Raw genomic sequence first — 72,089 nt, 5'->3', positions numbered from 1 at the left:
CTTGGTCTCCCATTTCCTAAGGGCAACATTATTTCAAAGGCATCCAAAGTACTTTTATAGTCTTCCTCCTTATATACCCTTTCTATTCAGTCAGATAGTTCTTTAAGCCAAACACCATCAGCAACTCCACAGGCAGCTTACAATCGTTTGAGAAGGTTAAAAGTTCCACAGCAATAACCTCAACATTAGCCACATAGCCTTTCAAAAGTACTCAAATAGTACTGGTTTCAGAGTGGTAGCCGTGTTAGTCTGTATCAGAAAGAACAACAATGAGTCCTTGTGGCACCTTAGAAACTAAATAAATTTGTTAGTCTCCAAGGTGCCACAAGGACTCCTTGTTGTTTTTTCAAATAGTACTAGTTCTCCTTGGTGACAGATAAATAAAATGAGGCCCAAATCGGTGTGCACCTTACTCGGTGTGTACACCTTTGCTCAATGTATAGGCACAGATTCTCACTGCACACAGCAAATCCCAAGGTTGCTCGCCTGCATACCTATTTTGTGCACAAAACCCAATTTACAACTGCAAAGTGCATTTTCAGTTGCCTCTGAATAGCTTTATTTCCTTACTGACCTCTTGCCTGGTACTAAGTTAAGTGCAGCATAACCCTCCTTACTCCCTCTGGGCTACAATTACAAAGCCACAACCATTAACAGATACTGGGAAATGGTTGGAAAATAGCCTAGAACTGAGACAGCAAAGTGGATTAAACAGCAATAACAATAGGTGTTTCTTCAAAATGTCTAAAGCTGCTCTGTCAACCCTGAATCAGCAACTATAGATTAGAATTGTACCATTTGTGCTGTTCAGCAGAGTGAGGCAGTTGTTTTGGACAGAATGTGTCAGTCTCCTAAATTAATTAGAGTCAGTTCAATGGCCCATAACCAGGGTATTTTCTACAGTCATTGTCAATTGACTTACTTCTAATTCACACGGGGCACACTCCATCTTGACTTCCTCTTTCACTTCAGTGGGGTTTCCTGATATGTTAACAAAGGTATCATTTGGCCTACTGAATTCCGGTACGAATTTCTATTCAGGAATCCATGTGATCAAATTTGCGCATACTGTGCCTGATTCTTCAGTTACACCAGTTTTACATGTTGATATAAAATTGGTGCAAGGCAATGTGGGATCAGACCCTGTGTGAAATACCTTATGAAAATATCTTTTTAAACATTGTCTTTACAAATAATTTTGCTCATATTTTCTACTCAACCAGTGCTTGCATCCTTACACAGAGGATGGGGAGCAGGTTATTTGTTCATGCTTGTGGTCTTGCTGAGGTGGGAGGGAAAGCTAGATTCCCAACATCCCCAGCCTAAGTGGCTCTTTCCCTCTCATAACTTTGCTGTCCCTTTGCTAACTGAGGTAGCGATATGTCCCAAGGAGCTGATTAGAGAGTTCCCTTTTCACACGTTCTCCTACAGAAGGAGTGATCCCCTATGCTGAAACCAGGAAGATGGCCAGCACATCCTATTGCATTATGGATAAAAAAAATTAAAGTGCCTAACTGACACAGTGAATGGGCTTTTGAAAAATATCACCCTATGTGAAATAACAAGGATATACAAGTATCAGAGGGGTAGCCGTGTTAGTCTGGATCTGTAAAAAGCGACAATTTTACTAGGAGGGTGGTGAAGCACTGGAATGCGTTACCTAGGGAGGTGGTGGAGTCTCCTTCCTTGGAGGTTTTTAAGGCCCGGCTTGACAAAGCCCTGGCTGGGATGATTTAGTTGGGAATTGGTCCTGCTTTGAGCAGGGGGTTGGACTAGATGACCTCTTGAGGTCCCTTCCAACCCTGATATTCTATGATTCTATGACAATACGTCTGTTAGTCTTTAAGGTGCCACAGGACTCTGTCACTTTTTAAGGATATACAATAGTATTATGACGACATGGATTTACATTCCTTACCAGAGCTCAGATTATACATTTTAAAGTTTCTATTCAACTTTTGCTTATAAAATATAAAGAGCTAAAATAAATGCTATCGTAAAGTTTTATTACTGGAACTATGTTTAGAAATAGTTAAAGCGGTTTGCTTTAAAATTAATGAACCAGTTGTTTATGGAAAGTAATGGTGACATCAGGGAAAATAAAATGTAACTTTACAAAGCTCTGACAAATACAATTAAGCTTTTACAGACAAAGGTGTATTCACATTTGTAAGCTAGTACAGACAATGCATATAGAAAAAGTATGCCTGGGTACACAAACAGCCACCACTTCACAGAGACCAAAATAGTTAAAGCTGTCAATTGTCCATAAAACAACAAGGAGGTGGGGGAGAGGAAGGGAAAATCTATTAAACAGAGAAAATAATGCTTTATATTTTTGATGGTTATTCAAACCTTGCAATAGTCCTTTTAATTAGATGAATGAATATCAAAAAATGAGACAAATAAAAACGCGCTGCTTGGTAACATCTACCATTTCAAATAAAAATAAAAATAAAAACCCCAACATATTTATTTGTTCCAGAAAAAAATAAAGTGAATTCTAGGATGAACTGCAACAACTGGTTTGACAATGACACAGCAATCTTGATAAAACAGGAATCTATATTCTGTGTCATTATTGGCTAATTACAATGAATACACTTTAAAGGGAGCTCTCAAAAATAGCATATAACATTCCTGCACCTTTGAAAAATAAAAGAATGAATGAAGCAAGAAAGTACCAAAAAAGATGCTTGTTAGTTATGCAAATGGTTAATTCCCACCTTAATCTACAAGAGAACTAAGTAGCACTGTTTGCCACCCTAGAAATATAAGATTTTGTTTGGGGGTGACAGAAGAAGTTTAGTGATGGGGCCAAAAAAAGCACAGTTCCTGTTCTTTTGCTGCCTGAATATCTCTTCAAAGGCCCTTTTGAAGGAAGACAAAGAGGAGGAGGAAGATAGAAAGGAGACATGTTTCATGGGGTCATCATTAAGAACAGGGTACACAAGACAATCACACTAAGATCCATTCCTTTTCTTCATCTATCAAAAGTTTGTGTGTGGGTTAAGTAAGTATATAGCCCTTCATCTGATGGGTCTACAAGGGAGCTTTAATTACCCATAGCAAATATCACCTGAATAACTCAAGCTATTAATTTGTGTTGTGCAGGTTATTGATGGCCTACCCCAGTCATTCTGAATGATGAAAGAATGGTAAGGATGACAACAGAGAGGATAGCCAGCTATAACTCTAAGAGGAAGCAGAACATTTAAGGAATGAAAATCACCTTAATAGATTGTCAAGTCTTTTGCAAAGTTGAGGAGATCAGTGTGATGTAAACTTAAGGCCTGTGGGCCCAATTTCAATCCAGTACATCTTAGTGTCCTGCTTCGGGTATCTAGCTTAGACACACAGGTTTCAAAATTGCACCCACAATATTTAACATTGGTTGGTGAGAAGACACATTATAAACACAAGCCGGTAAAAACTGAACACTGTGTCAGAATACATCATTCTCAAGTCTATGCAACTTCCCTTTGGATGAATTTTTCACTCCTTTGTTCTGTGTTAGATGGGCAGTAGAGGGAGAAGGGAAGAGAGAATCCTATTCTTTACCTTCCTCCCACATCAATGGTTTGCTTCTCCTGGCTCAATAAAGGAGGAGGGACACAAAGAGAAGATAGAGAGAAATAGGCAAGAGGAAAGGATGAGAAACAAAGGGCAGAAATAGAAGCCTTCAAGAGAACTGTATTCTAGCATAATTGATGAATTTGTGTATTGATTGATTTCTTAGACCAGTCTAAGAATATGGGTTCAGTCTCCCAAATGGCCACAGCATCAGGATGACTATTACTAATGGTATTAGAATGGGAGCACCAAGGAACCCATGAGAAACAATTACAATTTGTCACGTCCCTTTATTAACAAATCCACTAAGCAAATAAACAATCCTACAAACACTGAAATACAAACAACAGATAGAGAATGTTCGACAAGCATGTAGTTCTATGACTGGCATCACTCACCTCTCCTGTTGGGGTTAACCCTGAAGTGTCAGTCATTATCTTCATCATCATCCTCACCCCCACCACTGGTGGGTGTCATCCTGGCATCTGCCAAGGCATGCAGGCCATGATACCGCTTTTATAATGGGATATGCTGACACCCACTGCGGTTTCTACGTTATTAATTATTATTATTAAGGTTTCAACCCCATTTCCCTATTTGAACTTCCACATCCCACTACTTTTGCATGCCCCATTTTTCATAGGCTAACTTGTTGATTCTCCTTATACTCATTAACATTTACATTAATCACCATAACTTGTGGTTAGCATACTGCTGATACTCTATATCTGCAAAACTCCTCAAAATACTCTAACTGGCTTTAACTGGTACATTGCAGGAAGTACCAAATATCAGCAGTTTAACACACTTAATGGAGCATTCTATTTTATGACATCCTGTGATATAAGGTCATTGCTATCTTGTGACAACCTATGATCTAGGGTCACTTACTGGTTAGTTGCTTATGTCAAGTCTTTCTTTAGGCCTGACACCTTGTTTGGCTAAGCTAAATATCTTACAGGCCTGAGAACTGTAGGCCCCGTGTTACAACATTAATACATTTCACCTCTATAGCCTAAATATACTGGATATCTTTTATCCTCGGCTTCAATATTTCCCCCCTATGTGACACTGAATGCAACAAAGAGGTATTGAAGAAATAACTGTCATAATTTAAGGCCAGAAGGGACCACCAGATCATGTAGTCTGACCTCCTGTATAACACAGGCCACAAACCCCACACTTAGTAAGGGCCAGATTCTGATGCCCTTATTCATGCTGAGATGTATCTTATTTCACAGTGGTTTCACTGGGCCTACTTAAGGAGTATGGTACTAAGTGAGAGTAAGGTGTGACTATTGGCATCCTTGTAATCACACCCTACATACTACTGCAATGATATTGGTACAAAATATGTCTTGTGAGGTATTATTTGATGACTGACAACATGCGGATTATTAATATGATCGTAAAATGCATGTGTGACGAGTTGGATCACAGAAACCCCCCTGGGAGCTGCCAACCGATGTGCCATGGCTACCTCTACTCCTGTTTTCCCTGCCAGCTCAGGACTCCAGCATCCTGTATTGCTGAGCCAGACACTCCCGTCTGCTCCAGCACAGACCCAGGGTCTGAATTACTTGCCCCAGAGTTGCAGGTTTACCTGAAAACAGCTTGTGGAAGTGTGCTTGTCTTTAGCACTCAGATGTCCAACTCCCAATGGGATCTAAACCCAAATAAATCTGTTTTACCCTGTAAAAAGCTTATGCAGGGTAAACTCATAAATTGTTCGCCCTCTATAACACTGATAGAGAGATGTGCACAGCTGTTTGCTCCCCCAGGTATTAATACATACTCTGAGTTAATTAATAAGTAAAAAGTGATTTTATTAAATACAGAAAGTAGGATTTAAGAGGTTCCAAGTAGTAACAGACAGAACAAAGTAAGTCACCAAGCAAAATAGAATAAAATGTGCAAATCTATGTCTAATCAAACTAAATACAGATAAGATCCTCACCCTTAGAGATGCTTCAGTAAGTTTTTTCCTCAGACTGGACACCTTCCAGACCTGGGCACAATTCTTTCCCCTGGTGCAGCTCTTGTTCCAGCTTAGGTGGTAGCTAGAGGATTCTTCATGATGGCTCTTCTCTCTCCCCTTTGTTCTGTTCCACCCCTTTATATATCTTTTGGATAAGGCGGGAACCTTTGTCCCTCTGGATTCTCCCCCCTCACCTCCACTGGAAAAGCACCAGGTTAAAGATGATATCCAGTTCAAGTGTGTTATTCTCCGACAGGTGACATGATCACATGTCACTGCAAGACTTCATTACCCACTTGCCAGCACACACATATACAGGAAGACTCACAGGTAAACACAGCCATCTGCAGACAATGGTCCTGGTTAATGGGAGTCATCAAGATTCCAAACCACCATTAATGGCTCACACTTTGCATAATTACAATAGGTCCTCAGAGTTATATTTTGTATTTCTAGTTTTAGATACAAGAGTGGTACATTTATACAAATAGGATGATCACACTCAGAAGATTAAAAGCTTTGTAATGATACCTTACAAGAGACCTTTTGCATGAAGCATATCCCAGTTACATTATATTCACTTATCATATTTTTATAAAACCATATAGACTGCAACGTCACAGCATGTGTTAACATTATATATTGAGTTATGAATTCCCTCTGTATGATGTTACTAGAACCTGTTTAAAACCATACAGCCTAGCCTAGGTAAAGGTGATGAACTGGTCTGTCCTAGACAAACAAATGTGGGTTTACCTCAGTTTACATATTATCAGTAAACAAAGCCATCCAACTAAACCATTGGGAGTGATTCTGAACTCGAGAGACAGAAAATTAACATGGCTCCTGCACCCCAGAGACATATAGGAGGACTGAATCCCCAGAGGCCCTCCTGACTTGTAATATATCCCCAAAAGGTATGTTTTTGTAAGGGAGAGAGAGAGAGAGAGAGAGAGAGAGAGGCTCCATCTTTATCCTTCACATTGAGGCAAAGGAACCAAGTGATTTGGTCTCTCTGATGGTTCCTGGGCAGGCAGTTAACTCAAGGCTGAAAAGGAGACTGTGGGTGAGAGAAATCATCTTGAACAAAGACTGTATCTTGCTAGATTGAGTTTTAGTCTTTAAGGTGCGTGTTTTTACTTTTATTTGTTTGTAATCATTTCTACCTGTATTCCTCCGACTTGGCATCACTTAACCTATGTTCTTTTGTTACTAAATTTATTTTTATTTTTACTATAAATTGACCCAATGCTGTGTTTGAAGAGAAGGATGCGTTTACCCCCAGTTAATAAGCTGTAATGTACTAACTCTTTAAAAAAGCCACGAACTTAATATCTTCTATGAAGGCACAGTGATAGGGGCTGTGCATTGCAGAGAAACATCTCGGAGGAGCTCGGAGGCTGGATTATTACTTGCTGGGAGAGTTTGGGGCTGGGAGAGCCTTGATGAGTTTGCTGGGGAGGAAGGCAGGCTGGTGTGACAGAGAGCTGAGACCCAGTCTAATCACCAGCAAAGATCACTCTGTTGAGGCAGAGGGGTAACCATGGCTCTGGGTGTCCCTAGCAGGTTACATAAGGCTATCAATCTTTTAACTGCTACCTAAAGACCTATTCTACCCTTGATTTGTGTGTAAGCCTCCCATTAACAGGAGTGGGAGTTCTGTCTCCACAGAAGAGAAGGCAGGATTTAATCCTAACTGTATATTTGAGCCCTCTAACCATAACTATAAAAAGAGGATTTGGTGCTGTCCACCGAATGAGTTTGACAGCAGTGTCAACCTGATTTGGTACGAAAGGCATAAATTAGCTACTTTTCCCATTTATATCATTTCACCTTTAATTTGAAACACACAGGTATTTTTCTTGCTCTATATTTATCTGAAATGAACAGTGAATTGTCTTTGAATTGTTTTGGAAACCTCCTTTTACATTCAAGTTGCAATGTGTGTAGTGGCTTTGTATTAGAAATGAAGTGCTTTGCAAAAAGCAAATTGCATATGGAAATATCTAGGTATATTTCTTCCAAGCAAGAGGAACAAACAAGAAGGGGCCTGGCTATATTTTCAAATCAAGACATACAAAACACAAAACAAATTTAAGACTGCCGGAAAGGTTAACTCACTATTTCCAAGCTTTTCAACCTGGGAGGAAACTCATTTCTTTAAAAAGTACATTGGTTAGTGTTGCGGATTGTGGGGGAGTTAGGGCCCTGCACCCCTCTTCCCGAGATTCACTGCGACTCTCAACCAGCCAGTAAAGCAGAAGGTTTATTTAAGGACAGGAACACAGTCTCAAGCAGAGCGTGTAGGTACGACCAGACCCCCTCAATTAGGTCCCTCTGGGAGGTTCAGGGAGCTTAGACCCCAGCTTGGGGTTCCCTGTGTTGCACCACCCAGCCCCAACCGAAAACTAAACTCCAAAACTCCTCCCGCTGCTCCTCTCCTTTGTTCAGTCTCCCGGGCAGAAGGTGTTAATTCTCCCCACCCCCGTTCCTGGCTCAGGTTACAGCTCAGGTAGCTTCCTTCAAGGGAAGTCCCACATCTCCACTGCAACCCCCCTGCAACATTCCCAGGTCAAATCTGCCCTGCTCCCTGCTCCGTCACAGTTAGAAAGAACGACTTAATATTTTGTCACGGTTTACTCACAGCCTCCACGGTGTTAATGGAAAATGTTCTACTGAAAGCAGATCAGAGCCACAAATACCATCTATGGCTGCTGAACTGTTAGTAATAATAAAGGAGATTCACAGCTGTGAATATTCCTTTGTCATATTCCACATAGGGCTAACTTTATGGCTTCATGCAAACATATTACATAAGAATACAGACACGGTCAGATCTCCCCCATGCATAGAACAGTGGGAAATGGAAGCACAGCACTTAACTTACTTTTATGATGAATGCATTTCACTCAGCTACCCTGTCTTTATTTTGATTACCAGCTTTATTGCTGCAGCAGTATTGTATGGATCTTAGTCATTGTTTCACTCAAAGCATCTGTGAAACGGGAAGGTTTGTGGAACTCCTTTCCCAGACGTACTGAAGGGTGGTATAAAGCTTATTGGGCAACAGCCTGGGGGAACTGAATTTCACCTTTCAGTTTTACCATGTGATTACAAATTCCCACAGATACAGGTTCACAGGCTAAGCTGCCTTTACATGAGAGTCATTAAGAGTTTGTGAAAGTACTTTTGCATTTTCTATTTGACATTTTTTTAATGGACATTTTCTATTCAAAAGGGACTGCTCTATACAGCTGACAGTATAGATTTTCTGTCTGTTATATTCCATTTAATTAAAAAGGGTAAATGGGAAAAGGACTGGACTAAAATGGATGAATTCAGTGAATCAGGACAGGACTAAAATAGATGAATTCAGTTTACTCATCTACTTTAAGGTCAGTGTAATGGCCTATCTTCTTGGCACATCAGTGCTGTTGTCCCTGCCTATTGTGTAGTAATTTGGGAAAGAAATACCAGCAAGTTGATGGGCATGTAGAACTCAGGCTAGGGGCGGTGGGGGGGGAAGAACAGGACGGGCAGGAAGGGAAGAGAAATACTTTTCCCACAAATTTTCTATCATTAAGAGTTCTGATGTAATCTGAAGTATTCCCCTAAACTAGTGTAGTGGAAAGGCTACACACATTTATTCTTCTGTCCAGCTATAATTTTCAAATATTAATTTTGTCTAAAAGGTAAGAGGTGGTACAGTTCAGTGGTTAGTGCATCAAAATGGGAATTAAGACACTCCGCTGTATTCCCAAGCTCTGCCTCTGATTTGTGCAACCTTGGGCTGAAGGTCACTCAGGGCTCAGTTCTTCATAATCATTGCCATTCACTTCTGTGCTCCAGTTTCCCCACCTGTAATGACGACTTGCCACCTTGTAAAGTACTTTGAGAGCTACATGGGAAAAGTGTTATGAAGTGCAACGTTTATTATTTTTTAATCATAGTTGTACTTAAAACTGAGCTTCTGTTCCTTTGGTTTTTAGCTAGACCTGTATTAATGCAATAGCCCTTTTGTTTCTCGAAAACTGCACAAAATATCCAAAGGGTCTATATCTAAATCTAGCTCATATTTACAGCTAATGAGATTAATTGAAGTAGTATATTACAAGTGCCTTCAGCTAAAATAAATTGTTTTCTTAATTATTTCACTCCATCATGGGAACAAAGTGAAATACCACATACAAATTTTTCTTCGGGTCAAAACATCCTTAACTGACTGACCAAATTGCAACTTCTAACTTTTTAATAACTCTTTTGGAGAGGAGGGGCTGGGTTGTACCTGACCCAAGACTGAAGAGGAGTCTGTCTCCCCCCAGTTTTGTGCATGTCAAGCAAGGATGAGGAGCAATCAAAATTCCTGAACCTAAGGGGCACAAGGACTGCTTCTCCCATACACCCCTGTGGCATGCATCACCTTAAAAGGGGGAGTGAGGGGATAGGATGAAACAAGGCCATGGGCCCACCTGTGACTGGACACAGTGCATGCAGCAGGTGAGGTCCGTTGGTGGGAGAGCAAGGCACACCAACCAAAAGAACATCGAGAATAGTTACCAGTCGTACACAGTCATGCTGGAAGGGCATATCAAGTGGGGTCCCGCATGGATCAGTTCTGTTCAATATCCTCATCAATTATTTAGATAGTTGCATAGAAAGTACACTTTAAAAGTGTGTAGGCAATACCAAGCTAGGAGAGGCTGCAAGTGCTCTAGAGGATAGGATTAAAATTCAAAACGATCTGGCCAAACTGAAGAAATGGTCCTGAAGTAAATAGAATGAAATTCAATAAGGACAAATGCAAAGTATTCCACTTAGGAAGGAACAATCAGTGGCACACATACAAAATGGGAAATGACTGCTTAGGAAGGAGGACTGCAGAAAGGGATCTGGGGGCCATAGTGGATCACAAGCTAAATATGAGTCAGTGTAACACTGTTGCAATTAAAAAAAAAACATCAAACATCATTCCGGGATGTATTAGCAGGAGCATTTAAGCAATACATGAAAAGTAATTCTTCCGTTCTACTCCACCCTGATTAGGCCTCAACTACAGTATTCTGTCCAGTTCTGGGTGCCACATTTCAGGAAAGATGGGGACAAATTGGAGAAAGTCCAGAGAAGAGCAACAGAAATGATTTAAGGTCTATAAAACATGACCTATGAAGGAAGATGGAAAAAATTTCAGTCCTACAATTCTATGATTCTATCCATAGAGGGTCTAAATAGAGCCCTTGGATGTGCTTCTTTTTATAGTCCTAATCTTTTGCAATAATTTGCCTTCATTCTTAGACTTGGTCCTTGTATTACACTGTGACAGTCTGTATCTCTATGTCCCCCTTTTTCAAGGCTATGAAAAATTTTGTGCAAAGTATGGCTTGTGAGTCATCATTTGGAAGCTCATAAATTGCTGAGCCATTTATTATCCTGCTAAAATGCGTGGCAACATTGTATGTAAAGTTATAAAATTCTACTGTGACATGTTCCAAGTTAGAAAAGCAGCCACAACCAGTTCCTCAGAGACAAAAGGCAAACTGATGCCTTAGTCAGGTGTCAATGAAACCTTGGACCATCACCTAGTTAAGTGGTCATTCTTTGGCAGGAAAAAGGGTGTGAGAAACAAATTGATATCTTGGTAAAGAAACAGCTGGAGGTTCCCATCCCTACAGACTTTCTGTCACCTGAATCCCAGCTACAGATGATTCTCAAAGAAGAGGAAAACGTATAAAGAATGGGGAACAGATGCCCCAAGTTATTCCTCCCTTTCTCTCTACCCACAGCAGCCACGACACCTGAGGGAAAAAAACAGCTTAGGACTGAGGGAGGAATCCTTTCTGAAAACATGTGGTGAAAGATACTTGCTTTGAATTTACTTAGCTTGTTAGGTTAAGTATTAGTTGCATTTTACGTTTTATTTCTTTGTAACCAGTTCTGACTTGTATGCCTCATTACTTGTAATCACTTACAATCTATCTTTCTGTAGTTAATAAATTTGTTTTATCTAGGCAATGTGCTTGGATTGAAGTATTTGGGACACTTCATTTGGGCATCTCATTTTACATTTATAAAATGACTGACTTTATATGAGCTGCCGTTGCCCAAGAGAAGGCTGGACAGTACAAGATGCACATTTCTGGGAGAAGTATGGGATTGGCAATTTGCTGGTGTTGCTCTGCAGTGTAATTTGAGAGTGGCTGGCCAAAGCACTCATGCAGTATAGCTAGGAGTAATTTACATACTGGAGGTTTTGCGTAAGCTGACCAGGAGTAGTTTCTCTGAAAGTGAAGCAGTGTAAAAGGCATCCCAAGTTGGAGAATTGAGGGGACACAACTGTTCAACAGTCTAGATCAGTGGTCTCCAAACTTTTTTGATCGCGCGCCCCTATCGGTAAAAAAAATTTTGAGCACGCAGCCCTCGGACGGTCAAAGCAAAAAAAAAAAAAAAAAAGCTGCTCGGACTCCCGCGTGATCCTCTTGCGCACCCCATTTTGGAGACCACTGATCTAGATGGTAGAAATGTCACATACACTGACCTGATAAATTCATTCAGTCACTGTAGCAAATGGAGCTGACAGCAAATGATTCCCTGCTCCCACCCCAAGGAAAATTTTGACTTTTGATGAACATTTGAATACAGAAATATTTTGATTCAGAAGCATTGGCATGGTGTCTCATGGGACCTGTAGTTTGGGTTCCTCATGTTCCCACCTCTTCTCCATTGACCAAGCTACCCGCATGAAATACATGTCCCAGGATGCATTATAGTCTCCCTTCTTGGAGGGAAGGTAGTGCATTAGGGGAGACCCTAGCATCCTGGGAGATATAGTGGAGGTGAATGGGGCATAACGCAATTGAGTTACAGCTCCCATCGCCCCGGTGACAGCATAACCACATAGAGATATTTCACTTTTCAGGAGTTTTTTTTAAACCCCAAAGATAAATCAAAATTTTTTGCATGAAAAGACTTTTTGTTGAGTCAAAAACCCATTTTTCCATAGAAAAAGAGTTTTGATAGAAAATGTTTAATCAGTCCTCGGATTGCAGGCATTGTCAGCTTTACAGCTGATCAATTTTCATACTATGGTTAGACAACCGTGTTTCCCACACCAACGCGTAACAGAAAACATCCCCTCCCACACACACATCACATGTACTGAATGCTGTTAGCATTCCATCTGTTTTTAAATGAATGGCGTACATCCTACCATATGTCTATTATAGCTCCAAACATATTTTTAAAACCATCTAAACCCAGAACGGAATGGAGTGAATTCACATTATGCTTAAGAGGTAGCACACACAAAAGGGTCCATTTAAAATGCCTACTGATGAGCCACCAACATGGTGTTCAGAGCCAGATGAGCTGCAGGTTGAGATTTGCAGTTGACAGCATGGAAATCTCAAACAGTTGTCATGCAATCAAGCTATATAGAAAAGATTTCTATCAGCCTGAGTTTAAGAACATGCAGGAAGATTCTTCTTATGAGACTGACTGTACCCAAACTGGTACTGGAAAATAGCTCTGTAGAAGTGTGACAGGGTGCCTCTATGGAGCCACCCTGTTGGCAGGTACTTGACCGCTGCTGGGAGACACTATTTGATTCATGCTGGCTCATTGTGGGCACGGCTCTCTACTTATACCCTCCATAAAGAGAGATGGGAGTAGCCCAGGGGCTGAGGGATCTAATACAGAGATGTGGAAGGGAAGGAACCCTAAAAGCCACCAATCAGTTATATTGATATTAGTTTTTCTGTTGATAAAGAGCCAAATCCAAGGAAAGGGGTAAGTCTGATTCTCTACGATATGCTCAGATTTTCTTTGGAGCAGAACAGGAATGCCACCTGCTCCTAAGGTCTTTCTGCTTTAGAATTCAGTTCAGAATGAGACAGTAGAAGTTGGGGTTTGGAGCTAAGATTTGAATCCCAAAGGTCCTCCCCCCTAAAAATGCCAAGAGATTTAGATTTGAGGTTCCAGTTTTAGACCCTCTCTGTTCCCAAGTAAAGATCACCTTCCATTAAAAAGCTCAGACAATAATTATTTTCATTACTTCTGACAATGCTTATAAGCGAATCAACTTAATATTTTACATCACATTAATTTCAAACTGCTCATTGGCAAGTTTCGTGAAACCTTTTAGTTCACAAGTCACTTTCTATAATCTCTTAATTCTCAGACTGCATCTGATTTAATCAGATGCATTTTATTGTTCCAAATAAACACATCTGATTTTGTGAGAGAGGCATCCTAGTAAGATATTTATCGTGTTTGTAGCTTAGCAAATTAGAATGGTATAGATCAAATGACTAAGAATATTATTTGGAATTGTAAAATGTTAATGCCAGCACAGCCCAAATATGAGCGGTTCTAGTTAGTGTGTTCTTGAAAAGTACTTGATAATCTAATACTCAGTTCTTATAAAGCTTTGCAGTCCTACGATTAAGATTAAAATGAGTTATTCTGTTGGTAAAAATCTCATAATTTACTGGGTCTGACAACCTTTACTGTTTGTAATATAGCAAACCTTTCAAGCAGAAGGGTATATTTATACATTACTTCTTACATTGATTTGATGCTGCAAGCGTATATGTGCCTGCTTCAGTAGAATTTCAACAATTTTTCTGTTTGAGCTATATGTTAAGAATCACAACACATCTCTAGCTTGTCATAGGCAGTATCCTTAATACCACTGGATTTCAAAGCTGCTTGCTACAAATCCTCTGCAGTCAAGCAGTGTTCATTATTAATACCTTTAATCTGACCTTAGACATAAAATCTAGTGCAGTGTAATTTCACCAAAAGAGACTTAACAGTAATCACTAGCCCTAGATGATGGATTATTTTCTTTGTATCTTATTTACTATGAGCAAGATACCAGAGGAAGAGAAAGTGCACGTGCATGTGTGGTTTGTATGGGCACTGGAGATGTGAATCTGTTTGTGTTCCAACCGTTCTGATCTTTGCATTAAGATCAGTTGGAAAAAGGAAGCATTTTGTGGAAAGAAGAAAATACTCCCCCCCCCCCCTTAAGGGAAGGAAATGTTAGCAATTTTTGCTGTGATCTTCTGAACAAAACTAGTGTTCTAATTTGCATATCATGTGCAAGTAAATAAACATAATTTCATGCATTGTCGCTTATTCATTTTGCCTATGAATATTTTATTGCAAGTCTAAGAGCTTTGGATACTTAGGAAAGATAAAGAACAGTAGTTCATATTCTCCTTCAGCATGACAATCATTGTACTGGGGCATTATCTATCCCTTCAGTTTCAGTTTAACCCGAACTATTATTTCAGCTGCCAAACACTTGAGACTCTCAACTCTGAGATGACAATGACTTAAACTGCTTATTTAAATTAATTCTCTTTCCAGAGGTTAGTCTGGTCTGTCCCTTTCCCATCCCCTTTTTAAAGTCAGACTTTGAGCCTGATTATTCTCTCTCACCTATAGGAGTGTAATTCTTTAGTCCTAACGTAAGAGAGATGAATCAGGGTAGCTGATGGGTTTTTTTACCCTCGGCAAGATAGGAAAACTTGCTTTCTCTAGCATGCAAAGACTGTTCTGGAGGACTGGGCTGAAGAAATCAATTTGTGATTCAATGGCCATGAAGGCGGTTCAGCAACGTGCTGTGGGGCATGGAGCGCAAGACAAGGCACTGAAGATGTCTTAGTCACCCACTGCAGCTAAGGAAGTTTCCAGCTGTAACGATTCTTCATGCCTGGAATCTGGCTTCTGCGGCCGACAGAGCGGGACTGCCCCTGTGCAACGGCTTTCTCACTCCAAAATTTCCCACACAGGTTCTCTTGCAACTCTCCTCCCATTAACATAATTTTATCCAATCTCATCATCATCATCAACATTATATCATTAATCCAAGTCCTGCGGCAGTGGTGGCGTGGCCAAGTGAAGCGACTGGTGGAGATGACCACTGGCAGTCGTAGCCACAATCGTGCTACAATTGTGTTCAGCTCCATCCCCGGGGAAGCGGAGAAGTTCGGCAGCATCCTAAGTGACTGAGCAGCCCTTTTTAGGATAGCTCTGCTCACCCTTGTTAAGGGAAGGGGCTTGAAAGGGTGCCCTAAACATTGCCTGCCCCATAACCTCTGGCCAGACTACCACGGCTGGCAGATCATCCTACAGCAGTTGAAAAACAAAGAAAAGACTTATTCTAGGAGCATGGAATGTCCACACCCTTATGGACGGAGGCGCTGCACAAAGGCCTGAGAGAAGAACAGTTCTTGTCTCCAGAGAACAATATTGATATTGCAGCACTGAGGGAGACTAGACTGACCGGAGAAGTTTCCATCAGTAAGCTAGGAGGCGATTACACTTCCTTTTGGAAAGGAAAAGCAGAGGATGAAGACAGGATCCATGGAGTTGGATTTGCAACAGTAACATCTCTCTTGAAACAACTCCCTGACCTCCCTGTTGGCCTGAATGAACGGCTCATGAAACTTCAATTTCCCCTGAATCCTCTATGGCATGTCACTCTCATCAGTGCCTAAGCACCTACACTGACCAGCACAGAGGAAAGCAAGGAGCAGTTCTATCTGATCTGGACTCCATCATCAGATCAGCCCCTGTGTATGACAAGCTCATCCTGCTGGGAGACTAACACTAGAATTGGTAGAGACAGCAGTGACTGGAGAGGTGTGACAGGATGACATGGAGTGGGAAAGATGAACAGCAACAGACTTTCGCTTGGGTAAATGTGCAGAACACAGTCTGCCCATCATGAACACCATCTTTAGGCAAAATGATAAATATAAAATGACACAGATACACCCACAGTCCAAACAATGGCACCTGAGTGACTAGCTTATCACTGGCCAACGAGACATAGAATCATAGAATATTAGGGTTGGAAGAGATCTCAGGAGGTCATCTAGTCCAATCCCCTGATCAAAGCAGGACCAACACCCACTAAATCATCCGCAATGTCAGAATGACCAGAGCCATGAGTGGTGCAGAATGCTGGACAGACCACAGATTGGTAAGAGCAGTGCTTAACCTGCATATAGTCCCTTCACAGCGCAAGCGTCCCAAATTTAATAGAACAGCCTTCAACATAGCAAATCTCAAGCATGCCAACTATCAGGTGCGGTTTCAGAAGTCACTTGATGACAAGCTTTTTTCATGCTCACCAGTCACTGGCAACCCAACAGAAAAATTGAACCAGTCCAAACATGTGATTATTGACACAGCTAAATGAGTGTTAGGCCCAAAGGAAAGGGTACACCATGATTGGTTTGATGAGAACCATGAGGATATTTCCAAACTCCTAAGTGACAAGCATAAAGCATTTGTTGCATGGCAGTATGAACTAACCTCCATCTCAAAGAAAGGTAGGCTTAAGTACATACAGAGCAAGGCCCAGTCTGAACTGAGGAGAATGCAAGATGAGCGGTGGGAAAGGAAAGCTGCAGAAGTTCAGCATTATGCAGATACAAACAACGCAAAGATGTTCTTGGACTCTCTCAAAGCAGTCTACAATCTAAATCTGGCACAACCCCCTTGAAGTCGGCAGATTGCACAACCCTGATGAAAGACAGAGGGAATCTTATGGAGATGGGCTGAATGCTTCAATAGTCTACTCAATAGACCATTCACAGTCGATCAGGATGTCCTTAATCATTTACCTGAGAAACTCATAAAAGAGGATCACAACCTCCCTCCATCGGTTGAGGAAGTTATGAAAGCCATCAAACAATTCAAAACCTCCAGAAAGGATGGTATTCAGCAGGACTGAATTAAGTAGCTGGTCCCACCCAGAGAGGTGTTTCATGACATCTTGAGCAGGAGAGAAAGAAGAAATGCCACAAGACTTCAAATATGCTATTATTTTATCACTGTTCAAAAACAAAGGCAGCAAAACTGACTGTGGAAACTACAGAGGCATTGCTATCCTCTGTACAGCAGAGAAAATACTAGCTCACATTCTACTGAACAGACTCCTCACTCTGAGGAGAACTTGCCAGAAGCACACACTGTGGTTTCAGACCAGGTCATAGTACTATGGACATGATCTTTGTCGTAAGGCAGGTCCAGAAAAAAAATCTTTAGAGCAGAACATGGACCTGTATGCAGTTTTCATCACTTTGACCAAAGCTTTTGATATGGTCAGCAGAGTCAGTCTATGGGCTATTCTGCACAAGGGCTGCCCAAGAAGGTTCATACAAATCATCTGTCTGTTCCACAACCATTTGACAGTGTAAGTGCTTGCCAGTGGTGACTTTTCTGACGCGTTTGAAATCTTGAATAGAGTGAAGCAAGGCTGGGTACTTGCTCCAGTATTTTTCAACTTGTTCTTGGCCTGTGTCCTCAGCCATGCCACAAGAGACTTGAATCAGGGGATACACATCCGCTACCGACTCGATAGCTCCCTCTTTGATCTTCGAGGACTCAATAGTAAGACCAAGCCTTCTCATCAAGGCACTTTTTGCAGATGACTGCACCTTGACGGCCCATAGACACGATGGCCTTCAGGTCATCATTGATAGATTTTCTGAAGCATCCCAGATCGTTGGCCTCACCATCAGTCTCGGGAAGACAGAGGTCTTGTTCCAACCAGCACCTCATTCCAATGCCCCTGTGCCAGCCATCTTCATCCAAGGCAGACAGCTGAAAAATGTGGATCCATTCAAGTATTTGGGCAGCACCATCTCAAGTCACGGTTCCTTTGATAAGGAAATTTCCTCCAGAATTAGTAAAGCCAGCCAGGCCCTTGGCCAACTCCGAACAAAAGTCTTAACCAACACAACATTCATCTCTCCACCAAATTGAAGCTCTATAGTGTAGTGGTTCTAACATCTCTCCTGTATGGATCTGAGACATGGACTCTTTATAGACCTCACATTAAACAGCTTAAGCAATTTCACATGCACTTCCTCTGCTCAATAATGAGCATTCACTGGTAGGACAGAGGTCCTTGAAAGAGCAAATACAACCCGTATTGAGGAAATGTTACTGAAAGCACAACTTAGATGGACTGGACATGTCAAAATGGAAGACCACCGTGTCTCAACACAGACCTTGTATGGGGAGCTGAGTCAGGGCAAAAGAAAGAAGTTCAACAAAAAGTTGTCCATATAAGCGCTTCAAAGATCATCTGCAGAGCAGTCTCCAGTGGGCTGGCATCAAATCCCAAAGAACTTGAGCAAATGGCTCACTGGTGGTCTCTGACAAAAACAGCATATGACAGGTTTGAGCAAGATCAACAAATTCATCTCCAGGCTGCATGTGAAAGACGCCACAGAGCTGCATCAAACATAATAAATACAGACTTCCCATGCCCTCAATGCAGCCGACTCTATGCATCAGGGTTTGGACTTTGGAGTCATATGCGTAGCCATACATGAGAACGGTGACAATATCATCATCAGCAATGGACTATCAAGTTAAGAGAGGTGAATCAGGCCCACAGTATCTGTAAGATTCCACTGCTGATTAGGGCATGGTCATTAAAGATTCTCATGTCAGCTAGCAGCTAGAGAAATGTCATCTGCTCTGGCAAATGGCATGAATTTAAGAACTGCAAGAGAACAAATTCAAAAATTGTTAACAGTGGAAGTTAAAAAAATTATGATCACAAGATAAACCTATGTGGACTTTTTTCTACAAACAAATACTAGTCAGTAAGAAAGAACACAGTAGAATAGTAGAGAAGTTGGCAATGCTGATAAAAACATGATATAACTATAAAACCAATGTGAAAGTCATTCCAGCTGATACTCCTAGTTTGTTTTGTTTTCCTCTGAAAGTTTAAAAGAAATGCAGATAAATAATAAACAACAAAAGGAGTTGTGTAAGCTTCCACGCATAGCTTTGTCAGGGCACATCACCCTAGATATGCTAACCTAGTCCTGATCCAGTCATGGTAAGTCAGTCAATTTGGCATAATTGAACAACTATTTCTTACTGTGGGAAACACCCACTAGACCAGGGTTTCTCAAACCCCCTTCTGACAACAAAAATGACTACACGACCCCAGGCAGGGGGACCAAAGCCGGAGCCTGAGCCCCGCACATCTGGGGTGGGGGGTGAAGCCAAAGCTTGAGAGTTTCAGCCCTGGGCAGGTGGGAACTGTAACCTGAGCCCCACCACCCAGGATGGAAGCCCTCCGGGGTGGATCTCAACCCTGGGTGGTGGGGCTTGGACTTTTGGCTTCAGCCCCAGGCCCCAGCAAGTCTAACACCAGCCCTGGTGATCCCATTAAAACAGGGTCACGACCCACTTTGGGGTCCCTACCCACAGTTTGAGAACCACTGCACTAGACAATTGTAGGGGATCTAGCTCTGGTGATTTTGGTTGAAATCTATCATTGTTACAGGTTAATTTTAACTTTATCTGGCTTTAATTTACAGCCTGAGTGCCACAGAAGATCCTCCAGATAAATCTGCTCAGTAAATAGGCCCTGGTCCAAGACAGAGGCTTGAGATACTACCACAATACAAATTATAAAAACCACCCTGTAAGCAACATCTCCTAGTTGGCCCTTCTGACTTTCTGTGCTGCACCAGCCAGCCCCAGATTCTCCAGTAGAGCAGAATTTGTGGGCAGCTTGTACTACTGTACCCAACTTGAGGTAGTTTTTTCCAAACACCAGTGAAACAAGCCCTTAGAAGATAACCAAACGAGTCATTTTTTTGGCTGTTTGTTTATTTTCTTAATATAGGGAAATGTATGAACAGCCAAGACTCCGTCTGTCTGTGTGTTTTATTTAAACCACAAATCAAACAACTACAGCACAGTCAAAATAGGGATTTTATTTCCTGGTAATTATTTTTTACACCTCTGAATTCAATTGCAGTGAATGAAATAAAAGTTGATGCAGGTAGAAGGACCAGGAATCGCTGACTTAACTCATTTTCATGACAAAAGAGCTTTCAAGCAGATGAGCAAGAAAAAGCACAATTATTGTTTCTGATAATCCCAATAAAATCGGGTTTTTCTATTGCTCAGTTGTACTGAACAGAAACACAGTGTAATTTAGAACTTTACATTCCTAGATTTTATTTTGTTAAAGAAAATTGATAATTTTTTACTATTTTTTTTTTCATTTCTTTGGATATCCCATTGTAATGCTCTTCTTAAATGGAGAAAGACTTATGGTCAGATCAGGAAATAAAGGGGGTCTTTTTCATAATTATTTCTTCTTCTGTGTGTCATAACTATACAGGGGAGGGGATTGTTATACTAGCCACATAGTAGGAATTCCTACTATCAGTTATAATGAACTCATGCCATGCAAAACATTATTGAAGATGATAATTAAACTCCCTTTTATCTGAAAAGCAGTCAAAGCAGGGACAAAATTTTGTCTGAAGCAAACATACTTGAGTATTTGTATCAATGCTGAATTGTTCTCTCTTTGGTTTATGATCAATTCTATATCACTCTGAAGTACTGAAGGCAGCTCAGCCCTTTGTTAAAATTCCACTACTGAAAGGAGCTGCAGATCTATCAATATGGGGTTCCCAACTGGTCAGACGTACAATACATTAAAACCCTACTTTCTCCAGACTCTTGCCACCAGCAAGAGCTGTTAATGTGGCCTCCAGTCTACAGCCAGGATTGAGGATCAGATTCTACCCCTTCACGTTTAGTACCTCCAGGATAAAAAGAGAAAGAGAGAGAGAGAGAGAGACACTGACTGACTGACTCCAGGGCATAGCCAGACAGAGATTCAAGACAGCCAAACCAAACACAAAAGCAGTTGGAACAGCTTCATGGACAGAAGAGGAGAGGAACCCCAGCCAAAGTAACCCTTCTCCCATTGCGGCCCCAGCCCCAAAACCATGCAGAAATCCCACTGCCAGGACATATAGGACTAACTCACAGTGCATAAAGTTAAGCAGGCACACCACTCTTTACAGGATTGGCCTTGATCTCCATGGCCATTCAAACCCTTTCGAATCCTACCAAGGACACCAATTAATGCCAACTACAGCTGTAGTTTGGGGGACATGAACACTTACATGTTCCCTAGGAACTAGACAAACAACCATTACATTCCACATAAGACACTAAGCTGCCACTAGAGAATAACTTTCAAATATTATTGACTCACACTGGATCATTGCCCTAATTTAGCAAGGTAATTAAGTCTAATTTTAAGCATGTGAACAGCCCCACTGAGGTCAGGCACATGCTTAAGTACCTTGGTGGATAAGGCTCTTAAAAAGCAAATGAATGATACAATGTCCCATTTTCCAGTCCTCGGGACCATCTAGTTCTTGTTTTAGCTGTTTATTTTCCATGGTTTGATTCTTAAGGACTATTAGAATATTTTTTTTTACTGTATTTGATATTACCATGCAGCAACATAAGGATTGCTGAGCAAGGCTCATGTATACTTAAGAACCAAAAAGAATTGCCAGGAGATGTTGTGATGGCCAAAAGTGTAACTGGGTTCAAAAAGGAACTAGATATGTTCATGGAGGATAGGTCCATCAATGGCTATTAGACAAGATGGTTGGGGATACAATCCTATGCTCAGGAACCAGAATCCTCTGACTGCTGGAAGCTAGGAGGGAAAGACAATGGTGGATCATGCCACGATTGCCCGGTTCGCTACACTCCTCCGGAAGCTCTAGTATTGACCACTGTCAAAGACAGGATACTGGGCCATATGGGCAATTGGTCTGACCCAGTATGGCATTTCTTGTGTTCGTCTTCTTATTATTTTGTATTTTGGTAATATCTTGGAGAACGAGTCATGGACTATATAGTACTAGGTGCTGTAGAACCATGGAACAAGAGAGTCCTTGCCATGAAGAGCTAACCTTCTAAGTAGTCTTAGAATTCTAAGGAAATATGGGACTAGCATATCACCATTATGATGTTTCTATGCAGCTGGACTGAAGGCTTGTGTCTACTATTTGGTGGCCAGAAAATGTGATTGATATGAGACCCTTGTTCATTCATTAACTTTATGGGTATCAATCTAGCTTTACTACATTAAACCAAAAAAAATAAAATAGATTATCTTGCCTCCCCCCCAAAAATGGGATTTACATATTTTGATAATTGACTTGAAAACTTGTGCTGGAAAGACTGAATTAAAATAATTTTGCATATGCAGATCACAAGTGTGCCTAACTGACAATTTGCAAGCAGAATAAAAAAGAATGTATTCTTCACAAGGAATCAGTTTCCTAATCATTTAGCAAATAGTGGTGGCAATTATCATATATGACTTGTTTAATAGATAGCTGGTTGCTGACCTAAGACCATCAAAAAATATAATTATTAACAAATCAACTGCTTACTGAGAAATTAGCGCCAAGGGCTCCAAACAAGAAAACAAACATGTGTCTCACCCTTAGTTTCTCTCAATGTCCCTTTTCTGGTGTAAAGGTTTACTTCTGGGTCTATAATTGTATTGCTGCCTGTAGCAATGTGGGACTCACCCCGCAGCACCTCCTGCTGGTCTTCTGGGAATTAGCTAGTTTTCCAGCCTCGGAGCGCCCTCTGCAGGCCAGTGTCCCACAGCCACTGGGCCCCCATGTCCCTCCCTGGACTCCGGTGCCCCATTATCTGGCTGCCCCTGGCAGTAACCCCTCACTCTCAGGGTCTCCCCTCCCTGGGGAACCCCCACCCCCTATCCCCACCTCACCTCAGTCAGAGGCTACTGCCAGTCACCAACTAGTCCCCGCTCCCTGGGGCAGACTGCAGTCTAAGCCACTCATCACAGGCAAGGGGGTTTTGGACCTGCTGCCTTTCTCTGCAACCCAGTACCTCTATGGGGCCTTGGACAAGGCTCTGCAACCTGGGGAGTTGCAAGCCTGGAGCTCCCCAGCCCGGAGCTCCCCAGCCCTGCCTTACTCTAGGTACCCTGAGCTTCCCAGCAGCCAGGCCCCTCTCTCTGAGAGAGACTCTGTGTCTGCTCCTGGCTTCCCTGGCTTTTATAGGGCCAGCTGGGTCTGTTTGGGGTGTGGCCACAGCTCAGACTGCCTCCTCAATCAGCCCAGCCTAAGGCTCTGAGCCCCAGCCCTCTCCAAGGGCTGGCTTTTAACCCCTTTAAAAAAAGTGCCCGGACTCTGCCGCCCCAAGAATGGACGGAATGCCGCCCATTAGCATGTGCCACCCCACGTGCTTGCGCTGCTGGTGCCTGGAGCCAGCCCTGAGGCCAGGGGCGGGTGACCACCCCACTACACTGCCATTTTAGAGCATGTATTATTCATTCATATTTCTAGTAAGAAAATACATAGTAATTGCCATCTGCTGTCTATTGATTTTCTTCTATCACTTAAGTGTGGCATTTTTGTGTTCAGCTGTACCTTGAATGTGCCTTTATACTGATCTCTAGAGCCTATAAATCAGTATGTAAATATAAAAAAAAAAAAACTTTCTTTGTACTCCCCTTTTGTTTAATATCTGGCTTTAAGTAGTTCTTCCTGTTGTTTTACTGAAATCTAGTAACCATTTCTCACATTCAAGAAACAAAACACATTTAAAAAAATACTATAAAGAATAGGGATTTGGGGAAAGAAAGAACAAGAAAGAAGACTAAACACCTAACAGGCACATAAATAAGACTTAAAATGTGTATGACTGTACACAGACTAGACACTGTAAGCTAAGCCAATGGTATAGATCAGGGGTCGGCAATGTTTGGCATGCGGCTCACCAGGGTGGGCACCCTGGCGGGCTGGGCCAGTTTTATTTACCTGCTGACGCGGCAGGTTCGGCCGATCATGGTCCCATTGGCCGCGGTTCACCGTCCCGGGCCAATGGGGGCGGCGGGAAGCGGCGCGGGCGAGCGATGTGTTGGCCGCGGCTTCTCGCCACCCCCATTGGCCCGGGACAGCGAACCGCGGCCAATGGGGACTACGATCGGCCGAACCTGCCGCGTCAGCAGGTAAATAAAACTGGCCCGGCCCGCCAGGGTGCTTACCCTGGCGAGCCGCGTGCCAAACGTTGCCAACCACTGGTATAGATAATTATATCTCATGCTGCAGATATGTAGATTTTAATGCTTGGTTCATGATCTACTGTGATTTCCTGGTCACTTAGACCAGGAGGCAAAAAACAATTCCCTAGATCTGTTATGTTGCACAACTGACATTACAGAGTTCTCTCAGCTTCCTCTGAACCATCAGTTATTGGTCACTGCTGAAAGCAGAATACTAGATTAGCTGGCCTTTGTTTTGCTATATGTAGTAAATATAGCACAACTCACAGTCTTTATTCAAGGGTGGTAGAACAAGCAGGGGTACACACAACATCCCTGGAAGATTATTGCCAAAAAAATTCAGTGGGCCAAATTTACATCTGGTGTACTTCCATTAGAGCCAATGGGAGTGTAAGCCAATGGAGAAATTGTTCATATGACTGGAAAATAAATTCTCTTTTGCTAAGTAGTATAGCAAATAGAAAAAAAAAAACCCTCGGCTATTCGACCCATTTGTGTCTAGGTTGCTGCATGAGTACCTGGCATTTCAGAGTTGAAGCAACATTCTTTCTTTACACTTTCAACCTGGCACTTATACCACCATTTTGGCTAACTCTGTTTTCCAGGTGTTGCAGGCACTAGGCTATGCAATAGCTGTAACTGAGATGTTGAATTTATGTCTGGTGTGAGAGGAGACATGCAAGTCAATGGAAGTGCATTCATTACTAATCTACAAAGCACACAGGTGCTCTTTTTGAACACTTGTGGCCTGATTGAAAGCCTAGTGCATTCAATATACTTCAGCAGGCTTTGGATGGGGCCATTAGTTCACTGATAACCACCATGGCAGCTTGGAATGCCTTTTTCTAAATCAAGACACCTGCTGACAACCAGTACTTAAACAATAATATCAAATGTTTGAATGATACAAGATCATTCATGCCTCCTGCTTTACACTGAGAGGTGTAATGTTGCCATGTTTGCAGACTAACTAGGTCAATTAGTATTCTACTAATAATACACATGATCAGAGTCGTGGTCCTTCAGCTCTAAAAAAAAGATCCACAGGCCTCTAACACTTAAGATAAAGGGGAAGTCCCTTCACTGGTAACAAGATGAGAGAAAACACTAGGCTGAGTTTAACAGATCTATGCCAGAGGCCCTAGCTCAGGAAACAACCTGGAGAGCATAAGCAGCAGACTGGTAGCAAGTAGACTGCCAGCCTAGCCCCAGACCACAACTCACAACACCCTTATAAAGTAGTGCAATGCTTTTATCCCCATTTATACAAATAGGGAATTGGTGAATTGAGGCACGTTAGAGATGATTCACCATGCGTGGGTTAAGTAAGTTGGCACAAACTGAATCTTTAAAGTCTGCAGCAGCACAATAGTTGAACATGAATTTCTGAACCTTCTATTCATTCAACTATCATCAAAATGAAGGTGTGTGTGTTGATGTGTTCACGGTCAGAGGACGAGTAAAATAAAGGCAGTCACTGTGAGTGCACATAAAAGGACTCATCTTGGGATCTGTGGGAAGTGTACTTATGATTTACCCTATTTATGCTGAAGGATCATTGATATTTAAATTAGACGCCATAAGACTGAACAACATAAGAAAATCACCTCTTTTCAATGCAAATGCTAATCAAGATTTGGTATTTATGTTAACACTACCAACATTATTTCTTTTCAGTAGAAGCTACTTGAATAGTGTATTTTCAGGATGTTACGCGTGCCTTGCTCAGGAAGGCCATGTAGGAATCTCTCCATCTAAGGTACTTACATGGCCCCCATTACTCTAATTGCTGAGCAGCTCCATTTTTAACATTATTCACACAACACCCTTATAAAGTAGTGCAGTGCTGTTATCCCCATTTTACAGATTGGGAATTGAGGCACAGAGAGACTTGCCCAAGGATGAACAGCAAATCTGCGGTAGAACGGGTAACTGAAACCAGGTGTCCCGAGTCCCTGACTAGCATGCTAATCGCTGGCCCATCATTCCTCTTTAAGGATAAGTCTAACTTTGCCAGCCTTTAGAAAGCCTACCACTAAGTTTGGGGAGGTTCTCCCTTCCCCCTACTGCAAATGTATTTAGTTCCTGGAGGAAGTGACAAATATAAAACAAAGCTGTATGTTTGTTTGCGGATTTGAAGTTCAGATTCATCAACACATTTTTAGGCACATTGTAAAACTTAAATCATGTCTGATTTTCAAATTGTTGTGAAAGGTTTTGGCCACATGGTTCCCATAAACTTTTAAAAAGGGAGTGACTCATCTAAAACCCTACACAATTCTGACATTTCAGGGTTAGGTCATCCAGGGGTTCTATATCCTTAATTTGACTAAAACCTGCTCACTTATCACACAAAACATAGTACATATCAATTTAAAATGGAAAGGCAAAATCTGAGCTGCTTTGATTGTACTCCCTTCTGACATGCAAGAGACTAGTTGTCAACTTCTGCACCTAATCTCTTGCTCCCGAGAACAATCTGTGCTTTCCCCTGGGATAAGGAAGGGTCTTACACAGAATCATCAGTGGATGAGTGTATGGTTAACAGGCTCCCACGCAGTCTCTTCCAGGTCTTAAATGAGCTCTCCCAGTAACAATGAATTAAGGCAGCAAAGAGTGATACAAACTGAAAGAAACCACGGAGAATCAAATTTTCAAAGTGACCTCAATCCAGCCTCCAAATCCAATCTTCCTTTTGGAATGTACAGTTTTGAGTACCCATCTTTTTGCTTGACTACAAAGTGGATCTGCATGCACAGATGGCTTTTGTGCACCCTAATCAGGCAGATGTCTAAACAAAAATGATTGCAAGTTTTGGTAAATACAAAGAGTGATCAGTTTGCAGTTTTGGGAACGCTTATTTAAAGGCAGTTTTAAAAAAAACCCAAACAGATAATAAATGAGACAAAGTCAAAGTATTTCAAAGCGTTGTGTCGATCCTTCAGACAATACATGCTATTCAGATTAAAAACTCACATATTAACACATAACTTGCCCACTGCTCACTCTAAAAATTTTAGAAAGTTTTAAAACATGTGGGATAGAGAGAGAACAGAATTAGCATCAAAGACACGAAGGTCCCAGAACCTGCTTCTGGTCCTACACCACTAGTGCCCATTCAAAGAAAGCTGGCCACTTGACAAAAATCTAATATTCCCCAGATGCCCTGAGCAGGAAAGCATGGGGATTCAAGGAGCCCCAAGTACAATAAATGTTAAGTAAAAGACAGGGTTTGGCTCTTGGGGGCTGGATGGGGAGAAAAGTGAAGAGCTAGGGCTGTATGTACTGCATCAGGCTGAGTCCCCAGACATTCCCAGAATGGACTAGAACCCAAAACACCCTGATTTCTGGTGGGTTCACACTGCTCAGCTATTGCCACTTTGCAAAGGTCTGTTTTACGATCTCCTACAAAGCAGCTCTCTCTGCCTGGTCACTTGCCTGTATATATTCTTGCCTGGAGCTCTGCTTAATGGGATTAAGTCATGTTGCATTGGCTAATAAGAATGGGGCACTCAGACGGCTCCTATCCCAAAGATCAGTTTGGGCCCTGTTCTAAAACAGAATACAAAACAAATTAGACACAAAGCATCTCCTGTTTGGGGAATCTCCTGCAATCCTTTTCTGTTTATACTGGCATTGTTCTCTTGTCGCTCTAGCTAAAACATGTATATAGCATATCAGTATAGAGAGCTCAGGGCATCAAGCAATGTTACTGTCCTACCACTGAAGAGCTGCTACAAGTTAGCTGCCAGTGACCCAGACTGATTACTGAGTATATCTGCACACTCACTGTTAATAACTTATTTCTTTAAAGCTAAGTAAGGCTAAAGTTCAAGCCATAACAACCTAATTATGAAAGACAGCGACACTCTGCCTATTAGGTTAGTCTCTCTTTAAACCTGAGAAAAATAATGAATTCTTATTTAGAATCAATGCCACATCAGAATGAAAAGTGTTGCATATAAGCACTTTTGCCGGTTGCCAGCTTTAATGACACGTTGATTAACACAGCAATCATTGGTAAGGGAGCCAAGCAGCCTCAACTAACGGTATACAGCGATTGTGTGACTTATGGCTTTATATTTTTAAATTGGCCTCTCCAGCACCATCTGATAAATCAACACACAAGTCATTAAATGGTTCATTATCCCAGAGATATGATTCATTCTCACTGCCAGAAACACAAGAGATGGCGGGCAACTTAGAAATATTCCACTTGAATCCATACCTGTCCATCAACGTAATAAATTAACTGTATAAAAGAGTGCAGTTGGGTGTAGAGGTCAATGAGATGCCTCAATGTGTAGTAATTTTTCTTCAACAGGGCTTGACCCCTTATTAGGAAAAAACACATTCATGTTCTCACTGTCCAAGCTGGTTATCCTGCTGTATAGACTGCAGTCTTTAAAAAAAAAAAAAAAAAAAAAAAAAAGCCATGATACAGTAGGTGCAAAATCTCAGATGCTAAACTCTGCTTATCTCTAGAAGAGGCTCATTATTTGCAAACATGTAATGAATGTAATTTTAATACATGCCATATCTTTACTACAAAAATAAAATGTATTTCATGAGCTGTTTGATCTCTTCAGAGAAAGCATAGATTGCACTAGGTATTTACTCCTTCACCTGAAAAGATAGGAATCCTGAGATTTTTCATGAGGAAACTCGAGATGGCTAAAACATGCTACAAGATCAAGAGAATCATTTAATTATTAAGAAGAAAATAGACAGTAGACATAGTTAATAAATGCAAATAGTTCTGGTCATCTACAAACATAGTTACTAAGAGATGTTTGTCCCCATAACTCAACCATCATGAAATATGGAACAATTGGCTGTCTCTGCTCATGAAACACCAAAAACTGAATAGTGTGCCAGGTGTACTCGAGAGCAGCATATCGGCAGTGGTGTTCTATGTGAAAGATAGCACAGAACTTGTCTGCCCTCTGCCTTAGTCTAACAACTGCTGTGAGTTCCTAAAAGGTCTCATGCCAGTATTTAGCCTTAGATGGAATTTACCACCAGGTTTGGGCTGCATTCCCAAGCAACCCGAGACCAAGAAGACCCGGTCCCAGCACACCGGGGACTGCTACCGGCCTCACACCGTCCACGGGCACCTCTTAATGGTTTTATGCCCTCTTGAACTCTCAGTGTCTTCTTGGAGTCAGGTTGCTTGGAAATGCAGCCCAAAGCTGGTTCTAAACTCCATCTAAGGCTAAATACTGCACAAGACCAATAGTCAACAAGTACCGTAAGGGAAAGTTGAAAAGAACTTTGAAGAGTTCCTAAAAGGCTTATTGTTTAAGCAACAACAACAACAAAAAGTCTTGGAGACTACCAGTATGCTAAGAGCAGGTAAAATCTCTCTCCAGGGAGTTATACCATACTTGTCATGATAGTTTGAGAACTTTAAATATAAATGCGCACACACACACACACACACACACACATACACACAATTCCAACTGGTCCACAGCTGAGAATTCATTTCCTACTACCCTTTGAAAAAGTAAGAAATCAGCGACAGTTGAGGTATATAGCTAGTGAAAGCAGCTTAGCACAGCCAAACTAGCTCATTTGGGCATAAAGTGGTTGTACTATACTGATAACACTGACAACTCGTGAGATGTTTGTTCCAGGACAATTATTTACCTCAAAACTGTATATTAGCCAGGATTATTCTAAGGATTTGTTTGAGTAACTCAGGAAGCGACAGAAGTATTCCCACATCATTATGGCTTCTTAGTGAAGAAACAGGAAATGTTACTAAGAGACCCATTTCTTCTTACACAAGCACAATCACTGCCACATTGCCATGCCTCGAAGCAGAAGACATTTCAAAATCTTAATGCACAGTATGTCATTTTCAATTTGAGGGGAAAAACCTCATGTTTTCAATTAAAGAAACAATAGTGCTATCTACCCCATTCTTTGAGTGATGAAGTTTTCCGAGTTCAGATGTATTTCAAATAGATATAGTTGGGCTATTGGGTATATCCATGGATTTAGGGTTACAGTGGGAATTCCTATTTATGAAAATAACATAATATTGATGCTTTTGCACCCTTCCTTTACACAGAAAGCCACATACAGTCATAGTACCACTCTAATGACCTCTAGAAAGCATAACCTTCTTTCGGCCTATTCTGGGGAACAGTGGGAGATGGTTCTGAAAGGGAAGGGAGACTCTTCATTCAAAGCCACAACAATGCCTTCTTGCTATTGCTCAGATCTCCATCTGATTCAGCATAAACAAAAGCTCATGTCACCTCCATTACCCAAGCTAAAAAAAAAAATTCACAACTGGATTATGCCTTTAGCCTTAACAACAGAAGCACAAGATTTATATAGCAACTATCCAGAATTTTAAGAATGTAAATATTCTCTCATTCTTGCCTGACATTAGAACCTCAACAAATCTCGTGTCCATACAGCACATAAGCCAGAAAATAATGGTGCTCCAAAACATTTTTGATTACCCCTGAATTAAGAGATGTAAATAAAATGTACATGACAGGAGAGTGGAGTTACTTATGCAAGTCACCATGTGGGGAGGATAATTCCTACACTGAAAATGTTTTCAGATGTTTAAAGATGGGCCTGGATCTAATCCCAGGTTCAAACACTTCTGAATTTAGGGAAAAAAGTAAATCCAAATTTTGTCACTCCAGTTTTCACAAAACTTGAGGCTCTGGAAGTTTAGCTTTGAAAACCTTGCCAGAGTTTCTAGGATCTGAAAGTTAGGCACATATGTCCCAATTTAGGAAACTAAAAAAAAAAAAAAAAAAAAAAAAAAAAATCATCCCCCTTATTTAAAGTGTTGACTACCCAAACATTTCCTTTGGTATCAACTAGAGTTGCTGGTTTCTCAGCACATTTGAAAATCAACCCACTTGTTTAGGAGTCTAATACAGACATAGGAACTGTGACAATTTGGAAAACCAGTCTCTGTAAGAGTTATAAATTCTGGTTGGTATGAAATTGCAGTATAATTGAATGCTTTGTGTATACTGAGAGGCCAGGGACTGTGACTGGATCCTGCCCAGCCACAGGGGAGCTTAGACATGCACAGGTCCAGTAGAGAGGTCCAAACACACCTGCCTGGTGAGTGTCCCAAGTGGGAGTTTAGCCAGGGCTGTGACACACCCCTGACTTTAGGTGCCTATTTGTGAAAGGCTTGCCTTTTCCACTGTATCCTATTGGACGTTTAGCAGGGCCGGCGCAACCCATTAGGCAACCTAGGTGGTCGCCTAGGGCAGTACAATTTTGGGGGGGCGGCGACCGCAGCAGTATTTCGGCGGCGGGACCTTCCGCCGCCTCTGTGGGGGGCGGCATTTTGGGGCGGGACCTTCCGCCGCCTAGGGCGGCAGAAAAGCTGGCGGCGCTCCTGACGTTTAGGATGTAGAGAGAGAAACATTATTCATGGTGCTGACAAATACAAAGAGCCATCATAAGTTTGGGAGGCAGTGGAAAGTTGGACGGGGGGTGGGGAAGAGAGAAAGGTAATCCTTTCAAGTTACTGACCAGAAATGTATCGTTCAACATGACTGAGTCTTAAAACTATGTATTATTTCTGATGGCTTTGAAAAAGCCCTCTCTAGAAGAAAAAGACAGGGAGCACAAATACATAGTGCAGGAAAGGGACATTTTTTTTTTACTGGATTGTTTAGTCTGACACGTTATTTTCTATTACATACCTAATATAACAAAGGTGATGGAATTTTTCCACCCAGTACTCATGTCTGTTCTTTAGATACCCCTGCTACGACAATAGTTGACATCATTCCTTTAAGTGCCATCACTGGGGGAGGTGGAGAAGGGAATGGAATTTCAGTGCCAGAGAATTAGAACAGGTCACTCCACTTCCACCCAGGTAACAAAGTCTGACAACTCTGAGATCCCAATTGTACTCTTACATGCACCAGTGTTAATCAGAAGTAATTCCATTTACACTGGTGTAAAACCAGTGTGAGAGACTCATGCCCTAAGTGTTTGTCTCACTGTTAAAAATCTTCATGTTATCCTGTCATGACTTGACATATGGGATTAAACTGCAACATGCTGATGCAAATATACACATATCAGAATTCTTGCCCTGAAATCTACTTCATGTCTAGTGGATGAATCTTCAACTGGAAAGAGAGAAGTGTGCCCAAAGGCAGGCACAATTGTGATCATTTTCATTTACGGGCTTGTCTAGACTCAGAAGTTGCACCAGTTTTAATAAAGAGAGGGGGGGTGGGTGTGTAATCACCCACTGGTGAGTGTGCATTACAGGTCCCACTCTGGGTCCAAGTGACACAGGACTGAGTCTGTTACAGCCCCAGATAGAGCATATTGACACTTGAATTCAAGTGGTAGCAGTTCAAGCTTTCAGCTTGAGAGGTCCTGGTTCAGTCCCTGGTGTGTTGGCCAAAATAGTGGCAGTCACCTGTTGGCACTCTTACACTGATTTATACCTGGGTTAAGTTGGTTTAGTTTACCCTTACTTCAATAGAAGAGGCAAGCTAAACTGATGTCAGAGTGACCACACAAAGTGGCACCAGTTTAACAGCCTACTTTTAGTTAAACCAGTGCAGCTTTGCTTTTAGATCAGGACTTAAATATGGGCCAAAGCAACAAAATTTAAATCCAGGTCTGATTTTATCCAAGGTCGACGGCGTTTGGATCCAGGGTTTTGATTCTGACTCATTCTTTTTCTATGCCTAATGGTGCTTTCGCTAGGATGAAATAAATATAAAATGACTGTATTATTTTCTGATCTCTATCTATTGTTGTTTCCCATTTTAAAAAAATATAAACTGCCTGTGGGCAAATTACAAATGAGATTACTGCATTAATAATTGATTTTTACAATCATCACTCACCAAGTTTTTGCATTATACTTTGAACAGTAAATCTGCATGCTGATAAACTTATAGTGTAAATTCTCCTTCCTTAGTTGTTAGGGGGGAAAGAATTATTTTCGGAGTGATTATATTTTTTTGTTTTACATATAGAATAGTATTACAGAAATAATCACAACATTTTCATCTTTCCAGGCCTCTTGCAGAGTGATGACATGTGAGAGAGATCTGAGTCTATGCCAATTACATCTGTTATAATTTTTATCTCTGAAGCAGTGCAGCCTACTCCAAGTGTAATTTGCATCCCCTGTTGCTCATTAGCATACCATGGTAATGAGGTATCCTCAACACTTCTTCTGCATTTGATTTGTTAAAAGGGCAGTAAAGCATGGATTAGTGATATGAACTAAACTTCTAATATACCTCTACATACTGGGGGAAATGCCTGTTTCTCAGAGGCTAGTTGATCTGATAATTACTATGAGAGGTTCAGGCATAGAGGAATATGAGTGAAGAGCATGTCCAGAGGGTGACTACAAATCTGTGCAAGTGAAATATTAGCAGAACTAGCAAAAAAAAAGTTGTGAGGTGAAAAGCTGTTTATTTCCAGATGCAGATCCCCCTACTTCTGCACAGAAGAATGGCTACACCACACCTTGATGCATGCTACAGAGGCATCCGCATCCATTCCAGAGTCCATAATGGGGTGTGTGAGGCAGCAACAGGATACACAGACACAAAATAGAAATTAGGTGGAAAAGGTAATGCAGCCCCAGAGCATATTTGCTTTTCCATGTAGGCGCTTCCCTTACATCTCTGGATCCTCTGGGATCTTCCAGGTTTGGGAGTGGGCTGGGCCCTGCAAGCTTTTCTGCAGAGGACAAACCACTACAGAGGGGATATCTGTGAGGGAAATCTGGCAGACTTCTGCCTATAGAGCACTATTCCATGCATGGGGTCTAAAAGGAAGTAAAATGATTCCCAAGTTTCCCCCAAATCATTCTTTTGGGGGAGTAGATTGTCCAGTACATCCTATGAAACAGGTCATAGTTCTTCCCCCAACACAGCAGATCTGCAGGAATCTCTAAGAACCCTAAGGCCTCTGAGCTAGCATTGGTGGGGGCCTAGCATACCCAGTCATCTCCATCACTCCCAGCACCTCCCCTAGTCACAGCTCCTCTCAGAACAGCTGAAAAAGAGGAGCCCCACAGAAGAGGTAACAGACCCTATGGCTGTATTATCTTTCCGGCCTAATCCCAACAGCCCTGCAACCCAACATGGCTCCACCCAGCCTATCCCCTGCCTCTGTGTGGATCCCAATCCTCTGGAGAACTGAGGAGTCCCAGAAAGTTGCACATGGCTCCTCCCAGTAAGGTGTGGATGGCTTATACAGCCCTTTGACACCTGGGTCAAATGAGAGCCACAATGTACAGTGCCTCCTTGGTGTACCAATTAATAGGGGGGGCACAACCTGGCGCAGTAATTGGTACTCTGTTTTCTAATAGGCAAAAACCAAACTAGATTTATTTTAAAGCCTTTATGTGTGTCTCTCTCTCCTTGATAAGTTAACTTGCTAGCTGTGCAGCAGCAGAGCGCACACAGCAGCACAAACTAGAAATGCCATTAAACACTAGCATGTTGAGGACTTTCTCCATGCTACAAGTATTTTATGATAGGGAACGTTTTGGTTCAAAGCTGCAGGATTGCTTCCCTTTTATAATCGCTGCTTTCAATGTACTCTGTGGAATTCATTTACTGTCTATGAAATGTGTATGTTCAGAAAGTAAATGGGCATCTAATTTAGCTTTTAATAAAAAGGCCATAAAAGTTCATTTAAAAAGTGGCAGAAGCTTTTAGGGCAATTGTGGGATCCAACAAGTTTTTCATTTAAAATGGCAACTCAGACGGTTTTATTTTTTCTCTCATTTATTTTCACAGAAATAGACTTGAAGAGCCATTCTGCAGATGTTTTGCTGTGAGATGAGAGCAACCAATGAGCAAATGGTTGTATGCCATTTCAGCTGCATTTTGAACAGCATCTTTCATTTGACTTTAGCATTGTAATATTCAAGACTGTAACAGCACCCTCTGGTAATTATTCACTACAATACCATCTCATACAGTGCAGTATGTCAAAGAACTCCGAGAACCTAAATCATTTAAAAACCTAATGGAGCTCTAATGTTATTACTATTTAGATTATTCATACAATTTTACCCTGATTATTCATTTTTGTTTCCATTATAGTATCTTTCCTTCACATTAATCTTTCTTGCACATCTCACTAACTGCAGTGCTTTCATATAAGTTAATGATTCCCTCAAATCCATCTCTTCACTTGCATCCTTCAAAAGATGAAAGGTTGACTACTACCTACTTAACAGTCAGATTAATACCCCCCCCCTTCTTCCATTTTCTTTTGGATCTGACAAAAAGCAGTTGAGGTTGGGGATGCATAAAAATGAGGATCACAAGAAGATAGTACTCAACTTTGGAAACTTGAATGGTAATTTCCACTAATGGAAGGTGCTATAGTACCTTGTGGAAAACAAACAGTTTTAATAGAATGGTAGAGAAAATTAAGAACAAAAAGGAAGTATACAGCTCAGCCAAGACATGACACACCATAGTGAACTGTGTCATTACTACCATCTTAGATTATTAAATGTCAAATGGATTTCATTTTCCTTTTTTTTTTTTTTTTTTTTTAAAGGGGACTACTAAATCATTTGTGTTGCTGAGTTGGTGAACACTCTCATCTGGCCACAGTTTACTGATTTAGTGTAGGTTGGGGAAGGAGATAACACTGTTAAATAAAGCTACCTCCCACCTGCCTTTAGCAAAAAGATTGATCCTGTCAAAAAGAAGTTTCCTCTTTGATGGCCACAGACAGAGGCTTGTTGTTCAATTTATTGACCCTAATGTGTGAGCTGTGAGGCAGCATGTCAATTGTTCATCTAGGATTATACCTTTGACTGTGCACTCCCAGTTGTCTGCAACTGCTGGAGACTAGATAAATGAATGATCAAAAGGAACAATTTTGCTGCTACCATACTGAACTGGACATTGAGATTCTGAAAGAGGGGATTACTGTGAGAAAGCTATACTTCCTGCAACTACATTTTTCTTTTATAAACTGATCATTGTGCCAGGTGCACTTCATTCACCTTGCTGTGTGTAATTAGACTCTGATACATCAGATCAATATAGAGTATGCAGACCAATATGCATCAGCCTTAGCTTAAGCCAATGCATACAGAGAGGGTTTGATTCGCCTCTCACTATCATCAGTTGTGCTTCCATAATCCAGCAGTTACTCCTGATTACACCAGTCTGAGAAGAATTCAGCCCTCACTGTGCAACAATAGATGCTACACAAGCCTTTTTATTATTATTTAAACATAGCTTTACTTTGAAAGTTATCTTTACAGCTGGACAAAAAAAGGGAACATGAAACGTACTTTTACATTATTTGAGAGCTATTCTTTCCTCCATTAGTCAAATAAATTTTTCCCTATAAATATACACTGTTTTTCCCGCACTCTGTTTAGCTCAGGGTAAAACCCTGATTTTAGAATCAAGCAATGGATCTCAGGTATCCTGCTTCTCCTAGTGCAATGGCAATTCCATGCACATCAGAAGAACAGAGGCCTGGAGTCTGATCTCACTTAAACCAGTATAAATAAACCAGAAGCAGCTCCAGGAAAGTCACTGAAGTTGCACCAGTGTAATGTCAGGGTGAGATCAGAAGTAGGCCCAAGACCTGCCCCCTCCTCCCCCCAAGGGCGGGGGCAAAGGAATCTCAAAGCAGAATTTTCTGGCTAAGTTAAAAAAAGAAATATAGTGCTATAAATATTCACAACACATCTTATCTTTTGTGCACTTGGATTGACTGGTAATTCAAAAATCCCACAAAATATTTCTCTCTCTGTTTGGATACCCAGCTGGCACCACAGTCTAGTAAAGATGCACATTTTATTTTTAAGGGTTTTTTCCCCTTAGGTAGTAGTTACAGCTAAATAACAATGAGGAGTCGAGATAGAGAGAGTAAAGTGATGTATGGGTGCACGATGAAGAAATTTCCAAGAAAGCTTGCTGAGAAACACCGACACACACAGCCCTAAGTCCTCCAGCAGGGAACGTTCTCTATTGCACCATCCTGGATAGGAAGAGTCTTTTTTTTTTCCAACCACCACCAGTGATGATGGTTCTTCTTTTCCTTGCTTTCAGAGGACATATTTCCTCACAAGGAGCCAAATTCTGCCACTTTTACCCAAAATGAATAGCACCTAGTGTAGTAGTCATCCCATTGACTATTTGCATAGTAAGGTTCTACACAACATAAGCAGGCCTGGTCCACATGCAGATTTTGTACTGGTATAAAACTTTAGAATCATAGAAGTGTAGGGATGTAAGGGACCTCAGGTGGTCATCAAGTCCAGCTCCCTGTGCTGAAGCAGGGCCAAGGAAACCTAGACCATCCCCAAAACATATTCTTAAAAACCCTCCAGTGACAGGAATTCCACAACCTCCCTTGGAAGCCTATTCCAGAGCTAAACTTGCCCTATCATTAGTAAGGTTTTCCTAATATCTAACCTAAGCCTCCCTTGCTGCAGATTAAGCCCCATTATTTCTTGTCCTATCTTCAGTAGACACAGAAAACAACTCACAGTCCTCATTATAATAGCTTTTTACATATTTGAAGACTTATCAGGTCACCCCTCAGTCTTCTTTTCTTAAGACTAAATGTGCCCAGTTTAACCTTTCCCCAGGGGTCAGGTTTTCTAAACCTATCATCATTTTTGTTGCTCCCCTCTGGACTCTCTCCAAGTTGTCCACAACTTTCCCAGAGTGTGACACCCAGAATTGGATCAAGTACTCCAGCTGAGGCCTCACCAACGCTGAATAGAGAGAGACAATTAACACCCATGTCTTACATACGACATTCCTGTTTATACACCCCCAAAATGATATTCGCCTTTTTCACAACTGCTCCATATTGTTCACTTGTATTCAATTTGTGACCCACTATAATCCCCAGGTCTATTCAGTAGTCCTACCACCTAGCCAATTTTTCCCCATTTTGTAGTTGTGCATTTGATTTTTCTTTCCTAAGCATAACACTTGGCACTCGTTTTTACTGAATTTCATCTTGTGGATTTCAGACCAATTCTCCAATTTGTCAAGGTTGTTTGGAATTCTAATCCTGTCCTCCAAAATACTTGCAATCCCTACCAGCTTGGTATCATCCATACATGTTATAAGCACATTCTCCCCTTCATTATCCAAGTCATTACTGAAGATATTGACTAGTACCAGACCTCACCATTATTATTTTTTAATTATATAGATATATATTATATCCCCTCCCCGTTTGACAGCAAACCACTAACTATTCCTGAGTAGAGTCTTTCAACTAGTTGTGCACCCTCCTTATAGTAATTTCTAGACCACATTTTCTAGTTTGCTTATAAAAAGTGTTATGTGGGACTGTGTCAAAACCTTAATAAAAATCAAAGTATATTGTGTCTACTGCTTCACCCCATCCACTAGGCCAGTAACTGTCAGAGAAGGGAATTAGGGTGGTTTGGAATGTTTTGTTCTTGACTAATCCATGCTGGCTATTCCTTATACCCTATTATCCTCTAGAATACTACTATCTATCTTGATGGTTGAATAATTAGTTCCACTATCTTTTCAGGTATTGAAGTTTGACCAGTCAGCCTAATTCTTCTTTGGTCCAGTTTTTAAAGATAGGTACCATTCTGATGTTAAAACCTGTCAGCAGGGAAAGGGTAACTAGGAGGCATCATTCCCTGTGGAGGAGGTGCTGGGAAGGTGTTTCTTACCTTCCTGTAAGCAGTGCCATCACTGGGAGCAGGGGCTTTCCAGTGGAGATCATCTTCTCCCCAAGGTCTGGGGTCCCAGCTCTTTCTTTGTGGGGGTTCAGGGAGGGAGGGAAGGTGTCTTGCCTGTATGTGGTGTCCTGGGCAGGCCAGGGTCTCTACACTGGGAGAATGTCAGAGAGCAGCAGAATTGCTACACCCTTGACGTTAACCTCTTATGTCTGCAGCTTCAGCTTTGAGGTCAGCAGTGACTCCGAGATCTTGCAAGAAACATGGACGCTGCACAACAACAAAGCATTCCTGTAGCGAGTACAAATTCCTATCCTCAGGGCCAGCTCCAGGGTTTTGGCCGCTCCAAGCGGTCAAAAAAAAAAAAGCCGCAATCGCGATCTGCGGCGGCAATTCGGCGGAAGGTCCTTCGCTCCGAGCAGGAGTGAGGGACCGTCCACCGAATTGCCGCCGAATAGCTGGACCTGCTGCCTCTCTCCGGAGCGGCCGCCCCAAGCACCTGCTTGCTAAGCTGGTGCCTAGAGCCGGCCCTGCCTGTCCTGCTGCCAGGACTCTGATCCTAGCAATCTCTCCCCAAATGCCTCCTGTGTCCTACTCATATAACTATATCAGTAAAAATGGGTTTACCAGTATGACTCGTACTGTGGACATACTTATACCAATATGAAGGTATCTTATACTGATATAGCTTATTCCCCTCCCTGCATGGGAATAAGTTATACCAGGATAAGCACGTTCATACCAATACAACTCTGCCCCACTCCAGGATGGTCAGTTTATTGATAGTGTGCAGGCAGGACCTAAGTATGGCAGAGTCTGGACTTTTATAACTAGATGGAACTGACATACACTAGTATTTCCCTTTAGAACAAAATACAGCTACTACATGGATGCCTTTGGTATTAGAATGCCAACATCCATCCTGGTGCAACAATCTGTACCATCATGCAAACAGTCCACTAACAACAATTTTCTATTGTCCTAGGTCAGTACTGCTTTTATAGAGTTTGCATGCATCCATCAGTGTCACATCAATAAAGTTCCCTGGTCTTTTTGACAAGCATTGATTGCTATTGAAAATGTTTTTTCCCCTGATTTCCCTATTGATGTGCACTGCAGAGAAAAGGGGTGATAACTCTGCAAGACATTAGCCTTGATGCAGTATTGGATCTGGCAACAAAGAAACATCTTATCCTTAAGATGGAAAAGAGGGTTTTTTAGAGAGTTTAGTCGGAGCTATTTAAAGGAGCAGGGCTTCTTTATACAGGCAAATTGCAGAAGGAAGTTTTTCAGGGTCTATAGCACAGTTCTGTGAGTAAGTCTTATGACTGCTTCTTGCAACTCCATATTTTTGATTAGCTCCCTATAGCAATGAAATTGCAGTGGACAACTATCCATCCACCCTCCCTCTCTACAACAAGCCACACACACTGCATTTTCTCTCCTGTAGTCCTTATTACATCATTTCTTCTACCTCCACCCTCAAATGAACACAATGGAGCAGGAGTGAAGAGAAAAATCTTGGGGTGGCAGTAAGTGTCCTTCATAAAGCATCTTACCCAACAGGTTCTTCTCCCCAGTCTCTGTGAAGAGGCCAGAGATTCTTCCTACAGGGAGGGATCATTTGCTGTGGAAATGGGGTAGTGAGGAAGGCTTCCTTCTTCCCACCCTGTCCTCTTCCATCTCCCCGAGGCTGCCAACAAATATCTGACAGGTTTTGCCACGGACACTTGCCTGAGACCACCAACTCATTTCGCAGAGGGATGCTGAAAAGTCACCACATAATGGTTGAGACACACCAACCAGGCAACAAAGCATGTGCACTGCTGAAAGGCTCCATCTGATTAATCAAGTGCTGAGCCATCCAGATGCCCAGGTCAGAGTTTGTCTTAAATTTTAGCATCCTTACTAATAGTTGCTGCATTCAGACAAAAGGAAAATAGCTAATGGTGGTATGTGCATAGGTAATGGAAGGCATTAGAGTAAAATAATCTTTTATACCATGGTGGGGAAAATTAAGAACAAAGGAAGGAAGTATACAAGGTAGAAGGGGCATATCATAGTGGACTGGAGCCCCTGAAATATGAGATTACATAAGAAACGCAAGGATAAAAAGATTTCTCTCACTCCCAGAGCTCATACCTCCAGGTCAGATTTGTGCAGCTTGAAGTCTCCTGGGCTGCCAGTCTAGCACCTTTCACAAGCACTATTTACACAAATATTAAAGTTTACAGTATAGAAAAGAACTCTGTTGGCCAGGAAGAAATGCAGCATTGCAGACAAAGAAAGGGCTTGTAGCTCAAAGTCAAATTTATATACACAGAACTGAAACAGATGAGAAAACTTAAGTTGAGAAGAACAGTTAAAAACAAACGATTATAGGAATTCTGGGTGATAGAGGACATGTATAAAATGACAAATCATGATGAGTTCATGCAAACCAGAGAATCTGTGTAAGAGCTAGTACACTGATACAAGGAATATCAGTTACCTTGACATGGGACTGGAAAAAGATTTATTTAATAGTTAAGGAAAGGTTAACATTGTTGGAGATTGAACAGTTGTTCTCTTACATAGTTTGTTGAGCAACCAACATGATAAGATACTATTTCAGATGTATCCCTATAAACTGCCTTGGCGATAAGATAAGAGTTGCTTAACATCCAGGGATAAGTGAACCTAATTTGACACTTGAGATATACATTAATGCATACTCAAGCCACTGAGTATTAGATTTTAAAGTGACAGACTGAAGGAATATGAAGTAGATTGCAGAATCAATTACACTTCAAAAAAATGAAATATAGCTAAGAAGAAACTAAGGACATGAAATCTTTATTTGTTCTGGTTATTGTAAATTATAAAATGTCAAAAGTGACAAAAGGAAGCAGTGCAGTTTATCAGTGAAGTTAAAGAACAATGACAAAGGTAAACAAGATACCCAAGATCAAATAACGGAAGGACTGAGAAGATTAAATTTGAGCGAGGGTGGGGGGGGAGGGGAGAGGAGAGGGGTAAGGAGCCAATCTGTCATAAGTGACAAAAGCACCAGGTGTCACCATAGTGTAGTATAATGAGATTGAAAAATTTAGTCTAAGTGAGTGAGTGTGAGAGAGAAAATATATAAAAAGCTGGCTAGAGTCCTATAAAACAAAATTCTATAAACCAATTTTCTATAGAGATTTTAAAACAATCCTGAAGAATTTAATACAAAGGTTATATTTCAGTATTAAATTCTGCAGAATATTAAAAAAAAAATCTATAGATAATATCTACTAATTTCTATAGTATTTTAGAGACAAGGTGAGTGAGGTAATATCTTTTATTGGATCATCTTCTGTTGGTGAGAGACAAGCTTTCTAGCTTACACACAGCTCTTCAGTATTTTAGTCATTTCTAGAAAGCTTTTTAATTCTCTCGACTAAAGTTCTGTAGCACTTTTCGTCTGAAGTGAATCTGGTACAAGATTTCAAAAATCGTGTATGTGCACACAGTGGTGTGCATTCTTCTGAGTACCTAGTATGGTTTCTCTTTCTCAAGATTAATGTGCATGCATAGGCAGACAGAAAACTTGCCCAGAACTGGGAGCAGCTAGGATTTGGGTGCAGGCATGACTGTGGGATTTTGCAGAGAGTTAATCATCTAGATGCTCAAGCACTGGGAAACGTAGCAAGTTTTAGAACATGCAGGAGGACAACAGGCTACTTGGATCTGCTTCCTTTCAAATTCTTACATTTTAACTGGATATGTTTAGATAAGAAGTGAGTTCTCTAAATAGCATATGACATAACCAGAGGATGGGAATCTGGTCAGAATATGGTAAAGCAGCTTTTAAAAATTATTTTAGTGATATTTCCTATGGGTTTTGAGAGATAAGTGGGGTAGAAGATAAGAACTAGGAATATGCCCTATGAGGCATCATTTGAACACTCAGACTTGCTGGTCAACATTGTAATGGTGAAATTTATATAGCAGCACTCAGTGTAAAGTTATGTTTAATATCCTACAGGGAAAAATGTCATAGGTTTATAAAACTTATAAAACCTAAGCTTCACAAGCCTGGGCCCCAAAGTACAATATCCCTGGGGAAGGGTTCTTGCCCTCTGCCTTCCCAGGTCCAATTTGCAATAATCCAGTCTGGGGTCATTCCAAATTTGAAGAATTTGTGAAACAGAACAAACTTGATTCCCCAGCATCTTTAAGATAGTTCATCAATAATTAACTTCATTGTATATATTGCAGGCACCAGCATCCACCCTTCTCTCTGGTATCCATTTTGTTCCAGTGTAACATGAAACTCTTTCAGATTAACCAATGAGATGCTGGTCATTTAGCATGAACATAAATATTCTTCAGCTAACATTGATCACAGCTGGTAAGATGATCAATGTACATTCAGGGAAGTTACTAGGGAACTTACTATATGTTTAATGCCCAGAGGAGGCACTTTAAAGTGATACTTTAAAATACTCTTTTTCGTCTAAATATTGTGATAGCTACTGAACAGACATCATATTTCTGAAGACTTGGGATGAAATCCCAGCCCCAGTGAAGTCAATAGCAAAACTCATGTGGTCTTTAATGGGGCCAGATTTATCTTTGCTCAACAGCGTCTGCAGACACATGCATACCTGTGACCTTTCAGACGTGACCAGAGATGGTACCAGAAATTTCAGATAAAGCATTTTGAGGAGTAGTCGGAAGCAATTTTTTTCCTTTTTAAAAGCATGTTCAAAAATTCAAATACTTCTATCAGAGTGACACCAAGATTTCCCTCAAAGTCTCTCCGTATTGCATTTTCCCCTATCACGGTACCCCATGCACACAGCTCAGTAAAATGTTTGCCTCTCCTGCAGAGTTGTGTCCAATGTGCTGATCATTTTTATTCCACAAGCACCCAACTTGACATAGGAAAAACTTCGGTAGTTCTGGTGGAAGTAATGAAAAGTTATCTCCGTGCTTTCACATCCAAAGCAATGAGAACCTTTCAGCAATTCTCTCTTTTTCTAAAAGGTGGGAACAGTTCAATGTCTGTCTTTAACAAGCTATTTTTTTCTTCTGTTCCTTTAGGCTGCTTTTCCTAGCAACCTAACCCTAATAGAATCTCCACCAGGCACACACCCCAGGACTTTTACAAGCTACTTATGCAAAACGACAAAGTGAACTAGAGACAGTTAGCATCCTGCACAGAACAACAATTATAACTAGGAATGCACAGAACTAGCAGGCAGTAGAAACCCTTCTGCTTTTGGTTTCATGTCATAAGGTTTTAAAGGAACCATAATTTTCCATAAGCATCTAATGCAGTAGACAAATAAAGGCATACAAGCATCAAACGGTCTCATCAATATAGACAATCTCTCCATTGCTGTCACATTCTTCTTGGAATAATTATTTTAGCCTTCAAATGTGTGGCTAAATAAAGGAAATGAAATTCATTCTATATTGCAGCTGCCACTGGGATGGCATGTCCCCATGTCAGAGACATTCTGCCTGTGGATTAAGGAGAATAGAAGACCTCCAAGGCGAAGGGAAGGGAGCTTAGAAGCAGCTCTTTCAACTATTCACCTATTATTTAATATTACACAGATACACAAGTAGATACAGAATTTGTTCCAGAGCCAGAGTCTTCATGTCATCTGGTGTGCAGGAAGATGGTGCCCACCTACAACCCTTTGGGTAGGGACCACCATAGTCACCCTCCTCACTTTGCACTCAAGAAGCACAAGGATTGGCATCTAGGGACCCCTTGTTCTCTCTCCATTTCTTGCACACCCATTCAGAGGCAGACATGTCCCAGTTGAAAGCAGACAGACCAAGACTGCCTGATCATTTCAGGGTAGGACTAACTTCAATGTTCTTCAGATACAACCTTACTACTCTAAAAGGGCTCCATCCTACAAGGTGCTGAGCCCTCGAGTCCAAATCCAGCAAAGCACCTATACACATGCTTAACTTTCAAGTCTATGGGACTACTCTTGTGCTGAAAGATAAGCACATGCTTTGTTGGATTGGGAGTAGAGTGTTCAGTCCCTTGCAGGATCAAGCCCGGAATCAAAATTAAAAAGGCTAATGAGCTTGCCAAGGATTTCACCATTGTGGATCTAGATAATAGCATATGAAGTATATTTTTGTCAAATACTCTAGTATTTTATCACTTGCTCTTTGTGTTAAGTATATTTTGCACTTCAAATATTTCTAAAAAGGATTTTCCTTGAGGTTTTAAATTTTAAATGTCAGTTCCTTCCATGCCAGCCTGCACTTTTACGAGAGCTTTGATTTCAACTTTATATCATCTCGCTAAGTGTTCCATCGGAATTAAATGAAAGTGACAGCATCCGAGTTGGTTGAAGATAATACGTTTGGAAAGAGATTATGTAAACTAGTATTATGTTTAATTAATGGATGTCTAAACAGAGACCTGTCTTTGCAAATCCAGTTATAGAAAAAGATAGCCTAGTGGCACACCTTCGCAAAGCTATTTTCATGCACTTAGGTCTATAAAGAAGGCAAATAAGCAATGTGTCTTCCCCCTGTATGCAGTAGGATATGTTCATCCAGAGCAAAAGATGTTGATCTTTAGTTTAACAAAAAAATTATGAAACAAAATAAAATTAGCATAAAATTTTAAAAGAAGATACTTTATGAGTTGTTGTGAGCAGACAGCGTCATCTATTAGCATGGTACCAGAGATGGGGGAACCTCAAAAGGGGTTGGAGTTTCAGTCCAAATAAGCATCCAAAAAAATTCAGATCCTTATTAAGAGGAAATAGAATTATTTTTCTCCACAGAGCATTTTTTGTTTGGAAATAGCATGATAGAAGGCTCCCCCATAAGATTTCAAGTAAGCTGGAAAAGCTACTAAAATAACGTTTGGTTTTTTTACATCTTTGCTTCCAGTTGGGACTGAAATCAGGAAGTACACAAACATGCAAAAACCAAAACACACATACGCCATCCCCACAAAACATTAACAAAACCTTTTTCAAGTATACAAGATTTGGTACATTCTATTTTCAGACTGGTTTTGCTTCAACCAATTTAGTTAGTTGAATTACATCATTAATGTAAACCTCTCATTGTGCCTTGGCATTGCAATAGATACATTTTGCCAACATCTTTAACTGTTCAAACATGCCTACAATATCCAATGTCCTTGGAAGAGGTTTACCATCAACTCTGTCTTTCCTTCTGTTGATTTAAACCAAGGCCTTATTCTTAAGAAGCTAGCCATCTCCAGACTGTAGACCAAATTATAGTCCATTCCTTAATGATACAAAATGAAGCTTTTCCTTCTTAGGAGGTAATACTATTGAATCCCAATAGTGCTAATGTTCTTTGAATTATTGTTGTTTCAAGCAGTGATTACTACAACTAGGACTCCCCCAACAACTACATTATACGCTTCAGTTTTCAAATCTGTATCATTCTTCTACAACATTCATGCATGCATCTGAAATTTTCCATCTTTGAACTTTGCCTAAAAGGTAAAAGAATCCCCTCGATGTGCTTTTGTTCACACACATTTTCTATATATCCAATTTCTCAAATAAAATCTCAGGCACTTTCTCTCTCCCCCAAACTAACAACTTACCTTTTAACCTTCCTACTTGGGCACATAAGGGGACAGATCTTCAGCTGGTATAAACAGAAATCTAAACATTCGAGCCACTGAGTCCTGGAAAGAGGAGCACACACATTGCTAAAGAGATTGGAGAATAAAGTTAAGAGATTGAAAAACTAATTCTCAGCATTCTCAGTAGCCGTCTGTCAAGTTTCTTTGGCTAATGAAGCCCTGGTCTCTTTTAACATGATAATGCCCATTTTTCATGACTAGGTGCCCAGAAGGGAGAGGAATTATTTGCTCTCAGGCTGCTTCTGGAACCACTTGCATGAGGGAGATAGAAATGTCTGAGTGAAATGCAATTTGCCAAAGTCATCTCCATAAAACATCAGGAAGGAGAAGAAAATCTTGGGTGTCAAAAGGTCATTGAGTCCATGAATTGAAGGACTCTTGAAATTTTTGCTACGCAGAACCTTAGTTTTCACTTTAAAAATAAAATTGAAAACACACACACACACAAGCGTCTGACTCTCTCCATTGGCCAAATATACACATTATAATATGCTTTAGCTCTTTGCTAGGGAAAGACATTTCTGAATGTGATTTGGGAAATTTTCTACTCAAAAAGGTTACTATATTTGAGTGAAGGCTCTCAACATTTTTGAAATTTCAAGTTTTGACATTTTAAAATTAGTTTTGCTGAGTATCAAGTTGTACACAAACACAACTTCAAAAGTTAGGTTTTTTTGCAAGATGGCTAGCTTTTCCAGGGAGGGACGTATCTTCCTTTAGATCTCTGTAGGACATTGTGCATTAAGGGTACAAATGTAATATAAAACAAGCAAATAATAGTCTAAGTTTTCAAAAGGCAACATTTTGGGACCACAAAATATCCTAAACTGAAATTACAAAATTTAAAAAAGTTTTCCTCTTCCCTCAAAAAAGGAATCACTAATTTCATGTAGCCTTAGAATTTGCAATGTTTAAAAATCAGTAAAATATTAAACTATGCATTTAAACAAGAAAAATATGATGTATAGTGGTTATGTTTATAGTGTCTTCAGTCTTGAAACACTATACTTGAAACAGGACAAATAATTTCACAAAACAGAAGAAACTTCAAGTGCAACCATGGTGTGAATAATATATATAGAAATAAAATACCATGTTATATAAAAATAACATGGTATAATTAGTATTGCTGTAGAAACCTGAACTTTCACATTTCTGATATTTTATTTTTATATTCAATGTGAATCATAGCATTGGATTAGCGTACTTTATGCATTTCAGGTGGGTTTTTCACAAGTGTTCACTGTTAGGGTAACTCTGCTACCACTGAAATCAACTGTAAGAGTCAGTAATGGAAGCAGAGTTAGGCCAGTGAAAAATCCCATTTGTAAACTCATTGGGGCAGGGCCTATTGTTTAATATAGGTCTGTATAGCACATAGGAAAATGGGGCCCAACCTGACTGTGGCCATTAGGCACTGCTGCAATATAAATCTTAAATAAAATAATGAACATTTTTGTGTGGTGCATTCATACTATATGCATGCATAAGGTTTCAGGTCTGGAGCTCCTTATAAATAAAAAGTATATTAAGAAATAATAATGAGGCTATGGTTTCACATAAGTGAACATGGTTATCTTTGCAAAGAGTCTGTTTAAAGCCAGGCATGTTTTGTTTATTTGTAAACCCTCCTTGTTTAGATGCCGGTTTTGTAATCTGTAAAACCAGAGGAAGTTCTATACCAGAGTGCCTTCTAGTGGTTAAAGGGTACACATCTAAGGTAACATTTGCTAAAGAATTATCCAATGTCAACACACAAATAATATCTAGAGATATCACAGTGGGATTATCTGCTGATAACCCACTAGTGTTTGTGGGTCTCCCTCTGAATCCTATTGTTATCACAAGTAATTCTAGCCACAGATACACACAATTTAGGCAAGTAGGATGATTATTAATCAAATGAATATGAAGGAAAAAAAATGTTTAATACAAAACAAGGCAATCTTAGGCAAATGTTTCAAGTGTTCAGGCAGTCAGCCCATTCTGAAAACATAGGACAGATAAAGGTCAGTTGGCTAGTGAAATAGCCCAATTCAACTCACAGTGAACTTTTTGATAGGACAGGTTTAAGTGGTATCCACATGTACATGTAGAAAGTTTAGAGAATACTGAACTGATTTACAAAACAAGCACACAGATTTCTCACTCTCTCTCTGCCTTAGGGTTTTGTGCTGCCAATCACTCTAGGAGCTGAGCTCAAATTGCCAAAGCACAGGGACACCATACAATTACAGACTCACAACTAAAGTATTTTTCAGCAATAGTTGATGGAATTTACTGCACTATAATTAGCTACAGCTTTCTGAATTCAACTACATGCCCACCACTTGTATGGTTGCCTCAGCTTCCCATGTCAGTGCCCAGAGCTGTCTCCAATTTAAAACATAACTAATTTTACCTCAGTTATGTCTCAAAGCCCGTATTAGACATTTCAAAAAAATAGTGAAAGCTTGAGGGGCATCCTGGTCACTCGGTACTAACCAACCACACATTGGGCAAATCAGCCTTCAACATGTAGTCAGTTCAGGCAGGATAAGGCCTTGCTTTAAAAAAAAAAAAAGCCACCACGCACGCAATATACTCAAGCTATCTAAAAAACATTTTTCCTTCACCTTTCCTGAAGGACTTCCAATGTTTGCAATTTACACTTAAAGGGAGAGAGCCTTGTCACCACTAAATCTACCTTGCATCAGGCCCCTGCTGGATGTAGCTTCTCCTAGAAAATTAATTTCTACAGGTCATGGAGTGAGCAGGCATAGTTTGCTCCAACTCCCAAGCCCAGAGGATTGCTCCAAATAATTCTTTAGGGTCATTGTTAGCCAAGGCAGTTTACAGCATCCCTGGGGCTGCTGTGAACTACTTTAGGGGCCAGGCTAGAGCAAAACCAATTCTAAGACTGGGAGGTACAAATGGCTCCTCTGCAACCTCCTCCAATGCACCAAACACTGTTAAGATCTATCTCAGCAGACTTTGAATCAGGCCTACTGGCCTGAAAGGCAATTGAAAAAAGTCGAAGATAATAGGGAAGGTGTCTGTTTAAATGCATTTACAATTTCTTTTTCTCCTCTCTCTTTTGGGGGAAGGCCACCATGCTTCAATGGACCAGTATGACATCCTCTTTAAAACCACCTCCCTTATCTAAAATATCTTAAGGAATCTGACCATTTTTCAAAATAGTATGGTGCCATAATGGCTAAAGCTATTGTCCAAGTCTGGCTTACACCATAGCAAGGGTCCTGAGTATTCCACAGCCACAGAATTCACCCTGGTCACACAATTTAGACCGAAATGTGACCCTTTAAAAAAAATTACATTTCTAGACCCAGTAGATGTGAAATAAAATTTAAATGCTTTTAGGAGCATAGTATTGGTATAGTGCCTAGCCCCAGCTTAGTTGAGACCACCTAGCACTACAACATTAGGGGGCATAGATCAGCTTTCACATTCCACTCCTCGTCAGTACCCAGCCTGAGGAAGCTAATGATCCAACCAGCAGACCAAATTCAGTGATGAGTCCTGGTCACGTGCCACCGGAAGCATATTGCGCATATGCTAAGAAGACTACAATATTATAAATGTTAAAGAGCACAACCAATTCAAGGTTGTCTTCCAGAGTATGCATACAGCCTGAAACAATAGCTCCAAGAAGTCTGAATAGCTCCCATTCATCTCAGTAGACATTAACTTTGAAAGGTAACAATATTGACATGTAAATTGTTCTAAAACTATTTCAGTGATCTTTGAAGAAAAATCCGGCTCATGTGCTTATCCCACAAGTAGCGAACAATTTTCCCAGGTTATCCTGGATGCCAAAATCCCTGTCTCCTACCTAGCTGCCAAAATCATCAGAATCCCAGTGGCAATATGTAGCTATGGTTATAAATGTTATATGTTCAAAGATGTGGAGCACATTGAATATGGAGGGCAACCAACAATAATGTAAGAATGTAATATCAAATTCGATATGCAAGAGCTGCATTAATTGTATTTTCCATTTTCATATTTAAATTCAAAACACTAAGAACATTATTCCTGTTCAAGCTAAAGAACATCCATTAGCCACAACATTTGAAAAAGGAAATTTTAGTTTTGTCGGATGAGGGTTTCAACATTCTCCTCTGTGCTGGTTCTTTTGGAATTTCCAATGATTATGCTTTGGGAACAAAGATTAGGTGGGGGTCAAAAAAAAAAAAAAACCACCCACCCACACCTCCTTCAAAAACCACAAGAATAAGACAACACACCATCGGCGCCCAGTGTGGAATTTGGAAAAGGTAACAACACACACACACACACACACAATTAGATAACTCATCTTGCAGTAGGAGCACCTACAAGTTCTTTTTAAATGAAAAGATGTATGGTTAAGACAGAATATATTGTCAGAGTTTAAGGACAGAAGGGAACACTAGAATACCTAGTCTGACCTCCCGTATATCACAGGCCAAGACCACCACCTGCACACTAACCTACAGAGGAAGTGAGACCAAAGCAAATGAGACCCACGGGAGATAAGACTATTATGTGCCACGGGCAGAGAATAGAAGGGACCAAGGTGCACCAGTGTAAAAGTGTTCTTCTCCAGCATCCCATTTCAGTCTTCCCCATGATTTTGGTGAAGTAATATAATAGACTTTTCGCTGCCACTACTGATTCTCATGTAATTTAATGAGATGAACTGGAGAGAAGGTAATTAGGTGACAAAAGCATATTCAATAAGGACAGCTTAGCAGACAATGATGTTGTAGCTGTGTTGGTCCCAGGATATTAGCAAAATAAGGGGGTGAGGTAACATCTTTTACTGGACCAACCAGTAAAAGTCTTTTGGTGAGAGACACAAGCTTTCAAGCTTACACAGAGCTCTTCTTCAGGTCTGGGAAACATACTCGAGTGTCACAGTGAAGTATTAGTAGACCTCATTCTATGGAATTGTATGGGTCTGATGCATTAGCATTACTGCTACCACATCTGCTTGTATAGCGTGTTACCACAATGACACATCAAGCCTGGGGGAGCCGAACTATAATTTTCAAACATGAATTAGACACACAAGGAGGAGAAAAAGTTCCTCTTGAATAGTATGGAACAGAGGAAGGATAGAATAAGAAGGAGAAGGGCCAATCCACTACTGAGGAGAAGACAGCTTAAAGTTAAATCATCAGACCACCCCTTCCCTAAAGTCTCATACACAGAGGCCCGAGAGAGAGGGGGCGGGGGGGGGAGAAAAAGAGGAAAAACCAGCTGCAGAATCCTCTATAATCCACTATAGAAACAAAAACCTTAATGTTTTTTACTTAAGGGAAGTAGCCCCTTAAATGAAGTCACCTACAATCTTCTGCATCCCATTTTTGTCCTGAGGCACAGCCAGCAGTTGTTGCTTACCGCTAGAAAGCGCCATCTTGAAAAATATGAATGAGGCTGGGATTTGGGAATGCTCCCTATTTACAGCATCATATGGTGGTCTAAATGAATAACTGCAGTCTTCAGTTGTGATGCATGGAAAACAGGTTTTTATTTATTATTCTGTCTCCAATCCTGGAGCATCCCCCTGCTGGCCTGAGAAGGCTCAGGAGGAATATTGTTTTAGTAAAAAGCAACAGAGGGTCCTGTGGCACCTTTGAGACTAACAGAAGTATTGGGAGCATAAACTTTTGTTGCATCTGAAGAAGGGAGGTTCTTACCCACAAAAGCTTATGCTCCCAATACTTCTGTTAGTCTCAAAGGTGCCACAGGACCCTCTGTTGCTTTTTACAGATTCAGACTAACACGGCTACCCCTCTGATTGTTTTAGTAGACTTTTATGGTAGGCAGGGGAGGAAAGTCAACTGAGACACATGCATATTTTGGGAGATGGGAACAAACTTAAAAAGCTGGGGAAGGCTGGATGGCCAGGGCCTATAAAAGTGGTTTCCAGCACTAAGCACCCAGCACAGGTCAAAGTACCTCTCTTTTTACAGGTCTTATTGTGCAATTACAGTTATAGCTCTGAACTTTTTTTTTTTTTAAATAAACACACATTAAGACTTCTTTTGAGAAATAAGTGGCCACTTGTGTCACACAACCACAGTGTAACAGACCTGAAAAAGTCTAATTACAGTAACTCCACACTTAACGTTGCAGTTATGTTCCTGAAAAATATGACTAAGTGAAACGATGTTAATCGAATCCAATTTCCCTATAAGAATTAATGTAAATGGGGGGATTGGGTTCCAGGGCAGCTTCCCCTACTCTGCAAGCACCAGGGGTGGGGGGGCTCAACCCTCAGCCTGCCCACTCCACCCCTTCCCCCAAGCCCTCACCCTTGACCTGCCTCTTCTCCCCCCCCCCCCCACCTCCTCCCCCTTTACTTCGCATGCTGCGTCCTGGCTCCTCCCCCCTCCCTCCAAAACACCGCAAGCCAGCTGATTGCCTTGGGCAGGAGGAGGAGGGGGAAGGCGCTGATCCGTGGGGTCTGCCAGCAGGCAGGAGGCACAGGGTGTGGGGGAGGGAAGGTGTAGGGAGGCTGCCAGCTGTGGAGAAAGCAGGTAGCCAAACAACGTAACAGTGGAGTATTGCACAACTTTAAATGAGTATGTTCCCTAATTGATCAACAACGTAACAAAACAACATTAAGCAGGACGACTAAGTGAGGTTACTGTACCTAATATAAAGCTATAGTTGGATGTATCATATTGAGCAGAATTCTTTATATAGGAAGATTCAAGATACCTATGTTATGAAGTGGGGTCTAGTTCCCTTAACATAGAACCAGGCATCAGGAATAGAGCTGGTCAAAAACGTTTTGGACACATTTATTCTCTGAAAAAGTGTGTCAAGTCAACCAAACTATTCAGAAATTTGGATCAAATTTGGCAAATAGTTTTGGTCAAAAAAATATTGAAAAGTCAAAAATTTGATTTCAACATTGTCAAGTCAAAATATTTTGACTTTGTTCCAAAAATTCAGCTATATTTTTACAAAAAATAATAATCCAAGAGTAATGCCCAAAAACTGAAAAGAGATTTTAAAGACTCATTTCAGGTCAAATAAAACATTTCCTTTTACCCCAAAATAACCGTTTTTTAGTTTATTTTGATTTTCTTTTCAGCGGCCATCAAGCCAAAAAGAAACCTACCTTATATTCGCTCAGTTTTATTCAGGAACCTTCTAAGTTCTCATTCCTGTCCTGATTCTGAAGTCTTCAGCAAGTCACATGGTGCTCTACCTAAAATTCCCCATTTACAAAATGGGAGAATAATATTTACCTACCCCACAGAATTTGGAAGGAACACTGGTAATTAAAAGTCTTTTGAAAACATTAGCTAATGTAGCACCTTAGAGACTAACAAATTTATTAGAGCATAAGCTTTCGTGGACTACAGCCCACTTCTTCGGTTGCATCCGAAGAAGTGGGCTGTAGTCCACAAAAGCTTATGCTCTAATAAATTTGTTAGTCTCTAAGGTGCCACAAGTACTCCTGTTCTTTTTGCGGATACAGACTAACACGGCTGCTACTCTGAAACCTGTCATTAGCTAATGTATTATTATGTTCTCCCTTTTGTCTTCCAGGGTTACTAGAATTTCTTTCAGTAGGTTCTGGTTATTACTGTTAGTCTTCCCAAGATGCTCGCTCGCTCTCTCTGCTTCAGAAGTTTCTCTTCTATAACCTTTCTAATCCTCATGCAAGCTTCTGTTCTTGCATTTACAGTCAACTGATTGCATGGGATTCATCATTTTCTACAGACTGCTCTTGCCTTTGCTATTATGTAGAGATGCTCATTCCTTAATAATTTGTGGACCAACTGGAGAGAGGCATTTCCCCCTTTCAGGGGTTTAGATTTCCTTTTGGAGACATTTCATGTGAATAAAGAGGTGTCAAATTAATTTGATTTACAGACTGTCCTTGGGCTCCATTTCTATCTAACACCTTGATTTTATATTCTTTACTTATAGTGAATATTGATCCCCTGCTGTTCTTTCACATCTTCTTTGGTGGCTATAGTCTGGGGATATCCAAAAGTCAAAAGGGCAAAATTGACACAAAGATGTTACTCAGAGCTAATCTAGAGCATAAGTAGAGAGGTGCTATCCAGTAATGCCAACCACAAATCATTCAAAAGTCTGTCAGCACCCCTCCCCCCCAAAAAAAATTAAAGAATGCATTTTAGGATACTTTATTCTCTTTCTAGGTTTTGATCCTTTAGGGTTCACATTTTTGAGCTAGGCATAACCATGAAGGCTAGAAACTATTTTTAATATGAAAGATGAAATTTTTCTTTAATAACCCAGCTCTAGAAACAGGGGCTTTAAGAAAGGCACCTAATATTATTAGGCTCACAATAAGATCCTGAATGCTGACAACACTGTAATAATGGACATAAAATAGGGTAAACCCTGCCTACAGACGAGTCCCCATTACATTTCTCATTTTATAAAACTTTTTTTTTTTTAATAAAAAAAAGATACTCTTGTGGATCCATAGCACAACCATGATAAGACCACCATTCTGTATTAACCAATTACCTTTATCCCCTTTAGAAGTAGATTATTGCATTAAAAAAAAAACACCCACAGCATGCCCATGTTTGAATTCCTCTTACACTCAAACAAAAACAGTTAGTGTATTGCAGTACAGTGATTGCAGATCTATCATAAGAGCAAAACCAGAGTAAGAATCTTGCGGCTCAGTCAAAACCTTAACCTACCCCTGTTCAGAATTCCAAACTGACTAAAAGGGGTTTGCAAATGCAACCTGACTCAAGATCATTATTCTTCTTAGCTATGCCTGGGTGAAGTTCACTTCTTTGTGGAGGACCAGCAGGGCCGGCTCCAGGCACCAGCGAACCAAGCAGGTGCTTGGGGTGGCCAATGGAAAGGGGGGCAGCATGTCCAGGTCTTCGGCGGCAATTCGGCGGTGGGTCCCTCAGTCCCTCTCCTCCTGTTTGAGCTACCGCCGAAGTGCCGCTTCCCCTCCCCCCCCCCCCGTTTCACCGCTTGGGGTGGCGAAAAAGCTGGAGCCAGCTCTGAGGACCAGCACAATGCAATCCCCACAATCTCAAGATGTAAGCTTTGTCTGGTAAAGGAGGAGGAAAGGCTCCTCCATAAAGGGTTCTCCCCAAATTCAGTTCATGGCAACAGCAGACCACGCATATTTTGTTGCGGTGGGATTCCACTCATTCCAGACTGGATTAATTACATCCACAGCACACTTTGGAATAAGAGCCCAAACAGGTTATGCTGATCAATGGCAGCATCGAAAACACATAAGGGTCTGGAGGTCCCTGTTGAGGAGGAGAATTCAGTGGTTTATACATGCTAAACTCTTCTTGTTTATCCCTTCCTTCAGGATCAAGCAACCAAGCCACACATATTGGTGATTAGAAGCACTGGCATAATATGTGCCTGTGGCACACAGGCAGATGCCGCTTCCACAAGTTCACTGCTGGGCTCAGTGGGAAGACAACTCCGAGTTGATATGGATGAGGGGCACACTCTGGGGTGAGTAGATGCCCTTTTGCAATTGTTGGCCAGGGGATGTTGATCTATGAGCAGATGAATGGGTCAGGCAAGCTGGTGTATGGATCTGTGGGCATTAGGCCTAAAGGCAGGCAGCCTGTTCCCCTGGAGGTTCACAGCTAGACCTTGACAGTGAGAGGACAAGAGCGGCATGCCCAGGGACAGGCTGATACCTCCCTTGCATTCTTTGGAAGCAAAGCAGCAGTCACTGGACAGGATTATTGTCCAGCTGGGTGAAAGTTATTTGGGATTTTGTAAGAGGGTTGACTTAATCATTAGGGCAAAGAGATTTAGAATAGATGCAGGACTTTTTCCTGGGGGGTGACTGTAAACTGGTCTGAAATACTGCAGTGGAGAGTATAGCAGGGAGCTATCAGGCCTCCGTGGGCTGACAAGGCCAGAAGATGTGTAAATCATCAAGTGGCTAAATCTGTACATGAATGAGGAGGGTCAATAGTTATCCCTAAAAATATATTTGGAACCAGAGTTCTTCAGAGACGATAGTTTATACCCAGTCCAAGGAAGGGCTATATTTTTTGGCCATTAGGGAGAGAACTGTTAGCCATCTGGGAATCCAGTTTGGGATTGATGGGGGGGGGGGGGGGAGTAGGGGAAAGCAGCCATTTGCTGCTGCCTCCTGGTGGCAGATGTCCAGTACAGGTATTCATACCACATGGGGTCCAGTTTCCTGATTAACTCCACTTCACTTCAATTCTCGTTTGAGGAAAGCATCCCTAAACCAGCTATGGAACGGGACTGGGGAGCCTAATGTCTGGTACAGTAAAGAAATGGCGCCTTCAACCTTGTATAAGGAGAGGGTGGGGTGGTCCCTGCCCCAAAAGAACCTAATAGTACCTTAGGTACAAGTGATCATGACTTAATTCTGTTTACACATTATAAATATGATCAAGTTGAGACTAGTAATATATATACTTGGCAACTTAAGAGGGCCAATTTCACAAAGTTGAAAACAATAAGCCAAATCATCAAGGAGAAAATTTAATCAGAAATATATGAATGATAATTGGAAATTAAGAACATTTTACTAGGTGCCCAAAAAGCCACAAGCAAGGAAGGTAGTATATTGGTTACAAAACTGATCTGATTTAGAGGGGAAGAGAAGGAAGCTATAAACTATAAATAACAATAATATAACAAATGGAAGAAAAGGGAAACTAATAGTAATTAATATAAATCAGAACCTAGGAATTGTAGAAATTTGATAAGGGAAGCAAATGGACACACACAGAAAACTAACTTTTTTTAAGTAGATTAGAAAGAAAAAAGAATACTAACAGTGGTATTGGTCCATTACTAGATGGAAATGGGAGAATTATCAATAACACAGAAGAGGTAGAAGTGTTTAATAAATACGTCTGTTCTGTATTCGGGGGAAAACTGATGTCGTCTTATATATGAGAACACAATTCCACTAGTATCTCAGGAAGATGTTCATCAGCAGCTGTTAAAATTAGACATTTTCAAGTCAGAAGGTCCACATCACTTGCACCCAAGAGTTTTAAAACAGCTGGCTGAGGGGCTTGCTGGACTATTAATGTTGACTTTCCATAAGTTCCAGAAGCCTGGAAGAAAATGAATATTGTGCCAATATTTTAAAAGGATAGATGGGATAATCCAGGTAATTATAGGTCTATCGGGGTACATCAAGTCTCAGAGTCCAGGTCAATTGACTCAGGCTGGCAGGAATAAAAATAGCAGTGTAGAAGTTCAGGCTGGGGCCTGGGCTCTGAGACCCATCCATCCCCACTGACAGGCTTTCAGAGCCTGGGCTACATCTACACTGCTATTTTTAATCCAGCAACACAAACCCCACAAGCTCAAGTGAGCTGACCTGGGCCAGGTTTTTTTAAATACAGTGTAGATATAACCCTGTATCTAACATCAGCCCCAGGCAAGATAATGGAGTGGCTGATATGAGACTTGATTAATGAAGAATTAAAGGAGAGCAATAGAATTAATGCCAATCAACATGGGTTTATGGGAAATAGATTAGGTCAAACTAAACTTGACATCTTTTTTTTTTAATGAGATTACAAGTTTGATTGATAAAGGAATTGAGGCAATATACTTAGACTTATCTTAAAGCATTTGAGTTGGTACCGCACTGACCTTTTGATTTAAAAACTACAATGATACAAAATTAACATAACACAAATTAAATGGATTAAAAGCTGGCTAACTAATTAGTTACATTTTGAGACCTAACAGGGAATCATCACTGAACAGGTATGTTTCTAGTGGGATCCCACAGTGATTGGTTCTTGACCCTCCCTATTTAACATTTTTATCAATGAGCTGGAAAAAAAAAATCACCTATTAAGTTTGCAGTCAGTGCAGTTATTCCAGATTTACACCGTTGTAAAATAAATCTGAACGCATATTGTGTCATTAGCAGAAAGACAACACTAACTGGATTTTATGGGATTTTGTACATTTATATAATGTATATATATATATATATTTTTATTCTGACAAGAATTTGGAAGTTGTAAAAGAACCAATTGCGAAAACTTATTCACGCTGGGTGAAAAATAATGAAGCCACCAGAGAGTTTATGCAAGTATTGTCTAGGCCTGCACACTGTAGAAGGGACACCAGAGTCTGACTAGCAATTTAGATGGACTGGGGGAGTGCAGAGAGCAGAATGCCATTTGTTAGTAAACAGAGAAGCTGTTGTTCCTATGGGTTCCTAGTAAAAGAAAACATTAAAACAGCTCCTCTGCTGCTTTCAGCAAGTTGCAACACTGGGGCACTGTACCAGGAATAGCAACACACATAGAAGCCTACTCAGGCTTAAACCACTATTCATTTATATACACTGTGTTCCCCGGTACCTCTCTCAATACCCACCCACTGTATTAATTTTGTATTTTCCAGGTCTCTCTCTCTGTGTGTACCCCTGGGTATTTCTACCGGATGTGACCAGATACTAAGCAGAATTAAACACTAGCAGAGCCCTCATGCAGTGATTGAACTTGCTAAGTGCATAAGTGACACATACCATCTCATCTGTGGCTCACACTACCACCTTCATTGTCTGCAGATAGTAACTCTGCCAGATTAACTAAACAAAAGCCACTTCCTGATTGAGGTACCAGGACCTATACTGAGTTTTCCTCCATTGGAATCACTTATATCCATCATGACTCACTTATTTTGTGTACACATGTATATATTATACTTATACACACACACACACACAATATGTGCGTGCATGCACACTCTACACCAGTGGTTCTCAATCTTTCCAAACTACTATACCCCCTCTCAAGAGCCTGATTTCAGCCCCAGGTGGCAGGGCTTGGGTTTAGGCTTCAGCTGGAGCCCCACCACTCAGGGCTGAAGCATATGGGGCCTCCTGTGCTGTGGTGCCCCAAGCAATTGCCCTGCTTGCCACCCCCTAATGCTAGCCCTGCACAAGCAACCCCCTTAAACCCATCCCATGACTCCAGCTTCAGAAACACTGTATAGTATATAGAGCTGTATAAACAAATCATTGTCTGTATGAAATTTTAGTCTGTACTGACTTTGCTAGTGCTTTTTACGTAGCCTGTTGCAAAACTAGGCAGATATCTAGATGAGTTGACATACCCCGTGGAAGACCTCTGCGTACCCCCAGTGGTACACTTACCCCTGGTTGAGAATCACTTCTCTACACATGTCAATAGACACCAGTTCATTGTATATGTTCAATACATCTCATCGGCACTCATTTATAAAAGTCACATTGCATCTGCAAACATGTAGCTTCACATTACTTACACCTACTGCTAATTTTGAATGTAAGTTGCCATGTAAGCATTTAGAGGTTCCTCTTTAGCATTTAGGAACACTTATTTATAACAATGGTTCCCCCCCGCACCAAAAAGTGTGACTCATCTGAGTAAGGAGTGCAGAGTTTGTCCCCCAGGGAGATCATAGTTACATTTTTTTAACCTGTTAATGTAGAAGTAATAAGAAACAGCACAATTTACAAAAATATCTGAACTGTTAAGAACTTAACTATGTTGTTCACGTCATGTAAAAGGTTGTGGGTTTTCATTATTTATTGTGTGTTACTTTTCCAAGTCCTATAGAAGTCAACTCAACTACACATAACTACACCATCTGGGGTTAGGTACTCACTCAGATTTTTCTCTTTTAAACAGACATTCATTCTCCTGGTTTCAGCCTCAGAGATGAGACTGAATGAACACAAACAAAAATAGATGTGTCGGGTGATGTACCCCAGTTTCATGCAAACAGTAACCTCCGCCAGTGCAAATCATGACCAGTTTTGCCAGGCTAGGCTAGGGATTTGTACTGGTGCAGCTACTCTGACAGCTGTCCATAGTGGCTTAAAAAAAAAAATCTCACTTCAGACAAGTGCTTAGTTTTCTCCTTTTTAGCCAGTACAGTTGCTGAGCATTAGCTAACACATTTCGGTAATAGAAATGGGGGTTGTAAAATACACCAGTTTCATGGAATACTCAGGTGGTGAAAGAACCTCCAGCAGTGCTGTAATCTACCCTTTTCTTTTTCTTATAAAACACAAAGAGCAGGCAAAGAATGACAAGAAGTTCTTCTGTATCTTGAGGATACATACATGCATACATATTCATCTTTCTATTATGGCTCATTAAAAATCTCTCGCCTCCACCGACAAAAAAGCCTCACAGCAGCAACCCTCTTGTTTAAAAGCATATGAGAGTTAACCTGCAAGATCCTGTAAGTCTGACCTTTAGTATTCTAAAGAGTTTAAACATCCCATTGGATCTGATCTGGTTGGAAGTTATTTTGTTAAAATGAAAACCGTGACTAGAAACAAGCAGGAAGTCCCTAAAACAACATTTATCATAAGGACACTACGTAGTTACTTGTATTATCATCAGCTGTGTTTTTCCCCACCCCTTTCCTCATACAGCCATCTTAGAGCTCTCTGTGGTAACCAGCTGTTATTGAATTAGAATGGTTTTAAATCATCTGCAAATATCTCAATTATTGATATCTATAAGAACCACTCTGGAACCATTTGTAGAGTGGGACACTGCTCAACATAAGTAAGGATATGAGACTCTGGCCCTAAATGATAACTTGTATATCATTTTGCACAAGACCTAACAAACAAACAAGGGAAATACAACCTAGATGGAGCTACTATAAGGTGGGTGCATAACTGGTTGGAAAACTGTTCCCAGGGAGTAGTTATCAGTGGTTCACAGTCATGCTGGAAGGGCATAACGAGTGGGGTCCCGCAGGGATCAGTTCTGGGTCCACTTCTGCCAAATATCTTCATCAACGATTTAGATAATGGTATAGAGAGTACACTTATAAAGTTATAAAGATAGTATTAAAATTCAAAATGATCTGGACAAACTGGAGTAATGGTTGAAGTAAATAGGATGAAATTCAATGAGAACAAGTGCAAACTACTCCATTTAGGAAAGTACAAATCAGTTGCATGCATGCAAAATGGGAAATGACTGCCTAGACAGAGTACTGTGGAAAGGGATCTGGGAATCTATAGCGAGGGTTCGTCTCTCTCTGGGGCAGCGGGGAACCACACCACCTCCCTTAGTCCTTGCACGGCCCCTTGGGGAATCAGGAATCCTGGCTCAAGCCGTCCGGTGGTAACAATTAACCAATAACTAGCCTAGGCCATGGGTCAGGGCGGGGCAATAAAGGGTCAAGGCTAAGGCCCTCAGGCAGAGCTGAGCCAACACAGGTAGATAGTGCACCCAGGCTTCAGGCTCCGAGCAGCCTGGGAGAGGGGAGACTGCCACCCACACGGGGCGGACAGGGGACGCAGGCCCTCCCACTCCACTGCGTCCCAGCCCGGGGCCCTAGCAGCAGCAGAAGGCCCACTGCTGTGTCAGTGGGGATCCCGGCCGCAACACACTGACATGGGTTTCGGCTGTGTTGCAGCTAGACTCAGGTCGGCTGCCCCCGGGCTACTTCCCAACTCCTCCTCTAGAGGTACCTGGGTCAAGGTGGTGTCTTCGGAGGAGGGGGGGGGGCGATCAGCGTTGGAGCCTTGGGGTAGGCTCAGCGACTCTCCCACACACGGGTCCGTGTCGAGTATTGGCTGGTCAGAGCAGTCTCAAGGTCCGCCGCTGGTTGCTAGAGTCTCCCCCACAGGACCTGGGCTGGAGGTGTCTGGCCTCTCCAGCAGCTGCCTCTCGAGTGAGCTCTGGGGTTGAGCTCTTATACTTCCTGTCCGACCTCTGACTCTCTGGGGAACGGGCTTGGAGTGCTCTGGCTCCACCCACTCTGGTGTCCGGCAGAGCTTGTCCCTCTCTGGGGCATTGGGGAACCACACCTCCCTACAGGGTCATAGTGGATCACAAGCTAAATAGGAGTCAACAGCGTAACGCTGTTGCAAAAAAAGCAAACAAACATTCTTATATATTATTATAATTATAATATGAGAATGACATTCTGGGTGTCAGAGGTGGTTTTGGAACATATTGATAAACTAAACACTACTAAGTCACCAAGATCAGATGGTATTCACCCAAGAGTTCTGAAGGAATTCAAATATGAAATTGCAGAACTACTAACTGTAGTTTGTAACCTATCATTTAAATCAGCTTCAATACCAAATGACTGGAAGATAGCCAATGTGATGCTAATTTTTAAAAAAAGGACTCCAGAGGTGATCTCGGCAATTACAGGCTGGTAAGCCTGACTTCAGTACCGGGCAAACTGGTTGAAACTATATAAATGAACCTAATTTGTTGGGGAAGAGTCAACATGGTTTTTGTAAAGGGAAATCATGCCTCACTAATCTACTAGAATTCTTTGGGGGGGTGGGGGGTCAAGCAGCATGTGGACAAGGGGGATCCAGTGTACTTAAATTTTCAGAAAACCTTTGACAAGATCCCTCACCAAAGGCTATTAAGCAAAGTAAGCTGTCATGGGATAAGAGGGAAGGGCCTCTCGTGGATTGGTAACTGTTTAAGAGAAAGGAAACAAAAGGTAGGTATAAATGGTCAGTTTTCAGAATGGAGAGAGGTAAATAGTGGTGTCCCCCACGCAGGGCCGGCTTTAAGCCAATTCGGCCGATTCCCCGGAACGGGACCCTGCGCCTAAGAGGGCCCCGCAACATCCGAGGCTGCCGGCGGAGCGGAAAAAAAAAGTAAAAGCTGCGGCCTGCTTCTCTCCCATCCCTCCAATGCTTGTGCCGCCATATAGCTGATCAGTGCAAGCCTGGGAGGGAGGGGAGAGGAGGAGAAGGAGGAGGAGGAGGAACCTGGCATGCTTGGGGAAGAGGCGGGGCCAGGGCGGGGGCGGAGTCGGGGAAGAGTTGGGGCGGGGGTGGGGGAGCGTAAGACAATTCGCGTCCCAGTGTGGGGCCCCGCACCTGCTAAAGCTGGCCCTGCCCCCAGGGGTCTGTACTGGGACCAGTCCTATTCAACATATTCATAAATGATCTGGAAAAAAGGGTAAACAGTGAGGTGGCAAAATTTGCAGATGATACAAAACTACTCAAGATAGTTAAGTCCCAGGCAGCCTGTGAAGAGCTACAAAAGGATCTCTCAAAAATGGGTGATTGGGCAACAAAATGGCAGATGAAATTTAATGTTGATAAATACAAAGTAACGCACATTGGAAAACATAATCCCAACTATACATATGAGATGATGGGTCTAAATCAGCAGTTACCACTCAAGAAAGATCTTGGAGTCATTGTGGATAGTTCTTTGAAAACATCCACTCAATGTATAGCGGCAATCAAAAAAATGAACACAATATTGGGAATCATTAAGAAAGGGATAGAAAATATATTGCCTCTCTATAAATTCATGGTATGCCCACATCTTGAATACTGCATGCAGATGTGGTTGCCCCATCTCAAAGAAGATATATTGGAATTGGAAAGAGTTCAGAAAAGGACAACAAAAAATGATTCGGGGTATGGAATGGCTTCCGTATGAGGAGAGATTAAGAAGACTGGGACTTTTCAGCTTGGAAAAGAGACGACTAAGGGGGGGGATAGGACTGAGGTTGTTACGAGGAGGAGGGGAAAGAATTGTTCTCCTTAACCTCTAAGGATAGGACAAGCAGAAATGGGCTTAAATTGCTGCAAGGGAGGTTTAGATTGGACATTAGAAAAAACTTCCTACCTGGCAGAGTGGTTAAGCACTGAAATAAACTGCTTAGGGAGGTGGTGGAATCTCCATCATTGGAGATTTTTGAGAGCAGGTTAGACAAACACCTGTCAGGGATGGCCGAGATAATACTTAGTCATGCCATGAATGCAGGGGACTAGAGTAGATGACTTCTCGAGGTCCCTTCCAGTCCTATGCTTATCTTCAAATCAGTCTTTTTACTGATGAATGTGTGATTTGTCTGTTGAATGATCTCATGTTTGAGATGCTAGTGGGTTTTTGGCAGATCTGAAAGCAATTCAAGAGTACAACTTTCATTTTGGTATACATGATGCAGAACTGTACGTGACAGAGGGCCAAAGCTCTTGTAATCAGCTATGCTACGGCAGAGGTGAAAGTAAGCCGGTCTGGTCTGGCGTACCGGCAAGAGCCAGTTCACCGTGCCGGGCCGCATCGGCTTCTGCGGTGGAGATTTAAAAGGGCTCTGGCTCCCCGCCACTGTGGGGAGCCCAGAGCCCTTTGAATCCCGCCCGCAGCTCTGGCAGCTGGGCTGGGATTTAAAGGGCTCAGGGCTCCCCGCAGCCGCGGGAACTCTGGGCCCTTTAAATCCACGCCCAAGCTCTTTAATTTGTCCCTGAGCCCTGGGGGACTCCCAGCCACCTCTGCAACTGGGAGCCTCAGGTTGATTTAAAGGCCCTGGGGCTCCCAGCCACAGCCAGTGCCCCAGGGCCTTTAAATCTTGAGAGGCCCCGCCCCTTTTGGTTGAGGCTACGCCTCTTCCGGATGATGCCACGCCCCCCTCAGGACTCCAGCAGTACCGGTAAATCCTGTAAATTACTTTCACCCCTGTGCTACCGTCATCTGAGAAAGGTACAGCTAATTGCAGCACACATTAACAGGCTTGATTGTATTGAAAGAGTATTTAGTGTTAGTATTTTTACTTCTGTTAATTACACACACAAAATACCTTGATGTTCACTGTTTCAAGAGTGTAGATGTTTACAATAGCACTTCATAAAGCATAATTTACAAGCAGCTACTTAAATGCAATGGGCCAAATCCACCTCTGGTGTAACTCCACAGAAGTCAATAGCTTTATATGAGGGATGAACTGGACTCCATTTGTTTTACTGCCTTTGGATTTTCATTGAACATTTGGCTTCTCTTGGGAATTGTACTGTTGCAAATTTAACAGCTTTCACTAACATCCTCTGTTGCTTTAGCATAAACATTTCAAAGTCAGGCTGAGGTTAAATACTGATAGAGACCGTGTGTAACAAAACAAGCCTAAAATCCAAAGAAAGGTGGCTAAACTGTCTCATACTGCCTTGTGCCTCCCAATTTTTCCCTGATTCTGTGAGCTGAGTCTAGCAGTGGCAGAGCAGCAAAATTCACAGATCTTAGATCAGACTTGAGTCAGTGCAGGTGACATGCTGGCTGACGTTTAAGAAGAGAGAGTAGGTTAGCTAATTTACAGTATAGTTTCTGCCAGCTATAATTTCAGCCTCTGAACGCTCTGGAAATTGCAGCCAAAACACTTGGGTTTGGGAGGATGAGTAAACTGACTAAAACTGCAGTGTGAAACATAGAATGACAAAGTATCTTTGCACCCTTCCTCTACCCCCTTCTATTTTTTCTTCCTTCTTGAAAATATTTATTATACACTCACATCCCGCGGCAGCCCCAGAGTGGGGGCAGCAGGCCCCAGCCCCCTCGTCCCGCTTGGGTCCCACAGGGGAACGAATGGGGCTGGGCTGCCGATGCCTCTGCCCTGGGGTCGCCGCGGGATAGCACCGGCTGGGCAGCAGCCCAGACACGACTGGCCAGGGGCTGGGTGCAGCGTGTGCGCTGCTGGGTTCCCGCAGCAGGCCCAGGCTCGGGGGGTTTGGGCCCGGGCGCCAGAGATGCAGCCACCGAGCTTGGCCATCGGCTGCTTCCTCCCCCCACGGCAGTGGGAGCTGCAGCAGCGGCTGCTCCCAAGTCCCGCTGCCCAGGGGAGGAGAACAGCCGCTGCCTGGCCCAGCGGGCCACCCCCCATACTCTCCCTACCGCCCGACTGAGGCCTGCCTGCGCTTGGGGCCAGGCCGGACTCTCACTCACCCCGGCCCTGCACTTCCCCTTCGTCTCCCGGGCCTCTCTCCACAAGCGCCGGAGGGAGGAGGAATGGTGAGCCAGGGGAAGAGGCGGGGATTTGGGGAGGGAGCCAATAGGGGAAGGAGGGGACGGAGTCGGGGCATTTGCTTGTTTGTCCAGTGTCCCGACCTAACATTGGTCGGGACGTGGGACAAACAAGGAAATATCGGGACAGTCCCGATAAAATCAGGACGTCTGGTCACCCTAGTTACAAACTGATCAGTCAACCACATACCTCATTTAGAACTGGAAGTACACAATCAGGCAGCAGCAGAGATGGGGGCGGGGCAAGGCAAATACAGTACAATGTTAAATGTTAACTACTAAAGAAAATAAAGGTAAAGTTTAAAAAAAGATCTGACAAGAAAACTGTTTGTGCTTGTTTCATTTAAATTAAGATGGTTAAATGCAGCATTTTTCTTCTGCATAGTGAAGTTTCAAACCTGTATTAAGTCAATGTTCACTTGTAAACTTTTGAAAGAACCATAACGTGTTCAGAGTTATGAACATCCATTCCCAAGGTATTCATAATGTAGTAACCTATGCAGCACTACTCCATAGGTTTTAAGAAAGAACATTCTTCCTTTCAGTTTGTGAAATCTAATGTAAATTCACATAGTTAATACTAATAATATTAACTATGAACTGGGCCCCCCATCTCCCAGAGACCAAATTCTAAATCATCACACGATGTAAACCACATCTGCTCAGGTGAGTAAGCGCAGACCCTCAGCTTTCATTCTAGTGGGAGTTTGGCCTATATAAGAACTGCAGAATTTGGCCCAAAGGAATAGCTACTATTGATGATAATTTTCTGTTCCTACTTTTCTTTAAGAACAGCTGCAATATCTGTAAAGAACTCTTTATGAATATTCAACCACTTTAAAAGCAAAAAAAAAATAAAAGCAAAAAGCAGGAAGCATATGTTGCCTGACTGAATTTAAAAAAAAAGCAGCAGTGAGTGTTAGGCTAGGTCTACACTACGGGGGGGGAGGCGGGAAGCGACCTAAGATACGCAACTTCAGCTACGTGCATAGCGTAGCTGAAGTTGCATATTTTAGGTCGACTTACCTGGCTGTGAGGACGGCGGCGAGTCGACCGCTGCCTCTCCGCCGTCGACCCCGCTTCCGCCTCTTGCCGCAGTGGATTTCCGGAGTAGAAGGCAGAATGATCATGGATCAATTTTATCGTGTCTTCACTAGACGCGATAGTCGATCCCCAATAGATCGATTGCTACCCGCCGGATCGGCAGGTAGCAAAGACGTGCCCTTAGCAACATATCAGATCCCAACATCAGGATTACAACTGTACTGTGTCAGGCAGTGGGGAAAAAATTTCACTGGTAAAGTGAAATGGATGAAGTTTGCCGTGTCTCCATTTGGCAACATCCATCCATTTAAAACAAACAAACTATTAAAAAATCCACACCCCTACATAAATGAGAAAAGTATCAGATCTGCAACCAGATGAGATTTAGGGCAGGGCACAGAACGCTGTATTGTCAGCAGATTCTGAGTCAGGAAATAGCCCATTTCCGCCTGTGGATGCAACCCAGGACCAAGAACACAAGAACATGTGCAGACAGTCCAGAGTCAAATCCAGACTTTGAAGGAGCACAGATGTCAAGGTCAGGTACGTCTATCCCAGTTGTATGCATTTGTGCCAGTGGGTTAAATTTAGCTTATGCTTCCATAAACTGTTTTCCCCACATAATGGGAAGAAACTGTCTTTTCATTTTAAGAGGCAAAGAAGGGCATCAATACTGGTGTTGGGATATATAGTAGTATATGTTGTAATACATTATAGGCCATATGGGCCTGGCATAAAGGCTGTATGCTTGACATGAGTACATGAGTTGTGTGTTGGCAACTGAAGCAAGGATTTAAGGTTATAAGCAGTCAAGAATTGTCTGTGCAAAACAAATTTTGTCATGTCCATAAGAGGAAATGGAATGTCTTGGATTATGGTGGCCTGCCCAGAACTGCTTTCCTGGAGTTATGGATGAAAGGCTTAGTAAACAGACAAAGAGCTAATTACCTGACAACTGGTCTATAAAAAAAGGTTGCTTGCTATAGCTGAAGTTGGAGTCAGACACTGACCCAGAGCCCTGAAAAAGAAGAGTATAATGTGGGGCTCCCCACGCCTTGTGATCGGACTGAATTTCGACTGGTTATCGGGATTTCCTTCGGATCTTCAGACTCTGGTGTAGTATGAAAGGAGTGTGAATGTGGCGTGAGTGGGGTTTATATTGTAATCAATAAAAATATTTCAAGTATTATATACCAAGACCGTGTCCAGTATCTGCCTGCTCCCATCCCAAAGGGAGGCCTTTCTCAGAGCCTAGCACTGGTTCTACCAGGAATTAAGGCTCTAGATTCTATGGAGCTTTGTTCCTGCACCGGATGCAGGAGAGAGGTGTGAGGCAAAGGGGGCTCAGTCCAGGACTACTCTAAGTTGCATAGGCTTGTAACCACCCTCTGTGGGCTGTTAGTGCTCCTGGCTATACGTGTAACAAGGATGCAGGCCCTACTTAATCCCCCTTTTCACTGGCAGAGTCTCATAAAAAGGTATCTTTTCACAGGTGACAGTCTGGTCCAAAGCATTTATCTGTGGTAGGAGCACCACGGTTACATTTCGCCCACATCTCAAGAGTTCAAACAGTCTGCTATGGTTCTTCCTCCCCAACATACAATGATGCATCTATCGCATAGCAATATCTGCACTTCGGCCTATATTATGCCTGATGCCAAACCACAGGCCACGATTTAGCAGTGTGGAGGGGTATTAGCAGGAATCCCCAGAGGCCATTGTGGCAGTCTAGAGCAGTGGTTCTCAACCAGCCGTCCAGGGCCTCCTGGGTGAGCAGGAGCGTGTTTCAAGGGGTCAGCCAAAATAAAACAGAGAGCAGGGCAGGCGTTAGACTTGCTGGAGCCCAAAGTAGAAATCCAAAACCTGAACCCCGCCCACCTGGGGCTGAAGCCAAAGCCCCAGCAACTTAGCTTTGTGGGGGCCTCCTGTGGCGTGGGGCTCCAGGCAATGGCTCTGCTGGTTACCCACAACACTGGCCCTGGCTTTTAATCTACTGGATATGCAGGAAAATAGTTGTTGTGGCACAGGCAGGTGGGCCATGGAGTTTTGATAGCATGTTGGGGGGGGAGGCGGGGAGAGGCCTCAAAAAGAAAAAGGTTGAGAAGCCCTGGTCTAGAGGCACCAGGGTAACGTGCAGCAGAGCTGAGGCTAGGACAGCTTTTAAAGTGCTCCCCCACAATGGTTTAGCTCCAGGGACCAATGTGGGAAAGGGGTGGAGCCAAGGCCCCCAATCCCTTTGGGGGAACTACAGTATTGGCAGGGAGGAAGCCTGTTTACATCCAGTTTACTGTTCATCCCCTTTGGGACAAGAAAGCCTGGTCACTTAATTGTGACCTGTGTGGGTTTCCACCTCTTACAGCACTCCGTACAGAGCCATCTCTCAGATTTATCAAAAACAGCTGAAAATAAAAAAAATTCCACACCACACACACCCCGACCAACACAAAGGTACTGCAGGGACCTTCAAGTTTCAGATACTCCAGTTTTCAGAAGGAACACAGACGCCCGAGGACACAGTGCTGTGACAAGACTACCATAAAAAGACCAAACATGTCTTTCAAGAATGTGTTCAGAATATAAGATCTCTACCGGTGTTATTTTTCTGTAATAGGTGTGTGTGTGTGTGTGTGTGTGTGTGTGTGTGTGTGTGTGTGTGTGTGTGTGTGTGTGTGTAAAAAAAAAATTTGAGACGCCACAATATTAACCTATTACTAGCCTTTGGAAGTAATAAAATGCCATCTAATTCCCAAAACCCAGGAGTGAAGGAAAAGAAGGGGGGGGGGGGAACAAAAACAAGAACACTGTTGCATGTGCTCCGAGGGATGTGAGAGAGATTCTTAGATAAGAAAATAGCACAAAATATATTTGACCCTTTTACAGCAGAAGTGATCACAACTGGCAGAGGATCCATCTGTTTTCTATAGACACCAACATATTTGCCATTCTGACAGTTCATCACCAGAGAAATTATTTATTCATGCTTTCATGGTCCTCTGCGCACACAGACTAGTCTAACATGTCTTTGGTAATTAATGGCACACGACTGACAAGGAATGAGGTTTCTCAGCGGAGTGCACCTAACTCCCCTCATACATGTTACACATTGTTCCACAAACTTGGCCATGTAATGAAGACTCTGCAGAGACTATGATGTATGACAATAGTGGACCCTGCCAAGCAAGATGCCTGGCAGCATTCTACAGCTATGCGTTTCCCCAAGGCTGATCTTTCTCACCTGGGCTCAACCCCTGTGCCCTGTGCCCCCACTGCATCTTAGTCCCTTTGTTTCATCCAGGGCCGGCTCCAGGGTTTTGGCCGCCCCAAGCAGCCCCCCCCCCCCCCAAAGGCCGTGTTCGCGATCTGTGGCGACAATTCGGCGGGAGGTCCTTTGCTCCCAGCGGGAGTGATGGACCGTCCGCCAAATTGCGGCCGAATACCTGGACGTGCTGCCCCTCTCCGGAGCGGCCGCCCCAAGCACCTGCTTGCTAGGCTGGTGCCTGGAGCCGGCCTTGGTTTCATCATGTGTTTTCAGCAGTCTTCCTTCTTGGGCAGGGAGGCAGTGGAGAAGAGCCTAGATTAACTCACTCCCCAGCCTTAAATAGGATTTACATATGGCAGGAATCCTTTGTTTCTTAGTTTGCCCCCACCCCCTTTCAATGGAAAAGTACCAGCATTTCAAGATCCTGTCTGGTACTAGGTGACAGGATCACAGGACCCTGCAGTGTCAAAGCAGCATCCCAGGAAACTTTTCAGGAAGGAGGGAGATTAGTATCTTCAAAGTCCTATTGTTCTTCCTAATGGCCCTTCCAAGCTGTTTGCATACAGTCTGGTGGGTGTTCCCCAGGTGAAAACACAGTTGTAATTATTACAATCAATATTTCTAACTTCAGATACAGAAATGATACATGCATACAAATAATCATAGTCAGTAAACCTTTCCAATGATCTCACACGACCCATCTTGCATAAACATATCTTAGTTATGCCATATTTATAGCATAACAATATTTCTATGAAGAATATGAAACGTAATGTCACATCCTCCTTCTAAATTGGGCAGGCAGCATAAGCATTTTAACTACACAAGGAGTAACCCCTCAACAGGACTCGATGCCTGTGCAAGTGTTTTTCATAAATTACTAAACATGATCAGCAAATGCAACGGAGGAGAACTCAATCTTCTCCTTTCAGAATTTCATAAAGCCAAATACTCTAAAGCTTCGAACATCCAGGCCCTTTAACTTTGATTCTGAAGCCTCAGAATTTGCCATGAAATCCACCTTTGCTCGCTTCAGAATGTTCTTGAGATTAGAGTCTCATTTAAAATATCCATCCAAGCAGCCTTGTAAGAATAACCTTTAAAATGCAAACTGAGTGTAAATCAATGCAGATTGTACTTCCTGAAACAATCTGTCCTAGAGGCAGGAGTTGCCCCATTCGTTTCATTTCAATAGCTA

This window comes from Chrysemys picta, chromosome 14 (genome assembly GCF_011386835.1).
Source record: "Chrysemys picta bellii isolate R12L10 chromosome 14, ASM1138683v2, whole genome shotgun sequence".
Lineage (NCBI taxonomy): Eukaryota > Metazoa > Chordata > Testudines > Emydidae > Chrysemys > Chrysemys picta.
Note: the sequence above shows the minus strand (reverse complement) of the source record.